Source organism: Phascolarctos cinereus, unplaced genomic scaffold (assembly GCF_003287225.1).
Source record: "Phascolarctos cinereus isolate Bilbo 61053 unplaced genomic scaffold, phaCin_HiC Scaffold_5;HRSCAF=322, whole genome shotgun sequence".
Taxonomy (NCBI): Eukaryota; Metazoa; Chordata; class Mammalia; order Diprotodontia; family Phascolarctidae; genus Phascolarctos; species Phascolarctos cinereus.
In genome coordinates this window covers 439,191,198-439,263,286 of record NW_027555958.1, presented here as the reverse complement: position 1 = coordinate 439,263,286, position 72,089 = coordinate 439,191,198, and the positions used below count along the sequence as shown (strand labels likewise).

Genomic DNA, 72,089 nt, shown 5'->3' with positions numbered 1-72,089 from the left:
AACCTTTGCAGCAGAATTTGCAAAGGTACTGACAGCAGAACAAAAAGAGCAAACAGAGGAATCATAAAAAAAATGTAATCATTCATCTTGAAAAGCAAAGCGAAATGTGCATTCTTTCAAGGAGATTCATGGGATTTTTTTAAAGTGCATTTTTTTGCTGATAGATCGCCTTTAAGGGACCCAGCTGCAGGAATATTGTTTCCCGACCTTTTTTTCTTTCTTCTCTTTGAGATGGGGGGCTGGGTTGGGGGGGATGGATTTGGTAGGGGAAAGGAACCTTAAAATCAATGTGTTTTCAATTGGAGATCACGGCACTTTCATCCCGAAATTTAGAGAAGATAAGTTTTAATTACAGTAATGAGAACCACATGGGTAATGATTGATGTGAACCTCATGTGTCCTATTACTTTATTAATCTTTTTAATTGGAGGTTAAAAGAATGCTTTATCTGCCAGGGAGGAAGAAGAGACTGGCCCCATGCTCTGGTGTACTTCTGTGACTGGAGAATCTGCCAGGGCACACAAAGTGTGGGCGCAAAGCCCAGATTCGTAAGGTGAGGACCCCAAAGCTGGGGAACACTTGTTTCTAGCGGGGTGTTATGTTGTTCTCTGACCCTGTGTAGCAAAGCCAATGCACCAGCCACCATCCTGGGCTTTCAGTTTGAATGGATCACGCTAGCCTTGCTGCAGCCCTGAGAGTGGGGGGAGGGAACCATAATTGTTCCAACATCTGTGTGGTAAGTTCACAGCTGCAATGAACAATGGGTGAATTTCTGGGCTAGCAGATGACTCTGAGAAGCCCAGGTGGCCCTTTGGGAGAATAAGGCCAACTCCTCAGGGAAGGGAGCCCAGGGTGAGATAAAAGAATGTGGTTCTTGAGCCCAAGGGATTATAGTGGAAAAGAGAAAGGACAGAACATACCCATTTCCTAACATCAGTCTTTGGGTCTACCTTAAGGCCCTAGAGCATAATCAATTAATCAATCATTCAGCAACCATTTATTAATGTAAATCTATCCAAAATTTATAAATACATAAAATTCAAATTTATGTAAGAATAAATTAAAAATAGGAGTTAGAAGAACTAGAAACTTAATGCATGTTATGAAACAGAATGTCACTTCAGCACTCCAGAGATTTGAGAATTTAGCTCATAGGACAGTCACTATCATACCACCCTCCAGAGCCATGCTATATAGGATACTATCACCAGTGAAATCCTATAATGATGAAGTTTTAGTACAGACCGACATTACCTCTCACCCGGGCTGCTGGAACAATTTATTGTCAGTTGCCTTCTTGCTTCCAGTCTCTCTCTCTCCCCCCTTTATAATTTATCTCTCATGCAGCCTGTGTAAGCTTCTGATCATCTCAGTCTCTCCTCAAAAGCCTTCTGTGGCTACCCATTACCTTTCAAATAAAGCAAAACCTCCTCTGCCTGGCCTATCAAAGTGCTAAACAAATGTTTGCTGAATTTAGTTTGGTAATTTAGTTACACAAAGAAGCGGGCCAGTTTTGTTGTTATAGTATCACTGGGGAGTGGGAGGGAACTGTGCCTAAGAGACACTCAGTGTCACATACCTCTTTCCTGTTCTTTGCATCTTTCATTTTTCATGTCCATTGAAAGTTGTCAAATATCAGCGGACTGGGGCACATAGGGGCACCACGTGATCCAATGGATAGAGTGCCAGACCTCAAGTCAGGAAGATGACTTCTGTTTCCTCCTCAGACACTTACCATCTGTGTAACTCTGGGCAAGTCATTTAAACTGTTTGCCTCAGTTTCCTTACCTGTTAAATAGATGCAATAATAGCACCTACCTCATATAGTTGTTGTAAGGATCAAATAAGGTAATAGTTGTAAAGCACTTCGCACAATATCTGACACATATAGTAAGAGAGACCTACTCTTGGAGTCAAGAAGTCCTGGGTTCAAATTTGACCTTAGATATTTATGAGCTGTGTAATTCTGGGTAAGTCACTTAACCTCTATCTTAGTTTCCTTGACTGTGAAATGAGAGTGATAATAGCAATTAGCACCCGGGGTTGATATGAGTATCAAATGAGATAATAGTTATAAAGCTCTTACTACATTCCTGCCACATAGTAGGTGTTATATAAATATAGTGATTACGATTATGAATGAGTCATGAAAAAGACAATTTTCAAAGTCGATTGAATTCAAGTCCCTATATGTGGACTGGCTCCATTCTATCTTTCTAGCCTCATCCCGCACTACTTCCCCATTGTAGTTCCTGCTAAATGCCAGACTTTCTCTTTGCTGCTGTTGTCCTACCCTTTCCCACAGCTGTGCATTTTCAGGCTCCATCCCCAACGTGCATGCCAGGAATCTCCAAACCTCTGACTATCAGAATCTGTCCTCTCCATGAGGCAACTCCTGATTAGTCCCTCCACATCAGCTATAAATTTTCTCTGCCTCTTGGAGTCTCGTGCCGCCTCTGTTCAGCCCTCTCTTATGTATTTATCCTATCATAACTCATATTATAGTTATTTGCATATTTTCTTAAATCCCTATGAGACTGTGAGGTCCGCGAGGTCAGGTGTTGTTGCTTGTTTCATTTCCATGCCCCCCAGTGCATAGCAAGAGTTCACTGCACATACTAAATGTTTTGCGAATTGCAGTTGTTGAATTCTATTATTTCAGGACAAGGTTGGAGAAGAAGACTGTGTTAAAGAGTATTCTGGGCTCTAGGTTGGCTGTAGTAAACCTATAGTTAGATTTGTCTGTGCCAAAAGTTATTTCTTTGTAAAGCTAGTCAGTAAACAGTTATTAAGCACTTACTGTGTGCCCAGCACTGTGTTCAGTGCTAGAAATACCAAGAAAGATAAGACAGTCCCTATTTTCAAGGAGCTCACAGTCTAGAAGCAGTGAAGTAATGAAGGCAAATACTTCAGGTGCCAGGTGGATAAAAAAAGCTTTTCCACTTTGCTCATCCTAATTTATACCTGCAAAGTCACCACTCCAGCCCTTACACTCTCCTGTCTTGAATGTCACTTAGAGGCCTCCCCTGTCATTCCCACACCCTCTTCCCATTGTTTTATTATTGTTGTTCAGTCCCATCAGAATCTCTGTGACCCCATTTGGGGCTTTCTTGGCAGAGATACTGGAGTGGTCTGCCATTTTCTTCTCCACCTCATGTTACAGGTGAGGAGACTGAGACAAACAAGTGATTTGTCCAAGGTCACATAGCTAGTAAATGTCTGAGGCTGGATATGAACTCAGGAAGATGAGTCTTCCTGACTCCAGGCTTGTGCTCTATCCACTGCACCACCATGCTGTCCTTTCCCCTTGTCCCCAGTGCTTTAAATCCCTTCTTCTATATCTGACATCTGCATCCATGATGGCTCCCCCTACTCCATGAAATACTGGGGGACCAATAAAATCATAGAATACCAGAGGTGGGAGAAAGAGGAAATAGAGTCAAATCCCAAGCTCAAGCAGAAATCCTTTCTGTAATTTCTCTGACAAATGGTTATCTGACTTGGCTGGTTTTCTAAATTTTGTACATACTATGTGCCAGGCACATCACAAATATTATTGAGCTAAAGATCAAGGCAGAGCATTCTACTGGTGAACAACTCTAAATAGAGTGAGTTTTTCCTTCTATCAAGGTAAACCTTTCTGTAACTTCCACCTTCTTTTATGCCATTTTGCCCTCTGAGGCCACACAGAACAAACCTAAAGTCTCGTCCATATAGAATAGTCCTTCACTTATTTAAAGGAAGCTATTGTGCCTTCCCCATCTTCTCTTCTTCAGGCTAAATCTTTTAATTTTCTCAATTGATCCACATAGTGCAAGAGTTCATAACCTGGAAGCCATGGAGACATTCCAGGGAGTACATGAACTTGAATTGGAAAAAAAAATTACAGCTTTATCTTCACTTACCTCTAATTGAACGTTAGTATGTCCTTTACTATTTAAAAACATTCTTCTAAGAAATTTCACCAGACTTCCAAAGGTCTCCATGACAACAAAAATGTTGAAAACTCCTGTGGTATAATGTCTTACAATCCTCTCATCATTGTGGCCACTTTTCCTTTAACAATCTCCAGACTGCCAACATCCTCCCTAAAACTGGGTGCCTATAACTGAGTACAACATGCTGACATTAATCTAAGTGGAGTTGACTCGATGGGATAATGATCTTCCATCATCTGGGGTACTACACACCCATAATACAACTTAAGCTCAGAGCAGCTTCATGGCCCAGTGGACCAAGCAAGCTAGCCTTGGCGTCAGGAAGACTTGGATTCAAATCTTACCTCTAACTCACATTGACTGTGTCCCTAGATACATTGCTTAACCTTCTAGTGCACAAGACAACTTTCTTTGAGTATCAGAGTGCTTACTGCTCTGCATTGGTAGAGGGATATCTCTAACTGGGATCCCCTATGTCAGTGAAATCATTGTTCTGGTAAAAAAAAAAAAACACTAACTTTTGAGGGCTATCATTCCCCATATGCTGGCTCATTGAGTTTCCAGTCCACCAGAACTCTGGGTCCTTTTCACATGAAATGTTATCTAGCCATTGCTACCCTTCTCCCCCATCCTGTACTTCTTGGACTCGAGTATTATACTGTAGATTTTTCTTTATTAAGTTTCATCATGTTAGATTCAATCCATTATTCTACACTGCCAATATCTTTTTTTGCCCATAATACATTGTATTTACTAACTACTAGTAACTAGTAGTTAAGAGTAACTACTAGTTACTCATCAATTTCAAGTCATCGGTAAATTTGATAAGTATACCCTCTATGCCTCCATCCTAGTAATTAAGAAAAATATTGAATACAGCACGGTAGAAGACAGCCTGTAGTACTATCCTAGAGACTCTCCCTCCAGATGCATCTCAACCTATCGATCACCATTCTGTACATCGGAGTTCAAAGTTCATCTGACTCTGTCATCCAGCACACATCTTTCCATCTTCTCCGCAGGGTTAACCTTAGAAATTTTGTCACAGCCCTTGCTGAAATACAGGTGTACTCTGACATACCCCTGCCCAATCAGTGAAGTCACTTTGTCAAAAAAAAAACTAGCAAGAATTTGATGAACTGATGTTGATATATAGTGATCACTGCTTCCCTTTCAAGCACTTAAAAGTCACCATTTTATTAATATATTCTATAATTTTCAGAAATTGAAGCCAAGCTCACTGACCCACAATAGGTAGATTTGTTCTCCACTTTGGCCTGTAATTTGAAATTTTGTCCTGCCTTTTATGTTATAATTTGAAGAGTTGCTCCCCTTTCTGAAACCCAATAGTATATTGACTTGCATCCAATGCTACAATACCTTTCATCTTTTGGGAATTATCAGAAATCATAATTATGGAACTTAATGATTTGGAGCTTAATAATTATGGAACTTAAAATCTCATGGTTTTTTTCTTTGAGACAGAATTATGGGCTCATTTAGCAACAGCATTTGATGGGGAATTTTGACAATGATTTCGAGCTTTATCCCTGCTTTTCTAATCCACCAAAGGACTTTCTGTCATCTAAACACCTCAAGTTTATGCTGTTCCTCTTAGCCCCGCCTGGGAGTAGGGACAGAAAAAGGTCTAGCTAGGGATCTGGCTTAGATCCAGGAGGACAGCGTGGTCTGAAGAACAGTCTATAGCACCAATAGTTCTCTTAATTGAGGACTGGAAACAAATGTTAAGTCAGCTGAGGCAACAGGGTCAATTCTCCCAAGGTAGCAAACAGGCAAGGTGCCAGAGATGAGCACAAGGTCATCAGAGCCACAAGCGTCCATTATCACATCGTAATGAGCAGGTAGAAGCTGGAGGCAGGAGGAGCGTTTGGAATCTGTGAGTCCAAGTGGCTGGTGGCAGTACTAGAATCCAAAAGACAAAACAGGCAAGTGCAAATTAAAGTAAATTTATTAGCTAAGAAACTATCTGCCAATTTGTGAGAAAATGCACAAAAGGTTTGAGAGGCAGCTTATTTTGGTGGCTGGAGATTGGGGTTTTAAACCACAAGAGTTGAGTTCAAATCCTGCAAATGACAAACACTGGCTGTGTGATCCTGGGCGAATCACTTAGCATCTCAATGCTCTAGGCCAGCGGTTCTTGTGCTATGGTCCTTCAGTTGTGTCTGACTTTTTCTGTCCCCATATGGATTTTCCTGGCAAAGATAATGGACTGGTTTGCCCATTCCTCCTTCAGCTTATTTTATAGATGAGGAAACTGAGGCAAAAAGGGTTAAGTGGCCTGCCCATGCTCACATAGCCAGGAAGTGTCTGAGGCCAGATTTGAACCCAGTTCTTCCTGACTCTAGGCCCAGTGCTTTAACCATTGAGCCATTTAGCTGCTGGTAGGGCCACTGGTATCAAACTCAAATAGAAATGAGGGCCACTCATCCGTACATAAGGATCCCTGTGGGCCTCATATTGATTTAGTTTTAATATGTATATTGTTTTATTGTATTTTTATTTAGTTAAATACTTCCCAATTACATTTTAATCTGGTTTGGACCATGGGAAATGTAATGGGCCTCCTGCTTGACACCTCTGCTGCAGGTAATTCTTGAAAACTATACATTGCAGACCTGCATTGGTAGTGGGGGTTCCTCAGATGTGAGCGCCTTCTAACGCTGAAACCAGAATTTGAGTTCTTAACCCTCTTCTATTCAAAAAGGTTGATTTTTCCAATTTGATTCCTTTAATAGAGTGAACCAACCCACTTTCCTCTGAGCTCTAGAATATGGACTAAGCCATCTTTACCTTGATATTCTCAATGAGCTTCAGCTGAAAGTATATCCCCAGTTAGTCTTCCCTACATGGTCACCAGCTGTGTTCATGAAGCAGCTTATGTCCAGGTTATGATTATATGGATTGTATCTGGGGTCAGTCATGGAAATGGGTGACTGCATGTATCACATTTTTAGAATTCATTGCTGATTACCTGACTAGCAAGATAGTTAAAGAGTTGGTTAAAGTAAACTTGAGTCCCCAAGCCCCAAAATAAAGAGATTGTGTGTCAGATATAGCTGAATCTACAAGAAAAAAAATGAACATAGTAGATAGTAAAAAAAAAAACCCTCTGAACTAATACAAAGAGCTTAAATACTTAAAACTATCATTCATTATTCCTGTCCCAACCAAATACATGGACCTGCTTCAGTGGACACTAGTAAGTTTTGACATAGTGTCTACTTGCAAGGGTTACCCGTGGCAAGTAACTCTGCCTGACACCCTCCCACCCCACCCAACAAGAAACAATAGACATTAATGTATACCAAGTACATAAAGGAAAAGAAGAGAGAGGTACACAATGGGATTCTGAGTACCCTGCTTTGTTAGGGTCCTCAGAGCTACAGGTTATATATCATGGGGCCTAAGGGAAAGGGGACTAAGGAAAGTTGGAACTAGTCCACTCCCCCTAGAGGTTACTCAGTACAGGAGTCTAGGCCTGGCTCACCCTGATACATCTCAGCATGAAGACTGACTGAGACCATCCAAAACCCCAGTCATAGCAGCTTGTGAAGCATCAGAAAAATAAATGACTGAAGAATAAGGGGAATTCCCAAAGTTAAGTAACAGAGAACCTAAGAGAAAATTCAGAAGATCAAGAAAAAGTCCCTAGATAGAGATCTAGCCCATAAGCAGATAAAAATGGGAAATGAACGTGAACGCACACACACGCACACACACACACACAGAATGAGGAAAACATCAAAAAGAAACCAAGCCACTTTGAACAAATATTATGAGAGAAAACAAACCAATTATTACCCAGTGAATGAAAGAATCCTGTGGATTTTCCATAGATCATGGAACTAGAGCATAAAACTCCACGATGGTTCAAAATGAATGAATGAATAAATGAAAAAGAAATTAAATATTCACTATGTAAAAAACATTGTGCTAAGTGCTGAGAATACAAATTAAAAAGGAAACACATTCATATAGAAGATCTCTGGTACAAGTCAGGTGGAAATGCCTAGTGGTCCTTGGAGTAAGCATCAAAGTAGATGGAAATGCAAAAGAAGACATTTTTTAAAAAATTGGATAGAAATCAATTTTCAGTGCCAAATTAAAAAGCACAACCAACAGAATATGAAAAAATGAGTATATAATGAAGAAATTTCCAAAGTAGAAGTGAGAAAGAAAGAAAAAGATTTATACAATAAAAATACTAATGTGGAGGAAAAATAAGTAGAACAGAAGGAAAAGATAACAATGCTAGAAGAACACATGGTATCCAAATTAAAATTACTGATCTTGAAGACAGAATACACAGAAATAATTTAAGAATCATAGACCTCCCAGAAGAATGTGACAGATTCAACAACAACAATAACCAAATAACAGAATTCAAAGAGAGTGTCCAGAATTTCTGAATACAGAAAACACAAAAGACCAGAGAATCACCAGGTCAACATCCAAAAAACAAAACTACAGGCTTCAATCTCTAAGACATGTAGTATTTACTTTTTAGTAGTTTCAATGATGAGCAGTAAAATTCTAAAGTGGCCAAGAGAAAGACCTTCAATTATGAAAGGAAGGCAACTGGAATAACATGGAATTATTCTGCATTCATGAGGAATCACAGAAAGAAATGAAAGAGTGTATTAAGGAGCTTTAGCTGCAACACAAAATGATACATCCTTCAAATCTGAATATATTCATCAATTAGAAATGATAGAGATTAACAAAAAGTGTGACATTCAAGGCATTCCTGCCTTCCCCATCACCCCTTTGCCCCTCAAAAAAATTCATCCCCGACAACATCAGTGAAAGAAAGATGAACAGATTGTTTGAATTGTGAAGACAAAAAAAGAAAAAACAATAGAAACTCAAGAAAGGTGAAAAATACAATTATTATGAAAATATGGAATAAAAAAATAATTCATGTATATATAAATACTTTTCTAAGAGAAGAAAGTTTGATATATGAAGTAAAAGAAAGATTAAAGCTATTCCATCAAGGGATAAAAATGACTTAAGGAACTAAAGATTTAGAAGGAACTTAAAGGACAAGAAACAACCAAAGGGGAAGAATTGAATTAGGACTAAAAAATAGCCTGCAAGAGGGAATATTATGAACCATTTATTTGACTGTGGAAAAAAAAGAAAAGGAGGCACAAACAAATAAATTAGTCAATAAAATAGAAGGAATAACATTTTAATTCGCAGAAGCTTTTACTTGCCATCTTGGAGTAGAAGCAAATGTGAAAGTTTACATTGAGTAACGCATCTTCAGATGGATAATAATGGTGGTTGAATAGATATGATGCTGTTCCTTGGTTGGCAAATTTAAGTCTAGAATCAGGAGAGTTGACAACTGTTTTTTGTATGCAACAGGGATAGTATACAAAGCAAGGTGATAGACAAAAACGACTGGGAAGGAAGGATTGTGAAGTTGAAGGAAAGAACAGAAAAATAAAAGGTTGATAACACAGGATGATGGTGAATATAGTTGTGCCTGTGCCACTGAGGAAGTCATCACAGGCAATGCACGTGAGGTTGTCTGAGGTGAGCCCCAAGTGTGAGAGGTCATTCAGAAAGAATGTGCGCTGCCCAGTGGATTTACAGAAGACCATATTATCTGACTTTGGTCAGATGGACATAGAATTATAAGAGTTCCATGTATTTAGTGAAGGGGGAAGAAGAGGGAGAGAAGAGGGAAGGAGATGAGATGAGAGGGGAGAGGGGAAGGTATGACACAATCAGTTTAGGCTGTCACCCATCCCTGGGTTTCTAGGGTTTTTGGTCCTCCATGTATGGTGAAGGCAGGGAGGTGGAGAATGTTCCGAACAGGGTATGTTTCAGTGAATGATTGTGTTCAAATAGAATATCACCAAAACAAAATGTGAACATTTACTTGGCTCTCTGCTTACTGCATAATGAACAAGAGTCATTGAATGGCCTCCATAAGAGAATGAATGTGAAGAGGAGAAAGAAAATCCTAGTATAACACCAAACTGATAAAAAAAAAATCAAATTCAGAGCAACTACCTGTCTGTCTGTCTGTCTGTCAATGTCTATCTATCCATCTATCTGTGTGTATGTATATATGCACACACACATATATATACACATATACATACATATGTACATACATATATGTATATATACATATACATGCACACACCCCTACTAGGTGTAAAGCCCTTCACTACCCACAGGAAATGCAAAGACAAAAATAAAACAAACCCTGACCTCCAGGCATTTTAGTAAGCAGATAAGTAAGAAAATACTTCACCAACTATACTTATTTACTCCCTGGCCATTTCTTCCCCAGTGGCCTCATGGACTAGAGACCATGCCCTAGGGGATTCAAACATTTCATCTCTGGAACCAGTGCCCTAGTGTCTCCCTGTCCAGACGTATAGATGCAATACTTTATGTTGCCCAATATTCCAGACCAACTTACTCCAGCCATCCTTCCCTTTATTCCCTGGCATCCTTTTGAAAGCTGCCTTGCCACTTGCATGGGCATGCTCCATGTAAACCCCACCCCCAACCACTCCCACACACATACTTTCCAGTTCTGGAACTATAATCACATCAGCGCTACTAATGTTACTGAAGAGAGTATGTCAATCAACTCCCCTATGGCTCCACTCACCTTCACTGTAACTTTACAAACAAAAATGTCCCCTCTGAACTACTAGTTCTTCCCTTTCTAAGCTGTCTTCTGAAGGATACTCTATAGCTTCTAGTGTCCTTTCCCCATTTTCAGTGGGACAGCTAAGTGGCACAGTGGGTAGAGTGCCAGGCCTAGAGTCAGAAAGACCTGAGTTCAAATCCCACCTCAGACACTATGACCCTGGGCAAGTCACTTAACCCAGTTTGCCCCAGTTTACTCATCTGTTAAAAATCTGGAGAAAGAAGTGGCAAACTATCCCAGTACTTTGCCAAGAAAACCTCAAAAGGGTCACAGAGAGTGAGACACTATTGAAATGACTCAACAACATTGGAACGATCATGCCAAAAAATGGGCATGATGATATCTGTAATCCCTACCTTATTGGATGATTGTGAAGATCAAATGAAATAATGTACATCAAAACCTTAAGGTGCTACCTATGTACTGTAAGTTATTATTATTAATGAAGTTTCACTGGGAGGAAAAAGCAGAAACTTAGTTTCTAGTCAGTTGATGACTGATACCATCCCTCCTTTCCTTTGACAGCCCCAACTTTCATCCAAGAATCATACATTTTTAAAGACAAAAAAAAATGGATATGGAAGATATTACACACCCCTGAAGGGCTGCATAATAATGATGATGCATGACGATGATAATGATGATGATGATGATGATGATGATGATGATGATGATAACATTTATACAGTACTTTCAGGTTTGTAAAATGCTTTACATTTTATCTCATTTGATCATCACAATAACTCTGGTGAAGTAGACATTATTATTCTAACAATTTGCAGATGAGGAAACTGAGGCTGAGAGGGGCTAAGTGATTTGCCCAGAATCACACAGCTAGTAAGTGTCTGAGGCTGGATTTGAACTTAGGTCCTCCTGACTCCAAGTCCACCACTGTGTCACATACACTCTGGGATGACGTAGTGAAAATGTTAGTCTTGTTATCCTGGTAAACGGAAGTCCCTTGCTGTCAATCTCTGAATTATTAAGTTTTTTTAGATGATTAGTATTGGCATTAGTGACCTCAAAGGAAGCATCTGTTAGTGATGAAGAGAGTACAGCTTTAACCCTCTGGCTGCCATGGTTGCTTTTGCTTAAGATGGCACCCACAAGTGTCCCTTTCCATTGCCAACATGTAAAAGTGGCAGTTGTCCAAGTGTTAGCAGAGGGGAATACATTCTCATCTGTCTTGGAAGAAAATATTGCTCTTCTTCTTCGGTTGCCTCAGCAATATTGGAAGAATGGGCTTGGAGTTGTTTACATAACTTTGCTCTGCTCGTGAGAAAGAGCAAGTTTTTTCATGCTGTCAGATCTGGCACTGGTTTGCTTTTATATAATTAGAAGGCTGATTTAAGTGCTGCGAAAGGCTTCCTTGGGACACAGGGTGGTTAGGACCTGCTGGGGACAAAAAAGGACACTGTACTCTTTCAAAGCAATTTAAAAAATATTTTAATCACTGAATTTTAATATAATTGATTTCATTTGTAATTGTATGACTTTTATGCATTTAAAAACCTGATTCTGGCTTCACCAGACTGTCAAAGCATCCTATGACATAGAAAAGGTTAAGAACCCCTATTTGAAGACATGTTTCTCAGGATAGGCACTGAGGTCCACCTAAAATACTTCTAAGATCTCTCTGCCTCAAGTCTTTACCATTGCCAATCCAACCTTCACACAAGTACCAATGGTTTCCTAAATCACAGGTCTGAGTATCTCACTCGCCTGTTTGATAACCTCCATTGGCTCCCTATTGCCTCTTGGAGTAGATATAAACTCTGTTTGGCATTTCAAGTGCTTCAGAAAACCCCATTTACCTTTCCTGATATATTCCACGTTGTTCATTTTTGTACACTCAAAAGTTGAGCTCAAGTGGTTAAGTCCAACCAATGCTCGCTCATATGTCACAACATGCCATCTCTTACGGATGTGTCCTTGCATTGACTGCTCCGTATATCTGGAACGCTCTCCCTCCTTAACCTCCACCTTTTAGCATCTGTTATTTCTTTCAAAATCTGATTATTCTTCCAAATAAACTTTCTTTAATTTTTTTTACCAGGAGGGCCATGCTTCTCTTGAAAAGAAAAATAGCTTCTAGAAATAATCAATCGACAAGCATTTATTAAGTACTTACTCTGTACCAGGCACTGCACTGCAAACTGGGTGAAGCAGCTCTGGCCCTCAAAGAGCTTACACTCTACTAAAGGGCTGCCATAAAATCACTAATCAATAAGTAAAGAATATATACAGAATTAATATGCAAGGATTGGAGGAAGAAAGCACAGGACAAGACCCAGGTTGTGGCCTGGGACATGACATGGAGATCTTCATTGTGTTAGCTCTCTCACCTGTACAAGACACCCTTCAACATACATTCTGTTCTGAAAAAGTAGGGGGATGGTAGTTGTGTCATTAATGACCTTGTCTGAGTAAGATCACAGTTTTATGACCCATTATATTGATAGAAAGAGCAGCAAGTGATCCCTCGTTAAAATCTATGACTTCTTATCCTTATTGTTATTGTTTTTTTAATATCTGTTGAGTTCTAGCCATTTGTTATGGCCCACATAATGTGGAGGGAAATAGTCTTTCCTTTTAAGTTGTGGTCTTACAGATGGAAATTGGATTAGTTTGAGATGTTGATTTAAATATAGTGTCTGGGTAAATTTCTATATTCGAGTATTCTATTTCGGTTTCATCCCTGGCTTTTGCTTTATACACTGTACCTTCTCTATTGTTATTTCTAGAAAGAAGAGGGAAAGGAACCTGCTGAAAGTACTGAATGGAAACGTGACTTTTCCCCAATCAGTGGCAGGAAAAGCATTCTTTTGTCTCTCCTTACATCTGCTGTGTATTATGGAATTGACCTCTGACGGTGGTAAGTTGGTTCAAAAATAAGGAGAATTTAATCCTTTCAATCTTTGCACTCTCTAACTCTAAGTGATCAGGGACTCATTAATGTATGCCCAGAATAGAAATACATGGAGAGTATCATCTATTTAAACCATTCTGGTTGTTTTGTATAACTGGTATTGAAGAAAAAAAAAGAAACATCTTACATCAAAATTAGTGAAGATAATACATAAAGGGAAACTAGATGGTTGGGGAGGCACATAGTAGCACGGCTTGGACATCACTGGGAAGTCATCTCTTGGCCTGGTTCCAAGCTCAGTAAGTCAAAACTCACCTATCAGAATCCAGAGTCCCAGGGAAAGCATCTACATTTCAACAGAAAGAAGATGAGGAAGATGGCCTCACAGTCTCTGTATTGAAATCGACCCAGTTCACATAGCTCAGTGAGGATATTTTTCCATAACTGAAAAAGCTTTATGGAATAGCTCACTGAAGAAATTTGAGAATATATTTATCTTTAGAAACTCCGCCCATGAGAAAATCATCACCTACCTAAATGCTATAGGGAGTTCCTATAATCCTGTGGAGATATAGGAGTGTTCTTATCTAAGGATCATGAAGGAAGGAAGGAGAGGAAGGGAACAAGTATTTATTAAACACCTACTATGTACCAGATCCAGTGCTAAACACTTACAAATATTTATCTTTGAACCTCACAACAATCTTGGCAAGTAGGTGCTATTATCATCCCCATTTTACAATTAAGGAAAGTGAGACAAAGGTTAAGTGACTTGCACCAAATCACTCAGGTAGTAAGTGTCTGAGGCTGGATTTGAATTCAGGTCTTTCTGACTCCTGGCCCAGCATTCTATCCCCTGAGGGATATAACAACTGAGTGTACATATTTAATATGTAACACTCTGAAAAGCAGACACTATGTCAAAACAGAGTAAGTTTAAGCAAATAGGGAGGTGGTATGGTCAAATGATGTCTGCCCTTACATAGATGCTGACCAGGGAGTACTGCCACACTGCTCTCAGGATCACCTTGGGATAGGCCAAAGGGATCCAGAGTCTGACCCTGAAACTTGGATTTGGATTAGGACAGGTCAGAGAATCACTAACTTTCAGAGTTGGAACAGTCTTCTGAAGCCGTTGAGCCAAATTTGTAGCTGACCTCAAATCCCCTTTTTAGTACACCCTAAAACCCCCCATGAGGGAAAAAAATAAGTATTCCCTCTCAGAGGGAGCTCATCTCACTTTGAAACAACTAGGGGAAATTGACTTCTTTGCAACTTTTCTGCTTTTCTTCTGCCCTCTGGAGTCAAACATAAAAAAGGCCCGGTTCTGAAAGACAAATGCTCACAATCAATTTATGAGTCCCTACCTAGTCCTTCCCCCATCCCCAAAGGCAAATTAAGCTCTTTCCAAAGGCAGCTAGACAGCTCAGTGATTAGAGCACTGGGCATGGAGTCAGAAGACATGAGTTTAAATCTGACCTCAGGAATTTACCTGCTATATGACCCTAAACAAGTTATTTAGCCGGTCTCTGCCTCAGTTACCTCAACTTTAAATGGGGACGATAATGGCACCTACCTCCTGGGGGTTTTATGAGGTTCAAATGAGAATATATTTGTAAAGTGCTTGTCAGACAACAGATATTTAATAAATGCTTACTTCTTCACCCTCTCCTTTTTTTGCCTATTTTTTTGTCTTCTTGTCCCTGACTTAATTTAGATGCCAGTCAAGAAGCAAAATAAGTTTTGAGGACATTTAGGCAAAGTTCCTGAAATGAGTTTTAGGGATACAAGTACCCAATTAGGGATTAATAAAAGTTTATAAGAAATTCTCTAATTCCAAATCAATGGTCTGTGTCAATGAGTCAATAGTCAACAAGCATTAATTAAGTGCCTACTATATGTCAGGCATTGTTAAGTGTTGGGGATACGAAAAAACGGAAATGGCAGTGTCTGCTCTCAATGACCTCGTGATATAGTTGGGGAGACAAGGGTTAGCACTAGACAAAGGCTAATAAAAGAATAGCCTTCATCTTCTGAAATATTTTGGTTTTATTGGCTTAAAGTGATATCTCACGGTTCACAACTTTGTAATGAAAGATCACTGCCCTGTCTTTCTCAAAGAGAAATTTTGTAGTCCCTGAGCCCCACTGGGGGGAGCAAAGAGCAGCACATGGTACTGAAGACATAAAGCCCATATGAAGCTCAGCAGCCATGAGACCATCAGTAATGCCAAGCAGAGGCAATGGAAAGGAGAGTAGAGACAAGATTCCTTGTCAAGATGATGTGATGCCCAGTGGATAGAGCACAGCTCTGGATTCAGGAGGATCTGAGTTCAAACCCGGTCTTGTACACATAACACTTACTAGCTGTGTGACCCTGGGCAAGTCACTTAAACCCATTGCCTAGCAAAAGAAAAAAAAAAAAAAAAAAAAAAAATAAAGATGATCTGATGCCTACCTGAGAGAAGTATAATAATTAAGACCTGAGTTCAAATTAGCCCTCAGACCCTTACTAAATGTATAACCCCAGGCAAGTCACTTACCTCAGTTTCTTCATCTGTAAAAATCAGGATAATAATAGTAACTACCTTCCAGGGTTGCTATGAAGATAAAATCAAATAATATTTGTAAAGTGCTTTCCAAACTCTAAAGCACAATATAAATATTATCATGGTTGTTATTATTATTATGGTTGTTATTATTGCTATTATTATTATTAGATACAACTCCTTTTGTACTAATTATGTCTTTTGACTAGATGACTAAAAACATACACATATATACACTGGTGGGGGCTTATGAGCTATTTGTGGATGGGCCTCAAACCTGAGTAGCTTATCCAGGAGCCAACATGAGGTAGGGAGAGTCAGATTTTAACTATCTGAGGTCCATCTCTCTTCTTATGCCTCACAGCATCTCACATGTCTGAAAATGTAGATTATTGAGTGTGTAGCCATGTTGCCATTACTTCACAGATCTTTCACATTGGTGTTTCAATTTCATGGAATTTCTGATTCTTAACCAAATGGTGACACAGTCACAGGGACTCTGGGACTGTACTAAATCTGTGGTGTTGGTAAAACTAAGGTTGTTGCTAACATAAGTCAAAGGGTTTTATTCCTACTTTTTTTTTCTTTATCCCAGGTATTTTTCTTTGTGTGTCTCCCCCCCATTATATTTAGCAGCACAACTAAAAAGTGGAAAAATAGGTATCTATGATTCTAGTTACGTATTAATGATTAAGCAACTGGAAGTAGGCCCTTAAGGGGTGACAAGAAAGGCTTCCATATTCAGATTAGGGAATGAAAGTCCCAGCATCCAGCCTTGGCCTCCCTTCCACTCCCTGCTTAGAATAGCTTGTCCATGAATCACAGGTATGCCCATTGGAATTGGGAAAGGTCATTCACTTCGCTTAGAGCTTGGGTTAACTTTAGCATTAGTGGGAAGGGATGAAGAAGAGAATAATGACCAATCCACATGTACAATAGTCATTATAGGAAGTTTTAAACTTTTAAAATTCATGCCGTTCAAAGAAATCAGCAGTTCTTAAAGAAGGAACAGAAAAGGAAAACTTTCCAGCTTCTCTGTTGTGAGAAATCTGTTGCTTTCTTTGATGTTTCTTCTTCTTCTATGCTTACCTTTTCTCTAACCTTTATTTCTTGCCCACGTCTCCTATATGTGTCTTTCTCTGTGTTTATAAATATAATGTTACTACAACATTGTTTTGTTTTAGTCATTTTTCAGTTGTGTCTGACTCTTCATGACTCCTGTTGGGGTTTTCTTGGCAGAGATACTGGAGTAGTTTGTCATTTCCTTCTTCAGCTCATTTTATAGATGAGGAACTGAGGCAAATAGTGACTTGCCCAAAGTCACAGCTAGTGAGTACCTGAGGCCTAATTTGAACTCAGGTCTTCCTGACTCCAGGCCTGATGCTCTATCCACTGTGCCATCTAGCTGCCCGTTATGTGGTTGTGAATAGGAAAGGGAAAACAGGTAAGTTTAGAGATCGACACCCCCAGATATTTTTCTTTGATGGCGTAAGCATAAGCATAAGCAGTAAGAGTCAAACAAGCCACCCATCTTAGACCACTGGTCAGTCTTGGGATGTCAGAACTGGTCATTAGCCACATTTTATGAAGACAGAGCTGGGAGCCAATAGCTGTTTCCTAGTAAGTGCTTTTCTCTTGCCACTGGGAACAATCACATTTCTGTACTGCACTGAAAAGGAATTTAAACGAAGAAGACATAAATTTTACGTTCTTATCTACCACTTTCAAGAATGTGTGAAGAAAATAATATTTTAAAATTATTGAATTTAGACCCCATTGAGACATCAACACAATTGCCAAGAGGGCACCTTTAATTTTTTTTAATGTATTTATTTATTAATAGGGAAGCACACTGTCTCTACAAACCCAAAGACTGTTCCAGTGGCACAGAACAATAATGCAGAGAATCCTCCAGTTCATTAAATGGGAATGCAGAGATGGAATTACTAATTTATGTGGTTTTTAATTTCAGGTTATAAATTATACTATTCTAAAATGTGGGAGAAAAATATGCACTCAGAGTCTGGCCACCTCCAGGTCTGACTGGTAAGACTCTAGCTATCTGTCTCCAGGGAGTTGAGAAGTAGGGGGAGGTACCCAATTTACTGCAGATCCCCAGGAACACACCATGAAAAAATATTATCCAAATAGCACTTGGTTGTCAGGGCTGCTGTCTAGAAAAGAAATCAGTGTCCTGAAAACTTGACTGTATGCTAAGGGCATCTTGAAGAATAGAGGAAAGATCATGGAAATGTAGTTTTGGAGGGAGCTGAAAAAAGTCCATATAAGGTTGAGGGATATGAGTTCAAATCCTGCCTCTGGGGAAGTCACTTAACTTCTATGTCCTTCAGTTTCTTCCAATCCTAGATCTTTGAGCTCAGAATTCTATCACCATCATGAAGGGGAACTAAAGGATCCTATTGTAAGTTGGCTTCTCTTAGTTTTATCATTCATTGCTATAATTATTGGAGGCAGTTAGGTGATTCAGTGCATAGAGTGCTAGTCTTGGAGTCAGGAAGACCTGAGTTCAAATCCAACCTCATTCACTTACTAGCTGTGTAAGTCACTTAACCTCTGTTTGCCTAATTCACTGGAGAAGGAAATGGCAAACCATTTCAGTATCTTTTCCAAGAAAACCCCAAATGGGGTCATGAAGAGTCAGACATGACTGAACAACAAACTCTATAATTATTGTTCATTTTTCAAGTATTTCAGAGTTGAATGCTTGCCCTGGTCATTGCTAGGTAACCAATCTCCCCTTTGGGGTGATGTCCTAACCTTTAAAAAGCAGAAGGCTCTTGCTTATTTTTACTTCTTTCGTGATTCAGATATTGGCTGGTCTAGATTGCCAGTATCAAACAACATTGGGAATTGTATTCATTCCTGAAAGCCACATAGTTCCAGATGATGCACCAGAAAACAATGGTAATGCACTGACCAGGAAGCAAGGAGGATGTAACCAATAAGTATGCCTCTCATCAGACACCTTTTCCCTGCAAAATTAAGTTAACCCATAACATATTCTGTGCAAGGGAGAGGTCTCCAAAACATCAAAAACTGATCAGAGTAAACTAACCTTCTAAACGGTAAGCTCCTGGGTTGCTCTTCAATACTCCATATTACCCCACTGTTTGAAAATAGACAAGTCTACCCAGAGTAGAGCCAAGACAGGCCTAACTCATATCCATAGTCCAACCCATTTCTATGCAGGTGTTCTTTCTGCATATCCTGCATTGATGGTTATCCATCACCTCCTGGAAGACTTCCAGGGGTGGGGAACACTCTGTTGCCTGGAAAAACCTACACGCCTCTAAAGGGGAGGAAGCTTTTCTTCATATCCAGCTGAAATCTGTCCTATTGCAACTTGTCCTTGGCTTCTAGCTCAGCACTTTCAGAACAAGTCAAACAAATGTATCCCTCCTCTATGTGGCAGCCATTTGAACACTTGAAGAAACTTACCAATTTCTACCAACCCCCCAAGATTTTTTGTTTTCTCTACCTATCCCTTCCAAAGACCATCTTCCTTCCACTAGCCTTCAGATGGCATCATTTCAAGGACCTTCACCATCTTGAACATCTTCCTCCTAGATATGTTACATAATGTCATTGTCCTTCCCAGTGCTGCTCTTAGAACTGAACACAGTCCTCCACCTGTAGCATGACCAGGGAGAAGGACATTGGGTCAGTGCTTTTTCTCAAATAGGGTACAACTCTAAGAATGAATTAGGAGATAAGGGTCTGTTTTTCACTCTGTTTTGTTTTGTTTTTCACTAAAACCCCCAGGGCTTTTTCACAAGAACTGCCATCTAACTATGTTTCCTCTATCTTGTACAGAAGATCTTTTTAAACACAAGTTAAAGTGATATTACATTTATCCCTGTGGCATACCATCTTACTAAATCCAACCTATCATTATAGCCTGCCCATCTGTTTGGATCCAGACTCTGCCATACGATCAGTGAACTATCCCTCCCAGCTTTATGTTATCTATATGTTTTGTCTTCCTGCAAGTTGGATGGAAAGTCCCAGTGGTCCTAAGATTGCAGTGACAAAGAGGATGGTAAAGCATCTTCTTTAGTCATTACCGTGATAAAACTATATCCATTGAATCATTTGATGGTGCCAAGCAATGTGGTCCTGAGAACTTTCTTTTCTTGGTTTGCAGTAACTATGACTGTTCAGGAGGTGAGGTCTTCTGCACTTGTGGAGATAATGCTCAGGTTTCCTCTGCACAAGATTTGCCACCCTAGACGATGGCTGTTGAGGCTGGGTTAGATGGAGGGCTAGTGGTCTGGGGAGGATGGGAGCTGCTGTTATTCCCAGAGGTCTTGGGCTCACTTGTTCTACAGTGGCAGTCAGTCAATGATTAATATTAGTGGTGGTGGGATGGCAGGGCTTCTTTCCTACAAGAGTTGCTCCATTACATAATGTCTGTGGGATAGGGGCTCTGGACTGGAATCTGGCCAGCGTTGGGGCTCTTGAGCTCAAGCTAGAGGGAGGTCTCCACTGAAGTCTGAGAAGTAGTGATAGCTAAATTGGTGGCGAAAGTTTGATCCACGGGCACATTCTGCCTTTTGTGTCCTCAGGAAATTTTGCTGCTTCACCTAGTGTCTGCTGCACTGGCAGCAGCTGGTCAGTGGTTAGTTTCTAATGACGTAATGCTCATTCAATTGAATTACTCAAACAATTTTGCACATGCTAATTTATACTTTCATCAGTCAACATGTCTTGACCAAATGAAATTACATACATACAAATAATAAAACATATACAAATTACCATTATCATCATCATCATCACCATCATCATCCATAGTATATCAGTTTTTTGAGAAACAACATGGTCTAGTAGAATTCTGAACTAAGAATCAGGAAAATTTAGACTGGAGCACTGTCTCTGACACTCAGGCTTAACTGAGCCTCTGGTTTCTCATCCATAAAATGAGAGATAAAAATGAGATTGGACCTAGCTCATAGGGTCATTGTGAAACTCAGATGAACTAATGGTTGGAAAGTGTTTTCCAAACCTTCAAGCACCACATGGATGTCAGCTGTTATTATTAAATGCTTTACTGAAATCCTTGTGTACTGTGGCTAAAGAATTCCCCTCATTTGTCTGGTTAACAACATAATCCAAAAGAGGAAATGAAGTTAATTTGGGAAGATATGTTCTTTTGCTTTTCTTTATTTTTTTCATTTTATATTATGAACTCAAACTGAATGAATAAAGTTAGTGTTTATTTCCAAATACGAAGGACAGAAAAAGAGGATTGCATGTGAAGTTATGAATCGGCATTGTGGAGAGCTTATTTTCCTTTTCAATTATGTCGTGCATTTAACATATTATTTTCTAAGTTATCCTGCTTATCTGTGTTTCCTACTGATCTTTTGTCTGTTCTGTACTTTTTTAAAATGCATCAGCGACCTTCTTTTCTTACTTTTGTTTTTCTTTTTCTTCATTTTTTAAATGTTGGTAACCCCATCTCTTGGGGAGCTAGGTGGCACATCTTCCTGAGTTCGCATCTGGCCTCAAACATGTACCAGCTTTGTGTCTCTGGGCAAGTCCCTTAATCCTATTTACCTTAGTTTCCTTAGCTGTAAAATGAGCTGGAGAAGGAAATGGAAAACCACTCCAGTATCTTTGCCAAGAATATCCCAAATAGGGTCAAGAAGAGTCAGAAACAACTGAAAACAACTGAACAAAACAAGACCCCACCACTTACCACATGCCCTATTTCAACTAAGACTGAAAGAGAAAAATAAAGCCTTTCTTATGAGATATGAATAGTAAAATAAAAAAAAAATCTTCACACTGTCTATGTCCAAAATGGTGGCTCATCGTGCACCTCTCTGTCAGAAGCTGAGTAGCATTTTATTTGTGGTTAGTTATTGTATTGATCAGAGTTCTTACATTAGTGGTATCAAACCCAAATAGAAATTAGGGACCCCTAACCATACACAAAGATTCCTGTGGGGGCATGTTGACTTAGAAAACCACATATTAACATTTCTGTGCTTTGCTATTTTTATTTATTTTGTAAATTATTTCCCAATTACATGGTAATCTTGTTCAGGTCACATCAAGAGTGTTGTGGACCTATGTAGCCTATGGGCCACATATGTGACATCTCTGTCTTAAAATCTTTCAAAGCTATTTTTCCTTACAGTGCTATTATATAAATTGTTCTCTAGGTTCTACTCATTTCACTCTGAATCAGCTCATAAAAGTTTTTCCAGGATTGTCTGAAACTATCCTTTTCATCAATTCCATTACAGTCATAAACCATAATTTGTTCAAGCATTGCTCCAATTGATGGTATTGACTTTGCCTGCAGTTATTTGCCACTACAAAAGAGTCACTAGGTCCTTTTCCTATTTCTTTGATCATCTCTGGGATAAAGTAAGATATGTTCCATGACCCTCTGTTGGCGTATAGTGATGGCTAGTTCCATTGCTAAATGTTCACACAGCATCCCTTGACTAATGTATTCAAGAATTGTTTTTTTTTCCTCTTCTCTGAGATTTAAAGTCAAGCAAACTGAAGAATCCATCTTCCCTTCTTTAAATAAAATGACACATTTGCTTCTGATATGTCTTCCATTTTCACTTAGTTCTCCAAGGTTCATAGACAGCGGTTCAGCAAATGCATTCCAATGTTGTTTTGTTGTTTTTAAAAGCTATGAATCCAATGTGTTTGATGATTTGAACTTCTTAAAGATAGCTGGTTTTCATAGGACTTACAGCTACCAATCTTCTCATTTGAAAATTGGAGAAGTAAGATCTTCAATGGTTAAGTTGCCCAGGGTCACACATAAGTTGCAGAGCCAGAATTGAAGACTACAATTCCAAATCCAGTTTCTTATCCCACTATGCCATTTACCATCTCTTTATTTTCTTTAATTATTTTATTCTATATTTCTTTATATGAAGATTATCCTCTTGGGTAGAGAAAACAGAAGCAAAGTAGGATTTGAGTATCACTTCTATCTCTTCATTGTCCTCTATCAATGTCATAATCTTCCTGAATGTCCTGAAGTCTAGAAAATGCATCAGATTATTCCTGGCTTTCTCTTTTATTACAAGATCGAAAATGTTCTGCTCATTCATCCCAAGGTTCCTGCCATTTCTCTTTTGTCAACCAAATCCTCTCTATTGGTCAGAATCATATCCAGGATAGCAGGTAGCAGTTTTCCTCATTACTTCTCTCATATTTTAAAGAGTGAAATTATCAGTTCTCAGTATTTGAGTGTCACCATTGATTAACATAGTTCTTTGAACACAGTAGACAATAAATATTGAGTTGAAACAAATATGCAAATAAAAATTTTATTACTTCTAATTTTTTTCAGAGAGAGAATACCAAACATCAAATTATCTGAATTCCTCCTTCCCACATCCCACCCCTACATTATAACACCCCTTTAACATTATTATATCTTACTTCCATCCTAGCTCTTTGATAATACTGCCAAGCTTGTCATTCATTTCCTCCTTCTGGCTGGGAGGGCTTTAGTAAATTCTTAGCATAATACTGGTCAGGTTTCTCCTTCCACTGATCTTCATTCACATTCTCTCTGGCATGGTTACCTCCCTCTGCTTCACATATTTACTCACAATAGTATATCCTCTGTTTTTCTGCACTGTGTCACTACCCCTTTTATGTAATCTGTTGCTTTTAAATAATGCATCCCCTCCCGTTGCTATAGTCTAATCATGAATCAAATCACATTGCTTCACAGTGATGATACCTAAGAGTTCAATTTTGCATCCTTTTGTTTACCTCTCTCATTCACTTTTTTTATTACCCACACCAAGTCCCAGGTCTTTCCATACTGTCCCTTTGTTCAATAAGCTCCGGTGATTCCCTGTGAGAGGCCTCTGTTGCCTCTCAGATTAAAAAAATAATAATGACAGCTCTGTTTATCATTTAAAGTCCTTCACAACCTAACTCCAAGTTATCTTGCCAGCCTGTATAATATAATATGTATAATTTTCAGATGTATAATAATATATCATTCCCATTATACTCTCTGGTTCAAATAAATTGGCCTGTGTATTCTTCCTCACATAGACTATTATTATTTTTCTTTTCCTACTCTTTTTTTTTTCCCACAGGCTGCCCCAACCCTGAGATTCACTCTCTTCTTCCCTCTGACTCTTACAATCCCAAAATTCTTTCAAAGATTAGTTCAAGTACCACACCTACATGGTCCCCTACACCTCTCCACATACGCACAATTGCCTTGCGATTAATTTGCATATATTTTGTATTTACTTATACTTGTACATACTGCCTTCTGAATAAAATGTAATCCCCTTGAGGGCAGGAACTTTTTTTTTTTCATTTCTATGTTTGCATCCCTAGAGCCCAGTGCAGTGATTGGCACATAGTATTCACTCAATAACTGTTTGTTGGTTGCTTGATACTTTGTAAATTTGCACAAAGACGTCTGAGGTCTTATATCCTATTACACCTTCTCTTCTTAGATATTGCCTCAATCTTTCCCATTGATTAGTATTCTTCTGGTGTCATACCTGCCTGCGTCTCTCTGTGGCATCTAATCTTATAAATGGGCATGGGCAATTTTCTCTTTTCTCTTGACTTTCAGCAAAAAATTGAAGAAATCACACTGGATTTAGAATTAGCTTAAACTTTCTCTCTCCTACTTGCTTCCTGAATAAGCTTTATCTACTCACACCTTCTTTCTTGTCCTCATCTTACTGATTTGTCAAATAAGAGGGTTGGCTTAGGTGATTTCTCAGATCTTTTTCATTTTGAAATCTATATCTTATGACCTTGACCTTTCTTAATCAGATTTACAAGTACTATTTTAAATATGGGCTCTGTTACATATGTTACTTTTATAAATGTCACATTATCCATGTATAATATGGAGTAGAGATACATGGTTTTGAGGGAATCTACTGGAATAAAATATTAGGGCTTATGATAAACTTGGACTGATCTCTGCTTGTTTGGTGCTTCAGGTTGAGAATTGAAAAGAAATGAGACACTCACAGGTCACTGAAGAGTTAACAAATTGAGGTTCACTTATCCATAGCGTAGAAAGGATACTCAACTAAGCTATATCATTTGTCTTGGGTAGGCCACCCTCTCTCCTTCTCCGTATACAGGTCTAGGAAGCAAGGCAACGTGTGATAACTCTCAGGCCATGGGACACCTGTCAAGTCTGGGAGCTACCACTTTCCATGAGCAGGCCTTTTTTACACTCTTAAGTAACCAAGAAGTAAGTCTTGGTCCTCTGAGCGAATCAAACTTCAGGATTGTTTTAATACCTTTTAAAGAAAACTGGCCTAAGCCGCATGGGGTGGGTGCTTATGAAAAGCAAGCTAAATTTACATAGCAGGGATTCTGGTAGATAATATTGTTCTTACTACAAAGCCTATTCATAAAATGCTTTGAAGAAATACATCAAGGTATAATTACAAATTATCCCTCTTACTGCCCCTTTACAGGGGGCAGCCATTGGTTTGGTTTGATTACTGTACTTCATTCTCGAAGAAGACCAAAGTGACATCACCATGTTAGAGTCCAGTTACAGTGTGTCCGGCTGTGACTGATCAGACCAATATGAGCTTGGAATGCTCTACCACAGGTTGGACACAAATAGTCCATACGAACATTTGGGGTGGACTCTCTAAATTTGCATATCTCACATTCCTTTTGAGCTACTTCAATTCTGCTTTGCTCATAATACGGTTTGAAAGTTCACAACCAGGAACTCACCCATTCATTTATTCATTCATTTGCACATATAAGAGTAGGGATCAATAGAGGTAATCAATCAATCATCTGATCACCCTCACCCCACTTTAAACATCAAATGTTATGCACTAACTAGATTGACTTCCTCTGTTGAGTGAATCAAAGACTTTAAAACTAATTATGAAAAATCCTTGATCAATTTAGAAATCCTTGAAAGCCATTGGATGAAAAGGAGTGACATTGCACAGGAAGTATGTTTCAGTTTTCCCTGTGGAGCTTGTACAGAGTCAGAAAGTTAGTTTGGAATCAAGCAGTTAACACTTCTGACAGCTTTAGTGATGAAAGCCATTGTAGTCAAGACTCTGAGAAGGAATCATTTAGGGAAGCAGGAGAAAATCCTCCCTCTCACATTCATCCTCAGTGGGGGTCTCTGCTCCCAAACCCCCCACACTTTGATCAGGGGAGGACTTTGTGCACATCAAAGAGTTGAAGGATTTGTACCTTTTAATCGATGCCCTAGGAAGCACAGTAACTGGTGGCAGGGTCTGCACCAGAAGCCAAGGACAAACTAGCACACTGAGGAAAGATAGCTTAATAACTTACAAGGGGCCAGAAAAAAAAAAAAAGCTACGGTGTGCCTAAGGGAAAGTTCATGAGTATACCACCTAGGGGGAAAAGGTAATTCTGGCCACCTAGAGCCATTACCCCTCTGCCACATGTGCTCTCTAAGCCTGAGCCCACTTTCCCTTGGATTCTATATATATTAGGAGGAGAGTGTGTCGTAGACATTTAAGGGAATATTTGTACCAGCTTTTCCTATTACATATGGCCTTTAGTAAATATCCTTTTCTAAAAACTAATTAAACCCAGTTGACTAATCGATATCAATGGATACTAGATCGGGACATCACACCAGCAGGGGCTTATGGGCTATAGTACTGGAAACTCCCTATACGTGCCTCCAGGCTATCCCTAGATCCTCAAAGAACAAAAGGGGACTAAGCCTGTAAAGTTTCAGATAAGCACCCCAGAGCTTGTGCAACACATGTATTTATTGAGTGCTTATTGTGAACAGGGTACAAGGCTAACGAACAGAAATACAAAGAAGTAGACACAAGATTGATTCCTCCATGTCAAGAGCTCATCACATATTTGGGTAACTATAGTCCATGCACAAATAACTACAATGCAAAGATATCTCCTCAATGGCATCATCAATACAAAAGATGGAAAAACCACTTCAAGAGACAGGGGACTAAGGAAGAACATGAGGTAATTATACCTTGATTTATTATTATTTAAAATTTTATATAAGGTTTTCATTTGTGAATTATGTTTCATCATAAACAACAAACTACAAAGAATCATACCAATTGATGATTGTTGTTAGTACGTATCAAAAATAACAATAGCCGTACCCTAAATAACGTTCAGATAAAGTCTATTTATACTTAAAAAATTCACCAGATAAGTGAAAAAGCCAAAAAAGAAAAGAGCCAGAAATTGAATGAAGCTTCTTGAAGGCAGTATTGAAGAGTGTAAAGAGCACTGGATTTAAAATCAGAAGAATTTGGTTCAAATCCCAGCCCCACCACTTACAGCCTGTTTGATGCTGCCCAGGTCATCAGGGTTATTGATTCTCTGATTGTCTTTTACAAAATGAGAGAGTTTTAGATTCGATTGCAAAGGTCCCTTCAAGCTCTGAATCTATGCTCATATTATCTCAAATGGAAACTTCAAGAGGAGAAAAGAATTTGCAAGGGCGGAGCCAAGATGGCGGAGTGAAAGCTGTGACTTGCTTGAGCTCTACCCCAAACCCCTCCAAATACACAAAAATGGCTCTAAAAAAATTCTGAAGCAGCAGAACCCACAAAAAGACAGAGTGAAACAAATTTCCAGCCCAAGACAACCTGGATGATTGATCAGAAAGGTGTATCATGCAGGGCTGGGAGTGGAGTGCAGCACAGCGTGGGCGTGCAGGCTGCAGCAAACCTGGAGCAGGCCTCAGAGGACTGAATCTCCAGCAGCTGTGGAGGTTTCCAGACTCCTCAATCCACCAATGCCAAAGACAACTTAGAAGGTAAGTGGGAAAAGTCTGTTTCTGATGGTGCTGAGAGAGGAATGCGGGGGTCTCAGCTCCATTCCCCAAGAGCATGGCCCTGGGTGGGGCAGCTGCTTCTCAAGATTCTGGCCCACAGACTGAGGGGGAATCCAGTGGCTGATCAGAGAGGGACTGCAGGGATCTCTTTGCCAGTGCTGAGGCAGGAATCTCTTGCTTTGCCCGTATTTGGATCTGGGTCACAGTTCTGGGCAGCAGTGCTGGGGTGAGGAGGAGCGCTGGCGTGGTGGAGCTTGTAGCGGCTGTCGAGAGGAACCCCTCCTCACAGTTACGGGACAGAAAGAAGTACTTGTGGTCACAGGCCAGGAAAGGAGTAAACACCTTGCCCCTTATCATACCACCTTGGAAGAACTGAAAATTTACAGGTCCCTACAAGTATCTCTGAAAACAGCTACACAAACCCCTGAAGCTTGGGACAGTACATTCTCCACATTGGAAGCAGACTCTTACCTTAACAAAGAGTTTAAAACTCAAGTAATTGGCTGGGATCATGAGCAAGCAGTGCAAAAAGAGTCAGACTATATTATCTTACTTTGGTGAAAAAGAAGATCAAAATATACAACCAGAAGAAGACAACAAAGTCAAAGCTCCTACATCCAAAGCCTCCAAGAAAAATATGAATCAGTCCCAGGCCTTGGAAGAGCTCAAAAGGGATTTTGAGAAGCAAGTAAGAGAAGTAGAGGAAAAACTGGGAAGAGAAATGAGAGTGATGCAAGAAAATCATGAAAAACAAGTCAACAGCTTGCTAAAGGAGACCCAAAAAAATACTGAAGAAAATAACACCTTAAAAAACAGCCTAACCCAAATGGCAAAAGAGGTCCAAAAAGCCAATGAGGAGAAGAATGCCCTAAAAAGAAAAATTGGCCAAATGGAAAAGGAAGTCCAAAAGATTACTGAAGAAAATACTTCCTTAAAAATTAGAATAGAGCAATTGGAAGACTAGTGACTTTATGAGAAACCAAGACACTGTAAAACAAATCCAAAAGAATGAAAAATTAGAAAACAATGTGAAATATCTCATTGGAAAAACAACTGACCTGGAAAATAGATCCAGGAGAGAGAATTTAAAAATTATTGGACTATCTGAAAGCCATGATCAAAAAAAGAGCCTAGACATCATCTTTCAAGAAATTATCAAGGAAAACTGCCCCAATATAGTAGAACCAGAGGGCAAAATAGAAATGGAAAGAATCCACCGATCCCCAAAGGAAAACTCCTAGGAATATTGTAGCCAAATTCCAGAGTTCCCAGGTCAAGGAGAAAATATTACAAGCTGCCAGAAGGAAACAATTCAAGTACTGTGGAAACACAATCAGGATAACACAAGATTTAGCAGCTTCTACATTAAAGGACCACAGGGCATGGAATATAATATTCCAGAGGGCAAAGGAGATAGGATTACAACCAAGAATCACCTACCCAGCAAAACTGAGTATAATCCTTCAGGGGAAAAAATGGTCATTCAGTGAAATAGAGGACTTTCAAGCATTCCTGATGAAAAGACCAGAGCTAAATAGAAAATTTGACTTTCAAATACAGGACTCCAGTGGAACATAAAGAGGTAAACAGGAAAGAGAAATCATAAGAGACTTATTAAGATTGAACTGTTTACATTCCTGCATGGAAAGATGAAATTTATAACTCATGAGACCTTTGTCAGTATTAGGGTAGTTGGAGGAAAAAAATTATATGTTTGTATAAATAGATAGATAGATAGAGGGCACAGGATAAGTTGAAGATTAAGGGGTCTTATCTGGAGAATAAAAATAAGGGATGAGAGAGGATGATACTTGGAGAAGAAGAAAGGGAGAGGTAGAATGGGGTAAATTATCTCACACACAAAAAAAAAAACAAAAGAAAAGTCTCTCACAGTGGAGGGGAAATGGGGGAAGGTGAGAGGGAATGGGTGAATCTTATTGTCATGGGATTTGGCTTAAGGAGGGAATAACATACACGTTCAATTGGTTATGGAAATCTGTCTTACTCTACAGGAAAATAGCGGGAGAAGTGGACAAGAGAGCAGGGGGATGATAGAGAGGAGGGCAGATTGGAAAAGGGGGTAATCAGAAGTAGATACTTCTGAGGAGGGACAGGGTCAAAAGAAAGAATAGAATAAATGGGAGGGCAGGATAGGATTAAGGGAAATAGAGTTAGTTTTCCACAACATGTCTACTATGGAAGTGTTTTGCATAACTGCACATGTACAATCTATAAAAAAAAAAAAAAGAATTTGCAAATGATAGTGTCTGTCACTCTCCCTTCTTTAAAGGGGAAGAGCAACCTTCCATATCTGTAGTACATTTTTTTTCCACTATAGTGGAGGAGATTCAAACTTCCACCCCCAGTGAAGAACAATGGGGTCTTTCTCTAATGAGAAATTGACTCCATTTGACTCTACAATGCTGGAATTCTCACTATCATTGTGACTTTTAGGAACTGACTGGCACTAATTCAGTTTTCCTATGCTCCATTTCTGGCTTTCTTTCTGACAGCATCTTTCTTGTTCTTCGATCAATGCTCCAATTGCAAAGAGATATGGGAGGTAGAAGGGAAGCAACCAGCCTCCACACCCTTTCTCTCTTCTTGAATCTTTGAATTTGGCACACTTTCTGGAGTTTTATTTATGCAGTCTTTCCAATGGGTAGTTGAGAAGACATTCTCACTTTGCCATCATGACCTGGCTTCAACCTAATTTTCAAGGCTTCCATATCACTCCTATTCACACATTCTTTCAACAAACTAGCTTACTTGCCTATCTTCACACATGAAATTCCATCTCCCACTGCCATGCCTTTAAATTTGTCAACCCCTGCGCCTTGCATGCGCTCTTAGAATCCCTAGCTCCTTTCAAAGCTCAGGTCAAGCAATAGCCTCTAACATGAGGCCTCTTCTGATTTCCTCCCCCCGGCTGTTAGTGTCTCCCCACCCAAATGACTTTGTGTTTGTGGTATACATAGTTATCTTACATAAATTTAGTTGTGCATATGTTTTCTCCCTTCATAGAATGTAAAATCTAAGAGGGCAAGAGCTGTTTCCTTCTTGTCTTTGTGTCTCCTATGCCTATCATAGAGCTGGAACATAGAAACTTTGTTACACAGCTAGGTCCCAATTAGTATGAAGAATGAATTCCACAAAGTGGTCATATTATTTGAATTTGCTCTATGAATTTCTGTTGAACTGCAACCAATTGCCCTACTTATACAGTTATAACTTCAAATAGTATGTACTCAAATACATAAGACCAATGTATGGGACTGATTATTCGCACTAATCAAAACCTAGCTATAAATGTGAGTTGATTAACTGATTGCCCTTTCAGAGTTATGATTTATCCTTTTAAAATGTTGCTTTTGGGTTTTTTGTTTTTGCCATTTGAACTCACTATTACTGCATAGTTTTTCTGTTGGCTTGAGGTTGGTCATGGATCATATAACCCTTGACTTTTCCTGAAGACCATTAGGGTTTTGATGTGTGGAGGAGGGAACAAAGGGTGGGAAGTTCTTGGACTTAACTATTCTAAATTCAAGTGATCTTTTACCCTGTTTCAGCAGATGGCCCATATTGTATTTGAAACTTACCTTTATAGAAATTATTGACTGAAGGGAAACATAGCACTGCTTAAAATAGCAAGTGATAAATGGAATGAATGTGTCAATTATCAGATATAAATAATAATAGCTAGTATTTATATAGTGATTTAAAGCATGCAAAATATTTGACAAATATTATATGGTCTGATCCTTGCATATACTTCCCATTACTGGCCTGGCTCTGTACTGTTCTAATTCTGCCAGTGGTGGGATAATAAGTGGGGTATAATGCCAATCTGTTTTTTTTTTTCTGGTCAATATAATTCTTAAGACACTTTTCTTATGAAAAATAGATTCTGCTAATAGAGAGAGAAGCCAGGAAACAAGGTATGCTCTACTGAGACAAGTTAAAAAGCTGGTTTTCTTTAAATGTTTTTTTGGGTACCAAAAAGTCCAGGATTAATAAGGAAATAAATGATTTATAAAGCATGAGTTTTTGTGTGAAAGGTATTGCACTTTGAGTAAGTAATTGGCTGTATATGCAGTGTATGCAATGTATTGTTAAGTGTGCACCTTGTTGATATGGATTCTAGGTAGTTATTAGCTGTAAAAGTCTACCAGTCACACAAGCACTGCACAGAACCATTTCTATCTCATGACAATTACCAGGGAGGATTGTTTTCAGAGGATTGCTTTTGCCCTTCATTTGTGTCACACAAAGTTCACTTTTATCACCAGAGATGTATTCTTGAGTTGACTTTTCCATCATTGTTCTTTTCTTTTTCCTCTCTTGCTCACAAGATTTATTCTAAAAGTAGAGCCTGGAGGACCCATCTCACTCCCAGCTCATGGGATGAGTTCCCCAGAAACTGCTCCCAGGTTGAAAGCACTATATAGCTCTGTACCCATTAAAGCTACAACTTATGGGTCCCTACCAAAGTTTTTAACTTGTACTCATTCAGAAGACACAATTAGTTGAGGTAACTAGATGGCTTAGGGGCTAGTGTTGGACTTTGAGTAAGGAAGACCTGAATTCAAATCCTACCTCAGATACTTACTATGCATGTGATGCCCCCCATTTGAGTAACCTAACTTTTGTTAGTCTGTTTCATCATCTGTAAAATAGGGATGATGATAACAGCCCTCAACAGGGTTATTATGAGGATCAATTTAGATTACATTAGATACATTAGATTAGATTACATCTTTTCAAACCTTAAAGCATTATAAAAATGCTTCTTCTTCTGCTTGTTGTTTCAGAACAAAACATTTAATAAAATAGTGAGGTAAGAAAAGTACAGGAGCAGTAAAATATTTTGCCCTTAAACCTAGGGTGAACCTTAAACCTCTCCAACAAATGCACACACCAACAGTAGGCAAAATGATGTGGTGAGGCACCCTAAAGGAGTAACCACATGTATAGGGTAACTCATACTCTGATGTTCTAGGGCCACTGAAGTCTTTGGGTTCAGTCATCAACTTGGCCTCAACTGAACAATTAGTCTGTGTCCAATGTTGCTCTTCATTTTGCATATAGTCCTCCCTGGATGCTGCTCAGCTAGACATGAAGCCTTGGCTGGACACTATCACACATTGCCCCATTGCTCATGTAGCTATTCAGCTTCTCTCTGCTCTAAGCTTTGGGCGGCACTTGAAATTCCTGCTTATAGGACTATTTTCTTCCTCTAATGAAGAGTGGGCACTGTGAATTTTTTATATGTGTGGATGCATTATGGTTTTCCAAAGTTGAAGGCTTTTTTACAGTTATTTTAGAAAAGTGACTTCCATAAGATGGACCAACAAAAAGTCTCCCTTGAGAAAAAAAAATCTTAGCCACCTCCCACTCCCAACTGCCAGAGTGGCAAGTCTTCAGAGTCTTTTTTAGCTATTGAATCATTATTCTTCATTAGGAGATTCTTTCCCCAATTACTCTCCACATACCTGTGCTGAGCTTCCCAGAATATAGGATAGGGTTCTCCTAGCTAGCAAATGCCCTCTGTTTCCATCCTTCTTTGGACTAAATTTTCTGGTCCATGTTCCATCTCCTCTCAGAGACCTTACCTTAGCTCATGTTGAAGATTTCCTGTGCCTCGGAGCTTAAAGGTTATAGCTGGCCACTATCAATATTAGCACTCTTAATCAATTTTAATCGATTAATAAAATCAAAGTACCTACTATGCACCAATTACTGCACTAAACTCTGAGAATATGAAAAGAAGCAAAAGACAGTCTTTGACTTCAAGGAGTTTACAATCTAACAGGGAGAGAGCATGCAAATAAATGTATGCAAAGCATACATAACAGAGGGAAGGCACTAGAAAGTAGGATTTTAATTGGGACTTACAGCCTAAGCAGAGAGGAAAAGTGTTCCAAGCATGGGAGATAGTCAGACAAAATGACTGGAACTGAGAGATGGAGTGTCTCATTTATGGAAGAGCAAGGAGTCCAGTGTCACTGGGTCAAAGAGTACATATGTGGCTAGGAGTAAGGTGTAAAAAGACTAGAAAAGTGAGAGGGAGCTACTTTCGGAAGGACTTTGAGTTCTAAACAGAGAATTTTGTTTTTAATCCTGGAGGCAATAGGGAGCCACTGGAATTTATTGAGTGTGAGGTGGGGGTGACATAATTAAACCTGTAATTTAGGAAAATCAATTTACTTGCTAAATGTAGGATGGACTGGAGTAAGAAGACACTTGAAGAATGCAGACCCACCTACAGGCTATGCAATAATTCAAGCATGAGATGTCGAGGACCTTCACTACAATGGTAACAATGTCAGAGGAGAGAACAGGGAATATTTCAGAGATGTTTCAAAGGTGTAATCGAAAGGACTTGGCAAGATATTAGATATAAGAATTGAGAAATAGTGAAGAATCCAAGATGACACTTAGGTTGTGAGTCTGAAGGACTGGTATGATGGTGTTTGCCCTCTGCAGGAATGGGGAAGATGGGAGATGGAAGGTGTGGGGAGAAGGATAATGAGTTATATTTTAGACACATTAAGTTTAAGATATCTACTAGAGAGAAGGCAGAGCCAAGATGGCAGAGCAAATGCAGGGATTTGCCTGAGCTATCCCAAATTTCCCTCAAATAACTTTTAAGTAATGCCTCAAAATCAATTCTGGAGCAAAAGAACCTATAAAAGGATGGGCGAAAACAGTTTTCCAACCCAAGACAACTTAGAAGGTTGGCAGGAAAGGTCTGTTGCACCAAGGTGAAAGTAGAGCACAGTCCAGCCTGGAATGCTTCAGTGCAATCTGGGCTCCAGAAAACCAGCAAGTAAGCCTTGAGGACAACTAAATCAGCAAAGGCAGCAGTGGCTTCCAGAACTCTCAACCCACAGGTGGTTAGGAGATTGGACAAATGATCTGAAAGAAATTACTGGGGTCCCTTTGCTTGCACTGGATGCAGGACTCTGTTGCATTATCCATATATGGATTCAGGTTGCAGTCCTAGGTCACAGTCCCAGGGCAAGGAGTAGTATTAGCACCAGAACTTGAGGCTTCAGGGGAGCAAGAACTCTGGTCACAGTTCCAGGGCAGAAAGAGTGCTTGTGATGGTTCACCTACCAGAGAACAGGCCAGGAGTGTAGTAAAAAACATCTCTCCTTAGAGCATCCTACCTTGAAAGAATTGAAAAATTACAGGCCCCCAGAACTAACTCTAAAAAAAGCTACACAAAAAAAACCTGAAGCTTGGGAAAGCGCCCCTTCTGCTCCAGAAAAACAGCCTAAATTTAACATCAAGTCAAAAGTCAAGAATAGGTTGGGAAAATGAACAAACAACAATAAAATAAGCTGACCATAGAAAGTTACTATGGTGACAGGGAAGATCAAAATACAAACAGAAGAAAACAACAAAGTCAAAACTGCTACATCCAAAGTGACAAAGAAAAATATGGATTTGTCTCAAGCCCCCAAAACAAACTCCTCAAAGAGCTCAGAAAGCATTTTGAAAATCAAATAAGAGAGGTAGAGGGAAAATTGGATAAAGAAATGGGAGTGATGCAAGAAAATCATGAAAAAAAGTCAAAAGTTTGGTAAAAGAGGTACAAAAAAATTAAAGAAAAGTAAAAACATAATAGGCCAAATGGTAAAATAGGAACAAAAATCAACTGAAGAAAAGAACCCCTTAAAAATCAGAATTGGCCACGTGGAAAAAGAGATACAAAAATTCACTGAAGAAAATAATTCCTTAAAATAGAATTGATCAAGAGGCAGCTAGGTGGTGCAGTGGATAGAGCACCAGCCCTGAAGTCAGGAGGATCCGAGTTCAAAGCCAGCCTCAAACCAAACATTTGATACTTACTGGCTGTGTGACAGTGGGCAAGTCACTTAACCCCAATTGCCTAAAAAAAAAAAATTTTATCAAATGGAAAAGGAGGTACAAAATCTTTCTGAAGAAAATAATTCCTTAATATTTAGAATTGGGCAAGGGGAAGCTAATGACTCCACAAGACATCAAGAAACAAACAAAATCAAAAGAATGAAAAAAAAACAAGAAAATGTAGAATAATGTTGGAAAAACAATTGGCCTGGAAAATTGATTGAGGATAGATTATTTAAGAATTATTGAACTACCTGAAAGCTATGATCAAAAGAAGGTCCTAGACATCATATTTTAAGAAATTATCAAGGAAAACGGCCCTAATATTCTAGAACCGGAAGGTAAAATAGAAATTGAAAGAGTCCACTGATCACCTCCTGAAAGAGATTCCAAAATGAAAACTCACAGGAATATTATAACCAAATTCCAGAGCTTTCAGGTCAAGAAGATAACATTACACACAGCCAGAAAGAAACAATTCAAATATTGTGGAGCCACAGTCAGGATGACACAAGATTTAACAGCTTCTACGTTAAAGGAATGAAGGGATTAGAATATGATATTCCAGAGAGCAAAGGAGTTAGGATTGCAACCAAGAATCATTTACCTAATAAAACTGAATATAATTCTTTGGAAGGGGGGAGGGATGGGGGGAGTTGATATTTAATGGAATAGGGGACTTTCAAACATTCCTGAGGAAAAGACCAGAGCTTGGGGCAGCTAGGTAGCACAGTGGAAAGAGCACCGGCCCTGGATTTAGGAGGACCTGAGTTTGAATTTGACCTCAGGCACATTAACACTTACTAGCTGTGTGACCCTGGGCAAGTCACTCAACCCCATTGCCTAGCCAAAAAAAAAAAATAAAAGAAAGAAAGAAAGAAAAAGACCAGAGCTAATAGAACATTTGACTTTCAGATAAAAGACTCAAGAGAAGCATAAAAAGGTAAACAGGAAAGACAAATCATAAGAGATTCAATACGTTAAACTGTTTACATTCCTACATGAGAAGATAATACTTGTAACTCCTAAAAACTTTCTCATTATTAGGGCACTTAAAAGGAGCATACATAAACAGAGAGAACAGAGGGTATGAGTTGAATATGATGGGATGATATCTAAAAAAATAAAATTAAGGGGTGAGAAAGAAGAATGCCCTGGGAGAAGAGGAAAGGAAAGGTAGAATGGAGTAAATTAGCTCACATAAAAGATGCTCAAAGTAACTTTTACAGCAGAGGGGAAGATGGAGGAGGTAAGGAGGTAAATAGCCTTACTCTTATCAGATTTGGCTCAAAGAGGGGGTAACATGTACACTTAGTTGGGCATAGAAATGTGTCTTACCTTACAGGAAAGGAAGAAGGGAAAGGGATAAAATAAAGGAGGGGGTGCTGATAAAAGGGAGGGAAGATTGGGGGATGTGGTAGTCAGAAGCAGAATGTTTTTGAGGACAGACAGGGTGAAAGGAGAGAGGGTGGGATAAATGGAGAGGGGAAATAGAATGGAGAGAAATACACAGTAATCATAACTGTAAAAAAAAATTTAGAGCAAGTTTCTCTGATAAGGGCCTCATTTTTCAAATATATAGAGAAGTGGACCAAATTTATAAAAAATAAGAGTCATTCCCCAACTGAAAAATGGTCAAAGGATATGAACAGGTAGTTTTCAGACAAAGTAATCAAAGCTATCTACAGTCATATGAAAAAAATGCTTTAAATCACTATGGAAGAGAAATGCAAATTAAAAGAAATTGGAGGCACCAACTTACACCTATCACATTGGCTAAAATGACAGAAGAGGAAAATGACAAATGTTGAAGGGGATGTGGGAAAATTGAAGCACTAATAATGCACTGCTGGTGGAGTTGTGAACTGATCCACCTTTCTGGAGAGTAATTTGGGAGATTTCTGCTTCCAGGAGCCAAGATGGCAGAGTAAAAAGGTAGTTGTTCTCACCCTCCCCTGTCAACCTCTAAAAGCTCAGAAAATATTGCCCCAGGAAAAACCCTGGAATAGCTGAACCAGAAGAAAGATGGGGAGCAGCAGTCCAGTAGCCCAGGTAGCTTGAGGGTTTAACGGGAAAGACCCCTCTTGCCTTTGGGGAAGGGGAGCAGTACAGAACAGGAGGCGCCCCAGCCAGCTAGTGGAAAGCCCCACTTTAGCACACCAGGAGGAGATCCTGGTGCCTCAGCATTCTACAGCAAATGGGTTTCCCAGTGTCTCAGCAAAAATAAGGAAAGAGAACTACAAAAGGCCCTCAGGTCCTCAATGGCAAGAAGAATAGAGAAAACCATTGAGATGTGAGAGATGTTATGGATGTGAAAATAGCAAGATTTGGCAACAGATTGGACATGCTGGGTGAGGAAGAGCTGAGAATAACGGTGCGGATGTCATCCGGGGACTCTGAAAGAGGTTTGTAAAATACATCATTACAGAGGTTTGTGAGATACATCATTTTGTGTCTCTCTTCTGGGACTTGAAATTAGGAAACCTAAGTCTGAGTCCCAGTGTAGACGCTGACTAGCTGCATGACCATGGGCAGATTCTTGAATCTCTCCATTTGCTTATTTGTAAAATGGGTACAACCCATACTCTACCTACCTGAGACTAGTGTTAAGACAAAAGTACCTTGTAAACCTTCAAATGCTGAGTCAAGGAGAGTAGTTGTCATAATCCGGTATGTTCTACTACTAAGATACATTTTAAAAAAACATTTTTCTTTCCTTCTTGGTCTTATGGTGTCATATAATTCTCGTCTTTTGCAGGTGGCAGGGAAAGAATGAGAATGAAATTATTTCATAGGACAAATTTGTTTTTCCCCCACAAGGAAATAATTAAGTAAGGGACTGTAAGAGGTAAAAGAATTGTCCCTCGAACAAATAATTATAGTAGTTTTTCTTTTACATAAGAACTCCCTAATGTGAATATTAATCATAGTTAATGTTTATTAAAGCCACACAGTATGCTAGGCATTGTAACAAACTTATGGAAGATATAGTCCCTGTTTTGAGTGTCTTTATGTATTAAAAATACCAAATACATGGAAGAATATTTTCAGAAAATAAGCAGGATTTAGCTATTTAGTGTGTGTGTGAGTGTGAGTGTGTGTGAGTGTGTGTGTGTGACTAAGGGATGTTGGTTTTAAGTTTTCAACAGGGAGTGGAAGGTGTTTTATCTTGGTTGTTGCCTGGTTTGGTACTTACCTCCCTTGGCTCATTGATCTGCCAAAGGTGGCTGAAAATAGATTTTCCAGAAAAGGCTTAAATGAAGTGACAGGTTTTTGTAGGGCTATGACAAGACCTAAAATGCTGCTTGCTTCCACTTAAGCCTTAGCTCAGGGTTTGAGGTTCCTTTTTTTTTTTTTTGGTTACTTGAATTTTTTCCAATGCAATGGAAAGATGATCAGGTTTGGAGTCAAGGGGCCCTTGGTTCAAATCCCTCTCTGCCATTTACTCCCTTGTGTGACCAAAGCCAAGTCATTTCAAGTTCCTGGGCCTAGCACTCCACATCTGTAAAATGTGGGGATTAAACTAGATGACCATTGCACTCAAAATCTGTCATTCCATGATCCTCCTCTAAAAATGGATTTCGTGAAATATATTTCAGTGACAATCTCTAACTTTTGTATTCAAAATTTTGAGACAAGCCCCTAACTTCTGCTCCTTCTGGCTAAGAGGAAAAATCAGAATAAAAGGGTCTGGAAAATGCCTCCCAAAACAGAGTTTGGAAATCAAATGTTGCATAGACTCCTAGTAACTCAGTAAGCCCAGATTATTTCTGATACAAGAAGCCTATTGGCCATGAATCCTCAATTGTCCCTCTCCTCCACGAGGTGCTAAAAAGTCTTGCTAACGCTACATTCTGAATGTCTCAGAAGTGAGGCCTATATGTACAAATGTTTCTCAGGTTTGGGTTTTTTTTTTTAACAGTTTACTTTTTAATGAGTCTGTTAAAAATTTTAAATGATGCTCCATTGATGTTTTATATGCTTATTTCTCTTTCAAAAGAAAATGGTAGGGCTTTTTCTAATTTTTATGTCTTTAAATGATTAAGGCTAAAATGATTTCATAATTCTTCTCTTGTTCCATTTGGCCTATAGTAGGTTTGTTGCTTTTGCTATGTTTTTTTTTTCAGCTTGACACCAGGCTTTCTGTTTTGCTTTTGGTTTCAGATCCATTTTGCTTTCTGCTTTCTGATAAATTTATTACAGATTAAACCTAGGTGGAAAACAGAAAGACCTAAATACTTGCAGCATTTAAATCTTTGAAGAAATATCGTTAAAATTTTACAAAATAGTACAAAGTTTCAAAAAAATTTGCTGAAAGCATCCCTATTTTAACATAAATCAAATACCTTTGAGTATTTCACATAAAATTCAAACCTTATGCTGAATGAAGTCAACAAGTATTTATTAAGATATGTAGTATCAATGGGGGCAGCAAGGTGGTGCAGTGGATAGAGCACCAGTCCTGGAGTCAGGAGGACCTGAGTTCAAATCTGGCCTCAGACCAAACACTTGACACTTACTAGCTGTGTGACCCTGGGCAAGTCACTTAACCCCAACTCCCTAACAACAACAACAACAAAGAAAGATATGTACCAGGCATTGTGCTAAGTACTGGGGATGCAAGAAAAGGCAAAAGACAATCCCTGATCTCAAGGAGCTCGTAGTCTAATGGGGAAGACAACGCGCAAAAAAACTACATACAAACAAGATATATATGGAAGAAATTGGAGATAGTCTCCGAGAGAAGGCATGAACATTAAGGAAGACTGGAAAAGGCTTAATATGGAAGGTAGAACTTTTAACTGAGACTTGAAAGAAGCCAGGAGGTAGACAGACAAAGGGAGAGAATTCCAGCTATAGGGGAGAGTTGGTGAAAATGCCAGGAAGCAGGAAATGAAGTATCTTATTCAGGGATAGCAAGGGAGTGAGTGTCACTGGGCAGAGTATGAGGAAATAAAATGTAAGAAGACTGGAAAGACGGGACGCAGTCAGTGAGGCTTGGAGTGGTAGAATGACTTCCCCAAGGTAATGCAAGGTAGTGACTAGCAGAGCCAGGAGAGATATTCCCAGGTAAGAAGGCCCCAGATATATTCCAGGGCAAGGAGGCCCCAGATCACAAATGAAAAGTCCCCATGCTCAAAGAGTCTATATTCTATCATTCCATTGGGAAGCAACATATACACATATAAATAAATGCCACAAAAATGCTATCCACATCCAAAGAAAGAACTACGGGATCTGAATGCAGATTGAAATATACTGTTTTCTCTTTTTTGTTGGTTTTTGTTTGTTTGTTTTTTCTGTCTTGTGGTTTTTCCCTTTCGTTCTGATTCTTCTTTAACAACACGACTAATGTGGAAATACATTTAAAATTTAAAAAAAAAAGAAAACATGGCTAGAGTCATATAAAAAAATAAAATAAAATTTAAAATAAATAAATAAATGCATCTAGATGGTGCAGTAGATAAAGCACCAGCCCTGCAGTCAGGAAGACCTGGGTTCAAATCTGGTGTGATGCTGGGCAAATCACTTCACCCTGTTTGCCTCAGTTTCCTCATCTGTAAAATAAGCTGCAGGAGGAAATGGCAAGCCACTCCCACACCTTTGCCAAGAAAACCCCAAACTATGTCACAAAGAGTCAGAATGACTGAAATGACTGAAAAACAGCAAAACAGCCACAAAAAATATGCAAAATAAATCAAGGTGATTTTTCACTAGCAGCTGGTTGGGGGAACAGGTAGGGATTAGCAAAAACTTCATATGGAAATAGTGTTTGGATTATACTTTGAATGAAGGAATTTTAAGAGGTGAACAGAAAAGGAGTATGTTCTAGGAATGAGGACCAACCTACATAACATCATGAAAAATTCAGTTAACTGTTGAAGAAAACTGAAAAACAGGACTAAAAAAGAGAAACATGTAGCAATTGAGGAGGGGACAAATATTTGGATGACATTTGTATAACAAATAGGCTTATGAAATAACAAGAATGAAATACTGGGTCAAATCACCATTAGAGCTTTCTTTCCATGGCCATCCTATAATCAAAGGAGAAGCTATTGCTTATAATCATTCTTTTGTGGAAATGAATTTGAAATGGTTTTATTAATTCAATTGCTATGAGTTTATTAAAATGGGAGATTGACTTGACCCTGCAGACAATGCCAAAGAGATCACATCCCATGTGACAAAAGCAAATTAGCACTGGGTTTAATCCTTATATGGTGCAGGCTAACTCAGGCAAAACACTGGGGCTGTTTTCCTGACATCCAGCACTTCGTTAAGTCCAGGCTTTGAGAACTGTGAGGGAAACTCTGTGGAGTTTATCAGCATAACAGAGAAAGTTCTCATGGGGTCTGGGGCCCCAACAGCCAGCATGCATGGCTCCTTGGGGTCGCATAGAGTTCCTACAACTCTCCCCTCCCATTGTGCAGAAGGGACATAACTGCCTACATTAGCTGTCCCAGATCTAACCCCTCCGGCAGTCATACACAGCAACATTGTACTCATGCCAAAATGTCACCACTGGAAGATTTATTGCTCCTTAATAATATTTCTCATAACTTTCACAAATCTGGTTCCTTTCCCAGTCCTTGGACTCTTGGCATTTGACCTCTAGAATGCAATGTTCCACCAATCCTGGGTCCTAATAAAGGGTAGTACTCTGAATCAGGGACCTTCTGGTAGCAACCACATATTTGGTGACACCTACCATAAAAGAATGAGTTCAAAACCTTCATCTAAATAGATGTGGGCTCTGTGGCCCTGAAAGTTTAGAATTGCCCAAAGTCAAGTGGGCAATCTATGCCAGAGTGGAATAGTAGATATAGTGGTAGGTCTGGATTCAAGAAAGATCTGAGTTCAAATACTGACCTAGACATTACTACCTGTGTGACTGTCAGCAAATCAGTTCATGCTTTTTAGGTCTCAGTTTCCTAATTTATAAAACAAGAGGAGTTTGGCCACATGGCCTCTAGCATCCTTTCTGCCTCGATATCTATAATCTAGGATGAGACAGATTAGGTCCCAAGAGCATCTGAACAGATTCACATGTTCATGTTGGTTATGAATCAATGTGCAAAATAAATAAATGTATTCCTAGGTTTTTTTTTCCATCTATGACAAGATGCTTAATTATCTTGATAAATTTGTAAGAGGATGATGAACTTCTCACACTTTTCTTCAGTGAATTTCCTGGAAATCATTCACCTTCTGACATCCTGTTCTATAGATGGACCCCCAAGCCACATTTTGTTATTAGTTCCACTAACTACCATGTTCCATTTATGGAACAGCAAAAAGAGAGGCCTTTCAATATGAAATGATGATTTCATTGAATATATAACTTTCCTGAATTCAAAATATGTGGGGAAGTTTAGTCAAGAAGCTAGTTCAGAAGAGTATGGCCAATATTAGCCCCCTGTAAAAGGACAGAGCAGCCTATTGCAGGCCTTGCACAATCCTTCTCATGGATCTGTGCTTTCTATACCATTGGCCTGAAACAAACACATGAAATAGAAGTTGCTGGACACTAACTGGAGCCGAAATTTTTAAAACAATGAACCAAAGCAAAGATCAATTTCTTTTTAACATTGTCTTCAGGCAAAAGTAAGTGTTTAAGGCATGGCAGTGTTCAGTAAACCCCAAGGACCCAGACAATTGAGGGAAAACATTCTGAGTACAACAGTAGCTGCTGTGAAAATTAGAAGGCATTTTGACAAAAATTAAGTTTAGGCAAAAACCTGAAGTCAAACGTCACAATGAGTTCCAAATGAACCTAGAGATAAAAGGCAACATTATTTAAAAACACAAACAAACAAACAGAGAATAAATGAAGGTATCTTCCACAACTTTAGGGGGAGAATTTTTAACAAATAGTGTAGATTATAGGAAGAAAAAAAACTTTGCTAGTAATGAAATCAATGAAATTAGAAGAGTGACTGCATAGAGTGGGAAAAATATTTTTACAACTATTAAAAGTATATATATATATATATATATATATATATATATGTATGTATGTTTATATACATATGTATATGTATATGTGTCTCTAATATATCAAGGCAATTGATTAAAAAAAAAGAGATCAAAAGGCATTTCCTAATACATTTGCAAATGATTTGGAGAATAAAAATTTTAAAACAACTTTCAATAGAAGAAATGCAGATGATCAACAACCATATGAAAGAATGCTCCAGATCACTCATGATAAGAGAAACACAAATTAGAATTATTCTGAGATTTCACCTTATCCCCTACAAATTGGCAAAGATTTTAAAAAAATATATCAGAAGAGTCATTCTTGAAGCGACTGTGGGGAGACATTAATGCACTTTGAGTAAAGCTATGATGTAGTCTAAATATTTTTGAGAACAATTTGGAATTAAACAATAAAAGTCACCAAAGTGTTCATAACTTTGACCCTGCTATTGTGTATATACCCAGAACAGTAGAAAAATCTCTCTCTCTCTCTCTCTCTCTCTCTCTCTCTCTCTCTCTCTCTCTCTCTCTCTCTCCTCTCCTTTTCCCTCTCCCTCTCCTTTTCCCTCTCCCTCCCTCTCTCTCTCTCTCTCTCTCTCTCTCTCTCTCTCTCTCTCTCTCTCTCTCTCTCCCTCTGTCTCTCTTTCTCTCTCATCTAGCCATATAGCCATCCACATACAAAGTATTCCTATCAGGGCTTTTTGTAGAAACAAATGAATATCCATTGATTGAGGAATGACTGAACAAATTGTGGTATATTAATCGATCAACAAGCATTTATGTATGAATAAATAAGAAGCATGAATGTAATGGAGTAGTAGTGTGCCGTAAGAAAAGAAATGACAAATAGGCGAAATTCAGAAAAACATGGGACACTTATATGAAGTGAGAGGGAAGAAAATGGGACCACCAGAATAATATACAGAATGACTAGTGACAACAATGCAACAATAATATTCAAAAGTGGACAAACCCTGATAAACTGTAATGAATAATCTTGTTCCTGGAGAATCAATAAGGAAACATATCTTCATCCTGTCAGTAGAAAGCTGTGGACTATGGGTGTCAATAGGTCAGATATGGTCACTATATTAGTTGATTTTGTACAATATTTTCTTATTATGAGGAAAGTTTTACTTTCACTTGGTTTTCCACATAATTGTAAACTATTTTCCAAAAGATTTAATGTAAACATTTAAAACAAGCAATATTGTTTATTTCAAACAAATGAAATACAATAAAACTTTTTTTAAAGTAGAATAACAAAAAATAAATGAATAAATGAAATTACACATTTTAAACACCTAGTAAGCCAGTTTAAATCAGAATCTGCACCTATTGAACTACAGTATACATGATCTTAAACATATCTTGAATATAGTAGTTATTTAACTGAATATATAAGTTCCTTGGAGGCAGAGACTTTTTTTTTTGTTTATTTGTTTTTGTCTTTGTATCCTTAGTGCTTGGCACAGTGTCTAGAACATAATAATCCCTTAATAGAAGCTTGTTGATTAATTAATAAATGATGGTTACATGGAAATTTAAAATATTATTTAGATATTTCTAGACATTTTATTCAGTTGGAGCTCATGTGGTCTCCATACAAAAATAACTTTGGGTCTCTTCATTATTCATTTCTATCAGAAATCCTCTGCCCTTTATCTCTGGCTAACATCCAAAAGTTCTCATCATAGTTGCTTCACATTCTCAATCTTTAGATGCAAGTTCAGAGCATCTTTTAGTTTTTTTACTCATTTTCTTATTTATTTGGTTGGGACTGGCATCAATAGGGCTCAAAATGCTGTAGAAAACATGTTAGGCTCAAACAGGGTGATAGCTGGTTTAGCGAAATAAGCCTAGAATTTGGAGTCACAATGGCCTAATTGGATTTGAGCACTGTCGCTGCAGTTTATAAGCTGTATGACATCAGGCAAGACTGTTCTCTATTGGACAGAAGGCTAACAAAAAGAAACAACTGGAATATACGTGCAGAAAAACAGCTGATGTTGAGTACAGAGGATAAGATTTTGTAACCACTAATGGCCATTATGGGGTAGGAGGTCCATTAGTAAAACCTATATTTAAAGGTAGCTGTGGATTAATGTATAATTAATAGGCCTATGGATTCACATTAATCTTAAAGTAATTGTCCTAAAAGGAAACCAGTGGAGGCATAAGACGTGAGTTCAAATCCTGACACTCCCGCTTGCAATTTATGTGACTTTGGACAAGTCACTTCATTCATCTTGTATGCCATTTCCTCATTTATGAAATGAAGTTAGACTAGATGACCATGAAGGTCCCTTTCAGATCTAAAACCATGATCTAAAAGAAAATCATAGACCTCTAAAGGTGGAAGGGGCCCTAAAATTCTAATGCAACCTCTCATTTTACAGGTGAGAAGAATACTGACATCCAGAGAGGTAAGATCTGTCTACTACTTAGTCAGTAAGCATTTATGAAGCAGTTACCATGTAAGCTGTCCAAGGCCAACAGCTAGTTGGTAGTAACTCCCAATCTTCTACCTCCAACTACCCAATGTTGCTACCTAGGAAGTAAACCTGAAGGAAATATGACATGTTCTTCCATCACTTCGAATTTTTACCCTCGTCTAATTTATTTTGATTTTCCTGGGAATCCATGAATGGAGAGAACTTGGAAACTCTTGATTTTAGTCAAATCAGTTGAGAAAACATCAGTCTGGGCAATTATTTGGTTTTGTGTAGACAAAATAATCAAATGTTTGATTACGCTTTTCATCTTCCAGTAGGTTATTTGCTGTCAAGTAAGCTCAGACTAAGTGTGTTTGCTGAAAGAAGATGCCTAGCCCCTCATAGTGGTGATGTGGCAAATGGTAAAAATCAGTGGGGATTCCTCATTGGAAGGACACCATTCTCATCAATATGGTGGAGGCTGTGGTAAATGATTTGAGGCTATTAGAGCTTGAGAATAAAGCAGTCTGGTGTTTGAGAAATACGGCTATCCTTGAAGCCAGTAAGACTGAGGACCAAATCCCAATTCCAACACACTGACTGTGTGACCTTTGGCAAGTCGTTTAACCTTTTCCATATTCTAGGCAACTCTCTAAGACTATAAGTTGTAGAGAGTATAGACCTGAATTGGCAGGAGTTTCCTCACCCTGGAGCTCCCTGCACCTGAGATTCACTGTATATTCACAGGTCCAGTTCCAGCCTGTAATCTCAATCTTGAAAAAAAAAATAGTCCTCACAGTCTTTGAACAATGTTTGCAAGGCTGTTTTAATGGACAGAACGAGGTCATTTGATCTGTGGCTACCTTTATCGGTTTTCTCCAATCAACACAAAATCAGTGATACTCCACCTAATTTTAACCTCTGATTACATTTGTTTATTCAACAAACATTTATTAATCACCACTATATGCCAGGCACTGTGGCAAGTGCTAGAGATAGAAAGACAAATCTGGAAAAAAAAAAAAAACCCTGCTCTCAGAGAACTTGAATGCTATTGGGCTTTTGTTCAAGGTGCTATATAGGTTAGCATTTGATGATGAGATTTATTAAGTGCCTAGTATGAATATAATCAGTCAAAACCTAAAGAAATTAAATCAGACTATTAGCTGGAAGGTCAAATACTGAAGCTGAAGCTTAAATACTTTGGCCATAAAATGAGAACATGGGACTCATTGGGGAAAAAAACAAACCCTGATGCTGGGAAAGATTGAAGGCAAAAGGAGAAGGGGGTGACAGAAGATGAGATGGATAGATAGTATCATGGAAGCAACAAACATGAACTTGGACAGACTTTGGGAGATAGTGGAGGACAGAAGGGCCTGGAGTGCTTTCATCTGTGGGGTCATGAAGAGTCAGACATGCATGAACAATTAAACAACAACAACAACGAATTACGAATACTGCGCTGGAAAGAGATACAGAGATAAATAGGATGAGTTCGTGCCCTCAAGGAACTCCCAGTTTATAGAGGGAGATGAATCATTTTGCATGGATAAAGCATTTGTGAAGGTATAGTGAGTTCAATTTATACATTGATCACAACTCTTAGTTTCAGTCAGCCCACAGTACTGTAACAGAGGGGCGTGATTAGTTAAAAACACAGAAAGGGCTTTTTTTTGGGGGGGGCAGAGAGGAAAGGAGAGTATCCTTCCATGGTGTTGTGGAAAAAATAATAACTTTGCAGGACCGTGATTTGAATCCCAGCTATGTTACATACATATGCACATATATTTCCACATATGTATATGCATGTATATAGAAATCTATGTGTGTGTATAGAATTGGCATATCTGTGTACATGGTGTATTCCCCACAGTAGAATATAAACTCGAGGAGGGCAGGGACTCTGATTTTGTCTTTGTGGCCAGAGTGTCTAGCAGAGTGCCTGGCACACATTAGGTACCTTTAATAAATGCTTGCAAACATAATGATCTCCCCAACCAAGTTCACTTAGTAAGAAACCCAACAAAGAAGCAACCTCGACTCTACTGCCTTCACTATCAGTAGGGTGGGGAAGAAGAGGCTGCTCTGCTAAGCGTTCTTTTCATACTTTTGGAGCTCAGCAAAAGTAGCTAGTTAATTATACTCCATGGTTACTGCCATTGTAATAACTGCTTATTTGAAGTGCAAAGATAATCATCAATTGTACACTCTTGACTACACTATTAGTGGTTTTAATCCTCACATTGTGTTTACATTTTGCATTATGACGAACGCTTAGCCATTGTGGGATTTTTTTTTTTTAACCACGCAGTAATTCAGCCCAGGCTGTCTCTACCCGATGCCCTTGCCATTTCATTCAACGGCATTAAGTGTTGTTTTTCCAGCGAGGTCTTGAAATGTGGGGCATTATGTATGAGTTATGCTAATTTGTTAGGGCAATGAATACATTAATTTCATTAGTAAATGGCCTCAAAGCAATAATTACCAGTGTAGGTGTGTCAGAAGCGATCATGTTCATTTTTCCCAGTTAATTATTAAAATTTTGTTCGGAGGGACCCGAGTCTGACAAGCAGCTTCAATTTAGCCATAAATAAAACCCCGGAGTGTGCCGGGGTGAGGGAATGGAGCCAAGGACTTGTTTTGCATTTAGGCGTCTCCACTTTGGGGGGCCAAGAGCGGTTGCCAGGAAGATGCCAAAAGAATTAGTGTCAATGACGTGAGGTTTTTAACAGTCCCCCCACCAAAAAAGAGCGAATTCTGGTAAAAATAGCGATTATGTTTCTCTATTACAGGATTTTAAATTATTCACTGAAAGCACTACTTGCTGGGATAGAATTGAGTTTGAAAGGTTGTCCACAGTTCCTCTTTAAAGCTGGTGTTCATTTTTTTCTAATAAATGGAATTTTCCTCTAATGGATTAATTGGCTCTCATAGGCCCTTATGTTATTGTACTCCTTGAACCATTTGCCTCTAAGCACCACAGTAATGGTAGACCCTATATTCCAGTATTACTTTCGACCAAAAAGAAAATCTGACATTCTTTTTATAATCATCCACCTGTTGGAGCCATTTAATGCATCCCCATTTACTAAAAATTGATGTGGGAGGCTGGTTAAAATCCAGTAATCTCTCAGGCTGTTTATGGAATCTTGGAATACTCAACCATTCTCGATTTCCTGGTGTTTGGCTATAATGAGAAAATAATACTCCCCTAGAAATTCCTCAGAGAAAAGGAATACTGCAAAATTTGAGGAGCAGATGACATGTATACGTAAAGAAAGGCCATGTAAGCAAGAAAAAAGGACAGAGAGAGAGAGAGACAGAGAGAGAGAGAGAGAGAGAGAGAGAGAGGAAATTCATGGCAAGAGGGAGGTTGAGCAAAACTCTGAACATAGCAAATTCGGTATGATGCAGAGATTGGACAGGAAGGGATGGGGATTATGATACTGTATGAGTAAGAATGCTGTCTTCCTCAATTTTAGCTAACGCTAATTGTCAAATTAAATATAGCAAGAACTGACCAGCTGAGAAGCCTTTCCCCATTACCAATCTCAGCAAAAAAAAAAAAAGTGTAGATTCCAGACTGTCTCATGGGTAAAATGGGCTGATCCTTCTGTTCCCTGGACCTATTTTCCCATCACTGGAAGAAACCACCCCAGCCACTAGCCTGGACAGCTGGAATCTCAAAGCATTTGCTGACACAACACTTTGAGCTTATCATTTTGAAGGTGTCCTAGAGTACATCTTGCACCTGTACCAAGCCATAGCAATTGAAGGGTTCGAATATGGCCATGAAGCATTCTTCCCACTCATCCAAAGGGCTCCATGGTGGAGCTTTGTTTTAAACTAGCCTGCCTGCTAGCATTGAACAAAATCATAGTAAATGAATGAAAAAAAACATATTAAACGTTTACAATATGCAAAGCACTGTACTAAGAGTTGGGGATACAAATACAAAAGTGGGAACTCTCCCTGATGTCAACTAGTTCACATTCTAATAGAGAAGACAATATACAAGAGGTTTCAGCAGCAGATCAGATGGCAATGAATCTTCTTTCATGTCCGTGCGACTTATAAAATCATATCCATTTCTGATGTTGACAGTGCCAAGCACTCTGGTAGAGAGAATATTCTTTTCTTTAGCAAAAAGCCCAGCAGATCATGACTATTCAGGAAAAATTGTTGACTCAGTTGAGTTGATTGTGGCAATAACAATGAACTTACTTTCCATAGATGAAAGGGAAAAATAGTCCTAAAATGAAGGAATTTACATAAATTGCTAATGTGGCCTTTTTTTGATTGATCTAATAATATACATATTTTGTATGAATGATTGGGAGCTCCCTTTGCCAATGCAGATCAGCAACTCATCTATAACTATAGTATTTTAGATTTTCCTGAGGGGCCAAAAGGATAAATAACCTGTTCAAGGTCAGACAGTTAATGTGTGTCAGAAGTAGGATTTAAATCTGGATTTTCCTGATTCCCAGGCTGGCTTTCCAACTACTACACTTTCCTGCCAGCTCTTTATTATATTTCCATATTGAATGGCATGTGTGAGAAGTCAGAGGGGCAAGAAAGCCTTCGAAGATATCCTTTTTTTCTAGATCTGAAAGACAAGATTAAAATACTGAATTGGGGTTCTTGCATTGTAGAAGCACTGGGCTTTGGATAGGAGCGTGTACTCTTCCTTCTTCAATTCTCTTATCCACTTCCAAGGCTTAATAAGGAAAAAATACTGAGTTCCTAGGGCAAATTGACAATGTATGAATGTGTTGGCTTTCCAACCTGCTGCTGGTTCTTTCTCCTATTTCCTCTCCATAGCCATCACCCCAACTGATCCCACCCCTGAGCCCTACAGCAATTTGTATTTATTATTTCTAAATAACTCCACAGAGCAAGTGAATATTGTAATTTTACAAAGGATAAAACTTAGAGACAAAGAAGGATACTATTACTGGCTGATGTGGCTTTTCTCTGCTTTTAGAAAAAGAATTATGTCATAAATAATTATTAGATTAATCTACTACAAAGTGACTAGTCATCCTCTATTAGACAAGAGAGTCTTGGCTTTTATTTCTGCCTGGAATCTTCTCTATGTTTTCCCTGAGTCAGTGCTTCTCACAGAATCTTAAATTTCCAAGAGCTTAGGGGTCATCATAGCCACCCCTTATCCACAGTTGGATATCATTCATAACCTCCTGACAGATTAAGTCATCCAGCCTTTGCTAGAAGGCACCTAGGGATGGAAAATTCTCTCATGACCCCAATCCTCTTGGGCACAGGTCATACTATTAAGAAGTTGTTCCTTATGAGAAAATCCAAAATCAACTTCTCTAGAAAATTCTACCTGGAGGTTCTATTTCTGCCTTCTGGAGTCTGAGCAGAATAAATTTAATCCTTTCACAAGATGCACCTTCAAGTAATCAAAGACAGTGACCATGTCACAGAGCCATAGCATCACCGACTTAGAGTTGGAAGAGAACTTAGAGGTTAATTTATCCAACCCCTTCATTTTACACTTGAAACAGGTAGGGGCCAGAAAAGTATAGTGTCTTATGCAAGGTTGAGCCAGGATCTAAACCCAAGTCTTGTGATTCCACATCTAGCCTTCTTTCCATTACACCATACAGTACCCTATTATTCACTCCCAAGCTTCATACAACATGGTTTTGAATTCCCTCACTGTCCTGATCCCCATTTTATGGACAAGGGTGAGCTTGTCAATGGTCCACTTAAAATATGGTGTCCAGAGTTGAAAACGTCATTGTTCCATTCCCATCCTTCTCCCACCTTCTCTGTTCCTGTTTGTTTATTTTCTCTGTGTGTGTTTATCTGTCCCTTCTCTCCTTTATATTCTCTTTTCTTTTCCATATTGTAATCTCCCTACATTTTCTCCAATTTGTTCTTCTTCATCACTGGAGATTGTATTTGTTAATTTAATCCCACTCATCATATTCAAAGTATTCTAGCTAGTCTTCTTCCTAGTCCTGACAACACACAATTCCTTTCTTGTCCTACACATCTTTACTGTCCTGGATTTCACATGCTCTCATGACCTGAAATTTTCATTACTTTGTTGATGAATATCCAAGTGGTCTAAATTGCCCTCTCTCCAGATCCCCCAACCCTCATACTGGCACGTAGTGAAGACATGCCCATTTTAGCCTAACACACGTGGTTTTTTATGATTTAATTAATTAAATTTTATTCTCTCAGACAGATTTGATTTGCACATATGGATTCTGTTGGTTTTAAGTATCCATATTAAAAAAGGCATTTGGAATTCCAAATGTTGCTTCCCTTAACTCTGCTGATCAATGTTCTATATAATATCATGTATATATTATTATTGTTATTTTTGAGAACCATAGTATTTTAGACCTAGAAGAGAGCTTAGTAATCATCTAGCCCTGGTCCCCTCATTTTTCTTTTTTTTCTCTTTCTTTTTTTTCTTTTTTTTTGGGGGGGGTTTCCTCCCATTTTTCAAAGAAGGAAACTGTAAACCCCCAGCAAAGTCAGGTGACCCCACACCTGTACTACTGCAGTAGCCCACTGGCTGGTCTCCCTGTTTCAATCCATCTTTGGCTCAACTGTCAAATTGATCTTCCTTAAGAAGAGGTCTGACAATATTCAATAAATTCCAGTGGCTCCCTGTTACCTCCAGGATCAAATGTAAAATCCCCACTTTGGCTTCCAAAGCCCTTCATGACCTGGTTTCTTCCCACCTTTCCAGTCTTCTTACACTTTACTCCCCTCCACGTACCCCATAATCCAGTGACCCTGTCTTCTGGGCTATTTTTCACACAGATTACTCTATTTCTTGATTCAATCATTTTCACTGTCTGTTCCCAGTGCCTGGAATGTTCTTTCTCCTTTTCTCTGCTACCTTGCTTTCTTTGACTTTTAGCTAAGGTCTCACTTCTGCAAGAAATTTAACCCAGACCTTCTTAATCTTCATGCCTTCCCTCATAGACTACTTCCCAGTATATATTTTGTTTATTTGCACATTGCCTCCTCCATTAGGCTGTGAGCTTCTTGGGATCAGGATCTGTTTTTCTTTTACCCTTATTTATTTGTACCCCCAGTACTCAGTACCATGCCTGGCACATAGTGGTATTTGATAAATATTTATTGACTGAGTGAAAAAAAAGATCCCTTCAAACTCAAATGTTTAGAGTAAGATGCTGTTGTTTAGTTGTTTTAGTCATGTTTGACTTCTCACAAAGCCATTCGGGGTTTTCTTGGCAAAAATACTGAAGTGTCTTGCCATTTCCTGCTCTATCTCATTTTACAGATGAGGAAATTGAGACAAATAAGGTTAAGTGATTTGTCCAGGGTCATACAGCTAATAAGTATCTGAGGGCAGATTTGAACTCAGGAAGTGTTTCCAACTACGGACCCAGTGCTCTATCCATTGTGGCACCAAGTTGCCCAATCTTATCAGAGTCAAATAGCTTAATACAAAAGAATAATCTTTTATACCCCTTTCTTCATATTGGTAAAATTTAACATATATTTATAAACCATCTGCCACATAACTATTGACTGAGGGTGAAAGGATGGATAAGACCCCAGAAGCCAATGGAAAGACCTCCATTTGAATCATGACTCTGATGATACTGCCTCTTCTCAGGTCTCATTTTGCTCACGTATAAAATGAAATGATTTGGTTCAATTACCTTCAAGGACCCTTCTGGCTCAAAATCTATGCCCTATCAATATGATACATTGAGAAGAGGAAAACTATGAGCTACTTTTTCAAGGTTTATTGTCATGAATTGCCAAGTAGAAGGGCTGAAGTTAAGAAGAGGCCAGACAGAAAATGTTGCCCACTAGAACACTAGAAAGCCCAGTCAGCCTTGGCACTACAAAGCTTTAGTTCTCACCCTTACTCCCACCCTCCATTTCTAAAGCCATGGATGGTCCAATGGCAGCCAAACCTCTGCTGGTTTCCACCTACCACCAACCTGGAGTTGAGAGTCTATACCACCTCTGATTTTAACCCATATTTAATAGACTCCATTGGCAGAATGTCAGACTTCCCTGCTATCCATTTCCCTCAATCCAGATCCCACAAGTCCAGTGCCAAGGCCAGGTTCCCAATATTGGATTAAATAGGGTCCTCAGACCCAGGACTTCACATACTTCTGTTGACTGTGACATGAAGGAATGCTACTTAACATCTTTTTTTGTTGTTGTTATTGTTGCTATGATGGAAAAAAAAATACCATGATCATGTTATTGTTGATGCCATATTGAGTGTGTAGAACTCACTAATCAACTTGGCTCTATGTTCATTCATATGCATTTGGGGGAAATCTGAACTTCTGAATGTTAAATGAATATTTATGGCACAATTTAATACATGTTTAGTAATGTAAAGAAGCTGGTTGAATGATGTGGTTCGTCCATAAGCCCCACTAGAAACTCATCTACTAACGGGCCCCAATGTTAAGTAAAATAAACAGCTTTGCTTTTGACCCTCCATTTTATAACCACCTTAAGGGGAAAGGTGGGGAGGGGGACTGTGTAACCATGTGGGTTTAATTCATGGACTTCCTGAGAAAATTGCTCCAAGGCAATACAGTAGTTGAGCCAACTTTCTCTGTTAAGTCACACAAAAAAAGAGATTTTGACCAAATACAGGGGATCAACCGCAGCTGCAAAGAGGAAATTTAGAATTATCATCATCCCAGTATCAGAAGGTCCTTTATGTTTATAACTCCATAAAAGTTCACAGTTAGCCTACGTGCTGCCAACTAATAAAAAAGTAATGAAAAATTTTGCAGATTTTTTTGTGTAGACAGCAGTTACCTAATCCCCCAAATCCTGATGAATTCATATATTCAAAATATTTAAAAGGAGGGAAAAATACACACAAGACTTTATTTGTGAGCCTTCTAATGGAACAGGCCTTAACCTCATTACAAGATAAGAAACAGCTATATTGTTTGGCTGAACATCAATATGTGTTGGATAATATAGACTGATTATTTTATTGCCCAAACATTCCCCAAACCCTAATTAAGCAATGACACTCAAGGGTGAGTGTTATTAGGTAATAATGAAGGCTTTGTGCCTTTAACACCCCTTGAAAAGTGTTATTACCCAGTAACCCTCAGCCTCAGTGTCTTTTTTTGATTGTGAAATAGGTCTCTCATGTTGTTGTTCAAAAAATGAAATCCAACAGGAGGGCTTTTGTAGTTATTGAACAGAATACATCCCTGCATTGGGGAGTTGGGGGAGCAATCCATATTGGAGAGGCAAGAGGAAGCAAAGGGAAAGGAGAAGTTCAAAACATCTTTTTTCCTTCTATTTTCAGTGCTTGGTGGTAGGTTTGAGGGGTTTGGGGTTTTCTTTTTCCCTAGTGTATTTTTAATGGTAAAGTGCAGAAACCCTCTGTGTGTTTCATAAATCTCTCCATCTCCCCCTTCCTGTTCAGCATCACCCTCTAAGCTTCGCAGCATCACCTGGCTGACGCGACTTAGCAGGCTTCACCTTAGTCCGGACTGCCTTTAACCTTGACTTTTCATTAGAGGAAAGGAGGGGATGGGGGGAGACTTAAAATTGGAGGTGTTTCAAGAGTCTGTAATACATTATGCCTCTGTATGTAAAAGCCATATTGTAAAGGCCTGGAATGAAAGAGGTAAGGATTGGTTGGTAGGATCTGGTGTCAGAATTCAAATGTGGATAAATCTGACTTTTTAAAAAGCTGTGCTATAATAGACTGTTGCTATTACTTATAATAATTAATTGGTTGATAATACTTTCCATTAGACTCAAGGTTTCCCTGGAGGAGTTCTAAAAATTCTTTACAGGGTGTGCAAACCATAATCCTTTCAGTGTCCATGCAAAACAAGTCAGTGGGCAGTCTTTTTATCCCCATTTTATAGCTCAAGACATTGAGGTTGAGAAAGAGTAATTAAATCATCTGATGTCTCTCACGAAGAGGCAGTATGGCTTGGTGGTCAAGGGCTGGCCTCAGAGCCAAGAACACCTGAGTTCAAGTCCCTACCTCTGACACATTTTAGCAATGTGATTCTGGTAAGTATTTAACTTCTCAGTATCTAAAACAGAACCAGCCTCAGATGTGGCAAGACCTGGATTTAAGTTCTGCTTCCAGCACATGACTGAGGGACCCTGAACAAGTCATTTAACTTCTCAGTGACTTTGGCATATCTCTGATATTGGGAGTTATAGGATAATTGTAAATATATACCTTGGTAAAAGGAATTTCCTCATTGAGAAACTCCTTACACTGAGAAATTACATGACTAGATTGGAGGTGGTAGGTAGATGACAGACAGATAGATGGATAGATAGATGGATAGATAGATAGATAGATAGATAGATAGATAGATAGATAGATAGATAGATAGATAATATATTGAAATGAGTGGAATGGGAAAGTAGGTGAAGTCAAGAAATGGTAGGTTGAAATTCTGCCTCTGATATTAGCTGTGTGGCTACCACTAAGTCACTTCTCTAACCCTCACTTCCTTCACCTATAAATTAGAGATGAGGCTGCCTGTAGTACTGACCTTAAGAGGTCGATTATTGAAGAAGCTGAAAGGCAGGCAGAGTAGATAGAAAGCTGGCCTTGAAACCAATCAGATGACACACACTGCCTAGGTGACCTTGGGCAGGTCATTGACCTCTTGGTGCCCTAGGCAGCTCGCTAAGGTCCTGAAGTTGTAGAGAATTATTGACCTATTCTGGTACAGGAGGTTTCTTTATTCAGATGTTCCCAATATCAGTGATATCACAGATCCAGTCTCTATCCCTAAAGTGATTTATATGTGTTAAAAGCATTATAAAATATCAGCTATTAATTAAACCCCTTAAGGGTAATAATGGGGCAGCTACGTGGCATTGTAGTTAGAGTGCCAGGCCTCTAATCAAGAGAACCTGAGTTCAAATCTGGCCTCAGACACTTACTAGCTGTATGACCCTGGCAAGTCACTTAATCCTATTTGCTTCAGTTCCTTCATCTGTAAGTTGAGCTGGAGAAGGAAAGGCAAAACCCTTTGCCAAGAAAACCCCAAATGGAGTCATGAAAAGTCAGACATGACTGAAAAATAACTGAGCAACAAAAAGCATAATAATAATAATGATAATAGCTAGTATTTGCATAGCACTTTAAGGTTTACAAAACACTTTACAAATATTATTTACTCATCACAATCACTTTGGAGCATAGATGATATTATTATTCCAATTTTACAGATGGGCAAACTAAGACTGAGAAAGGTTAAATGACTTGCCTAGAGTCACACAGCTGGAAGTATCTGGGGCTGAATTTGAAATTGGGTCTTGCAGACTCCAGGTGCAGTTGTTTTTACTTTTGTGTTTGGCTCCCAGTGTTTAACATAGAGCTTCACATATAGCAAGTACTTAATAAAAATGTAGGGAAAAATTAGGGTCAGAAGGGAGAACACGGATCAGTGAGTAGAAGTTATAAGGAGGAAAACTCAGCTTAATATAGAAAAAAAACTCTCAACAAAATGGCTGCTTTGTTGAAATAATGAGTTTTGTATCAAGAGAGATGTTAAAGAAAATGTTTTGTGGTCACTTATCTGGGTATTGTCAATACAATTCATGGATTATTAGGGTTTGAACTCAGTTGGCTGGTGTCCTTTGTTCTCAAAGAGTACCAAAATTATATCACTGTATTGGAGTCCAGTATAGTGTATCCACCTGGCTGATCAGACCAACACAAGTTTGGAAGGCTCTACCACAGGTTGGGCACAAGTAGTTCACATGAACATTCGGGATGTACGTGTCTTGAAATTCACACACCTCATGTTTCTTTTGAGCTACTATGACTGCTTTGCTCATAGAGCACAATGCCTTCTTTGATGCAGGCACACCTTGCTGGGTGATCCTGATCCATTGTATCCCATGTTATGGAATCGATTCCAAAGTTCTTCAGAAAGACCTTGATAGTGCCCTCATGTTGCTTCCTCTGGCCTCCACGAGAGCACTAGTGTTAGATGGTGCTGGAAATTTCTTCCAACTCTCTTTGATTTAGTGATGGGCCCAAGATTGGAAAATAGACTTTTGATCAACTCTGACCATAAACAACGTTGTCTTGAAGCATTTGATCATCCTCAACCATGGAAGGTCCCTGACCTTCACCTTAAGAGCCTTTGAATGACTGTGTTGGAAGTCTATATTAACCCCAAATATATCTTCACAAACTAAGAGATCAGCTTACCCATGAGCCTTCTGACTGGGTAGTGAGGGAGACATGTCTAAAGAAAGGATGAAAACACAGTTAAATTCCTTTAGAATACCTCCCTCTCAGTCTGTCATGCATATGGTAACCATGGGAAATTCGCTTAACTTCTTAGCCCCCCAGGCACCTTCTAAGACCCTGTGCTAGAGATGGCTTGAAGATCTACATAAGCAAATGGAATTGACCAATGAGGAGCTCCTCATACTAATGTGAGTGGGAAGGAGAGAATATATTATGGTTCTGAGTAAACTAATGGCAGAGCATGTCCCCTGTGTCCCTAGACAAGTATAGTGTCTCCCTCTCTCCTGGCAGCACAGGCAATATCATTGTCCCTGGACATCAACATCTTAATGGGACTTGACTGTGTGTAAAACTGAAGTGCTCCCAGCTTTGAGCTAGTGTGAGCTTTGCAGGGAGTATATTTTCAGTGACTGACATAAAAAAGGGAAATAACAAAAAAAACGTCTCTAATATTTCCCCAAGTACCCATTCCAAGATCCATTCATGAGAGATGGATTTCAGGAGGGCAGGCCACTTAAGTACCCCTTACCTGGCCATTGTTCAGAATTTTCAGAAGAATCATTTTTCAGTGGGCCACAATTGCCACCCAGTGCCCTGAAAGAGCCACCCTCGCCTAACTGCGTGGCCTGCCCGCCAACCTGCCTGTACCTCAGTTCCAGTCATTCCATCACTTCCCATGGAATCTGCCCAGAGCTATTTGTGGAACTGCCTCCTGTTGCACTTTGACTGGGACAGAGAGACAAATGTTCCATATTATCTTTAATTTCCATAAAATTGTTTTAATCTTTGCTTTATAATAAATGTATAACAGTGCCCTCGGGGGAAGGGGGGAGTTCTGGTTTGTATTATAGGTGTCTCAAGTAGAGTTTTGTGCTAGAAAGAAATGTCCAAGTCTACTTGTCTCCCTCACCACCCCACCTCCAACACCATTGCCATCACCATCCACCAAATACTCTAAGAAAATTTCCTGACAGTAAAGTCTTTACGAAATCATCTTAAGCTTAACCAAGGGAGAGGCTTCAGCACTCCTTCTTCAGGTAGCATCCCTGACCCCATCCTCCCCAAACTTGAGACATATTAACTAAATTTGATCAGCTTCATCAGGCCAATTGCTGTAAGTAGAAAATGGTCTGAGTTTGGAATGGGTTATTTCTCTCTGAGTCTCTCTGTCTCTGTCTGTCTCTCTCCTTCCATTCTCTTTACTTCTTTTCCCTTCTTCTTTTCTACATACATCATACTCCAAAAGTCTTAGTACAATTTTAAGATCTTAAAGCTTAAAACAACAGCATGATTTTGAGGGTACTAGATCTCTACCTTGACCTTGATGTTGTCCAATTGTATCCAAATATTCATGACCCCATTTGGGGTTTTCTTGGCAAAGATACTGGAGTGGTTTGCCATTTTCTTCTCCAGCTCATTTTACAGATGAGGAAACTGAGGCAAACAGGGTGAAGGGACTTGTCCAGGGTCACACAGCTTGTAAGTGTCTGAGACTGAATTTAAACTCAGGTCCTGATGACTCCAGCCCTGGTGTTCTATCCACTGCACCACCTAGCTGCCCCTTATATCTATACACATAAAAATATTCAAATATGCATGTATATAATATAATATGTACACACACATATGGCACATGTATCTGAGAGACCAACATGTGATTTCATCAAAATAGGTAGTTCCTAATAAATAATGTTTTGTCTTTTTTTTACTATTCATTCCCAATATCTTTTCTGTGATTTGTCATCTTTGAGAGTTGGTATATGTCAAGAGTTAAGACCTGAACTCAGATTTTTGAGACTGTAATTTCTAATCACTGTGCCATGCTACCCACCACACACACATACATATATGTATACAGCAAGTATACATATATGTATGTGTACAAACATACACTATTTTATATGTGTGCATGTATATTTTTGTATGTATAACAAATCTAATATCTATATAGACATAAACCAGTTCTGGTCATTTAAAAAATGTGCAACAACAATCCTTAACTAAATGAAACTCTTCTCCTAGAACATCCATTTTTAACTTTTTAGCTCAATTTTGCCCTTTAATAACAGGCCTGATGGAAGAGGGAAAAAAGGAAGGGGGAGGGTTGGGATTAGGAGGAGGAGAGGCATGGGGCAGGTCCCATGAATACATTTTTTGACATTTTGTTTATTAGCATTTTATCTAGGCTAGTAGTAAATGGATGGACTTGTCAGCAGAAATCTCTTGGTGAAGTAAATAAAGAATCTTAATAGGCAGGGAGAATAGAACTAACAGCAAATTGCTCACAAAGAGCTCTAATTTATTGGTTGCTTTTGCACAAGGATTCTGTTCTGGATTCTGGCTTTGCCAGAAGAAACAGCGGAATGATGACATACGTCTACACAGAGAGAAGGAAAGGAAGAGAGAGAAACAGTCAGAAAGAGAGAGAGAGAGATAGAGACAGAGACAGAGAGACAGAGAGAGACATGGAGACAGGGACAGAAAGAGAGAAAGGATGAAGAGACAATGAGGGAGGGAGGGATGGAGGGAGGGAGAAAGAGGAGAGAGAGAGGAGGGAGAAAGAGGAGAGTGAGAGAGAGAGAGAGAGAGAGAGAGAGAGAGAGAGAGAGAGAGAGAGAGAGAATGAGAACTGTGTGGTAGAAAATGAAAAAAAACCATAAGGAGAGAGGCACTCTGTGTTTCCCCAGCCCAGCTTCTGAAAGTTGCTGCTTTATTATTGTTACGGTTATTACTGTATAAAATGAGAACCCAGGAATGGTGACGCCTCTATTTTTTATTTTCTGGCCTCAGTTAATAAGTCCATGCAACCTTCATGAAAGGAAAATATTGAACATGGCCACACCAGATATAATGTGACTATTTGTGTTTAAGTGTAATATAGACACCAACCGGGGCTTCTCAGTTATTAATATTTTTTTAGGTTAAAAAGGCAGCAATAAATCATAAGGAGAATTTTCAAGCAGTAGAAATTTTTTATAGAAAATTGCTTGCTATTTAAACAAAATATTTGCTCTTCATCTCAGGAAAATATGGGGATGCTTTTAAACAAGGAGCTATTTTCCTTGTTCCCTGCCTCCTGTAATTAGCCTCATCCTACTTGAAAAACTAGCTGAACCTTGTGGGATCATAAGAAAATGGGGCTCAGGTTTTCTTTGGCTAAAGAGGCAGCCCTTTGGGTTAGTGGTGGGTGTGCCTCCACAAGAGTGCAGGGATCAGAATTTAAATAAGCATCCAGCATGATCCTTCTTATGACTGAAACACACAGTGAACCAGAGCCTGGCACCATTCTGGGCACTGCAGGAAGCAAGTTATGTAGATGCATCTCTAGCTCTAGGAGGTGCCAATGGAAGACTTAGAATATTGATACTAACGAATTTATTTGATGCATGCATCTGAGGAAGGAAAGAAGGGAGGGAGGAAGGAAGGAAGGAAGGAAGGAAGGAAGGAAGGAAGGAAGGAAGGAAGGAAGGAAGGAAGGAAGGAAGGAAGGAAGGAAGGAAGGAAGGAAGGGAAGGAAGGAAGGAAGGAAGGAAATAAGAATTAAGTACTTACTATAAGCCAGGCACTGTGCTAAGTGCTTTACAAATATCACATTGTAACCTTGCCACTACTCTGGGAGCGTAGTTCTATTATTATTCCCATTTTACAGTTGAGTAAACTGAGTTAGGCAGATGTTAAGTGAATTGCCCCAGGGTTACACAACTAGTAAGTGTTTGAGGCTGGATTTGGACTCAGGTTTTCCTGACTCCAGTGCCAGTACTTTATCCCTTGCACTATCTAGTGGCCCTCCCTAGCTGACAGAAAAAAAAAAAAAAAAACCTTGTCTGCAGAAAAGAGTCCTGATTCTCAAGTCACAGGAACTAAGTCCTGCCTCTGATGCTTCCTATCAGCGTGACCTTGGTCAAGTCACTCACTTTCTCCCAGAGCTTCTGTTTCCTTTCTGGTAAAATGAAGAGTTTAGACTCTATGTCCTCTGAACTCATTTTCCAGCTCCAAAATCTCTGAATTTTCTTTCTAACCTTGTGTGCCCATGGACAAAGACACATAACCTCAGTTCTCTCATCCATTAAATGAGGAGGGTTGGGCTAGACAGCTCACCTAAGCAGAGGACAGTTATCCCCCAGAGTGGAACAATTTACATCCTGGGAGGAAGGAGGAATTAATTCACTTCCCTTTACCTTCGGATTTATTTTGCAAGGACGAAAGAAGCCACAGACACTTCAGACTTCTATGATGCTTCTGTGATCTCATACACTAGCCTCCCCTACTTTGGACTCTGTGCGTTTTCCCTGGCTATGCCCTATGCCTGGAGTGTTTTCTCTCTTCCCCTCTACCTCCTGACTTCCCTGGATTCATTCCAGTCTCAGCAAAAATCCCATCTTCTGCAAGAAGCCTTTCCTGGCTCCCCTTGCTACAACCTCACCTCTGAGATTAGCGCCAATTTGCTTTATATATCTCATTTGTGCAGAATTGTTGACATGCTATCTCCTCCCCCATTAGAATGTGAGCATCTTGAGGGCAGGAATTGTGTTTACTTTTCTTTGTATCCCCAGCCACTAGCATGGTGCCTGGCATATAGTAAGCACTTAATAAATGTTTATTGACTGACAACCTAAACAAATTGACTTAATATAGCCCAGTGACTGCCATTCCAATGGCCATATTGATGATGATAGCTTAAATTACTGTTAATGGCTTTAAGTAAAGCTACCTGTGTTATTGTTTATTGATTGACAGTGGAAAGGAAACATAATAATGAAGGGCTGCTTAAATACTCCCAGTGGCCAAAAATAGCTAAATAGCTATGTCAGGGGAGAATGAGATTCTTGCCATGTGTGTGAGAACCAAGTTCGCTCCCCCTACCCCATAATAACCACGGTGTTGGTTTCATGTTCTAAACTAAACATCTCTCTCTCTCTCTCTCTCTCTCTCTCTCTCTCTCTCTCTCTCTCTCTCTCTCTCTCTCTCTCATAAGTTCCTAAAAAGAGTTCCTGGCATTCCAAGTGATGATTGTAAATCTACCCAGTTAATTTATGAACCAATAAAGTCCTGTCAAGTCTCCTTCTCATCTTCTGGAAAACAGGTCTGCAGAAGAGGGGAGGGGGAAAGGCTAGCTAGTTACTAGGGAAATATATTCTTGTTTCTCTTCTATTCCTCTTAATCTTTTCTTTGGAACTAGTTTCATTCCACCATGAAATATAGAAATCCCTACCAACACAGACGACATTTGGGGCGATATGGTCAACATTGTTAGATTGCAGGGCTTTAAGGAAATTAACAATAAATGCATCATTATTGTATCCAAACTGCCATCAGATTAAATTCAAAGCTTGAAATGAAAAGCTGAGACAGTCAGTTCCTTACACACACTGAGGAGATGAAGACTGTTACAAGGCAATAGCATTTCTTAAGCTTCCCTCCTCCCTTCTCCCTTCAGTAAACACCTTGTAAATTTGTCTGAAATTTTCAAATTTTTCCTTAATTGAGGTTCCTTTCCTGTTCATTTGGGGTTGGGTGTGAAAATATATCAAGTTGCAATAACACAAAACACTGCTCTCTCAAGCCACATTTCACAACATTATTTCATCAGATGGTCTTAATTTTCTGCATGACATTATCTGTTCAAGCTGACATAAGACTGGGCTGTGATATTTGCATACTCGAGATGGAACTGTGCGGCTTAACTCTGTTTCTCCTTGTGTGGGGGATTTGGGGTTTTTGCACTTTGAAAAATCAAATGAAGCATCCTTACAGAAAAGATTTCCTCAGCCTTTGAGTGACTTTGTTCCTGTCTTTTAACCAAAAGAATACTCGGAGCTATTTTAAATGCCCCCCTACTCTCTGAATCAGCTGTCTGGATGTGTGTGAGGTACATACATATATCCTTTTTTCCTGGTGGTCTCTGAAGTGCAGTCTCATTAGTCAGAGAAACGTAGCTACTTGGCTAATATTCACAGGATGGACAACTTGTTCAGGAAGGAAGTTGTCCTCATTGAAAGAAGACAAATTCCAACTCTTGGGGAAGAAAATGAAGGGCAGTCTGGATGCTCCTCATGTTCAGCTAGCAAGGACTACAATAACCATTTTGGACAGCCCTAAAAACCAGAATAAGAATCTCAAGGCCCCAGAGGGCTAAAAAAAGACTAGTCCATGGTCACAAATCTAGGCAGTATCAAGGTTGGAATTAGCGTCTTCACTCACAATCAATAGAGTGCTTTTCCCATCAGTTCTATGTGATCATTGATGATTCTTTGGTTTCTTTTTTGGATTGGTTTTTTTTTTATGCTTTTTGGTAAGGCAGTTGGGATTAAGTGACTTGGCCAACGTTACACAGCTGGACATGTCTTGAGGCTGGATTTGAAATCAGGTCCTCCTGACTCCAAGGCCAGAGCTCTATCCACTGGGCCACCTAGCTGCCCCTATGGATGATTCTTTGGAGAACCATGAAAATTCTGACTCTTAGGGCCATTTGCATTCAGAATAGGCACTCCGATTGAGGCTCCTGGCCAGTGGCTTCCACCATTTTGCTTTATTGATGTTGTTGTCATTGCCATTATTATTATCACCACTGTTGCTGCTGTCCTCATTGACGTTATTGTTGTTGTTATTGTTCCCTAACTTCTAGAAGGGGCATTTCCTAATGGCCTTGGAATACTTCTATGACAATGTCTGGGCTGGTTGGAGTATGTCCTTCATTCATTAGGTCACTTAGTGAGAAGTAGCTTCCTAGATAGCCTAAAAATTAAGAAAAAAAAATAGAAGCCCAAAAGTATTTGTAAGACTAGTTAGTCTAGTGTGCCTGAGGCATGAGGATATACAGAATTGTTCATGTTATCAGTGCAATACCTTTACATTTTATTCAGCTTTTTGGAAGCCACTGCTAATTGCAAGAACCTAGGAAGTCATCCTAAGAAATGACGGCAAGTCTAGGAAGCTCTCTCGAAGGCTTTGAGAACAGAGGAGATTCACCATAAAATCTGATATGGGTACTGTACCTCCAAGATATTTAGTTAAGCTTAAGGAAAAGCAAAAAAAGGATAATTAAGACAGAAATTCACAAAGGAATAGTAATCACTTAGATTAGATTCATGATTTCTATGACATGGGTCACATACAAAGCCAAGGTAATGTAACGGAGGTAGATAAAGCTCTGGTCATCTAGTTGGTTTCCCTGTTTCTAACTTCTCCCCACTTCAATCCACTATCTGTTTATCTACCAAAGTGATCTTCCTCAAGCACCCACCTAACCATGTCACTTTCTTACTCAATAAATCCCAGCATCTCTCCATTGCCTCCAGGGTCCAAAATAAAATGCTGTATTTGGCATTTAAAGCCCTTCACAACCTGGCTCCCTCCTATCTTTCCAGTCTTCTTACAACTTATTCCCCACCACTCCACTCACTTCACAGTATGTATACACTGGCCAACATGCTGGTCCTTGCAGAAGACACTCTCCCTACTCTGTAATGTTTTCCTTGCTCACCTCCACTTGCTGGCTTGTCCTGCTTCCCTCAAAACTCACCTCAGATGCCATGTTTTCTAAGCAGTCTTCCCTCCTCCACCTAGTGCCTTCCCTCTGAAATTATCTTCTCTTCACACTGTTCATATCCTATATGCACGTAGCTCTTTGCATTTTTTTCCTGCCCAATAGAGTATATTTTCCTTGAGATCAGAGACCATGTTTGTTTGTCCATTTATTTTGGCTATATTGGTATCAGCAAGGCTTATCACAATGTTTGGCATGTAGAAAGCATTTAATGAAAGCTTGTTGAGAGATTGACTGCATCCCGAAAATCTGGATTCAAATTCTCCCTCAGATGCTTCCTGGCTGGGTAATCTTAGGCAAGTCACTTAACCACTTCCACCCTCCATTTGTGCGTCTGTGAAATGGGGATAATACTAGTTCCTACCTCATGGAGTTTTTGTGAGGATCAAAGGAGATAATATATGTGAAGTGCTTTGCAAATCTTAAAATAAGCTCTTTAAATGCTTGCTACTAGTTATAAGACATTTATGTGAAAATTATAGTCTGTACAAACGGATTGGGGAACTGTTTGTGAAAATAGAATAGAAAACTTCAAATCTGAACTAGCATGTGTGTAGGTGTAAATCCAATGGTCCTTAATACATTTTAATTTAATGCCATTTCTTTTCAGAAATTGAAAGGGCTTGGGGCAAGACTGAAATATCACCCACAGATGACCCATTTTCCATACTGGTATCATTGTGATGTCAAGAGAATGGAAGAAAAGTCTCCAATCCAACAAAACAGGAAAACGATAAATGTTGGAGAAGATGTGGGGAAAATTAGAACACTAATACATTGTTGGTAGAGTTGTGAAATTATCCAACCATTTTGGAGAGCAATTTGTAACTATGCCCAAAAGGCTATAAAAATGTACATACACTTTGACCCAGCAATAGCACTTCTAGGGCTGTATCCCAAAGAGATCATAAAAATGGGAAAAGTACCCACATGTACAAAAATATTCATAGCAGCTCTTTTTGTGGTGGCAAAGAATTGGAAATTGAGAGGATGCCTATCAACTGGGGAATGGCTGAGCAAGTTGTGGTATATGAATGTAATGGAATACTATTGTGCTATAAGAAATGATGAACAGGCTGACTTCAGAAAAACCTGGAAAGATTTGTATGGTCTGATGCTGAGTGAAATGAGCAGAACCAAAAGAACATTGTACACAATAACAGCCATGATGTGCAAAGACTACTATTGATAAACTTAACCATTTCCAGCAATACAAGGATCTAACACATCTCCAGAGGCCTCGTGATGGAAAATGCTATCCACATCTGAAGAAAAAACTATGAAAGTTGAATTGCTATTTTTTTCCTCTTCTGTTGAGTTTTGTTTCCTCTTTCTGATGGTTCCTCCCATTGATTTTAATTTTTATTTACAACACCACTAATGTGAAAATATGTTTAATAGGAATGTAAATGTATAGCCTGTATCAGATTGTGTGCCATCTTGGGGAGGTTGGTGGGGAGGAAGGGGGAGAAAAATTTTAACCTCAAAAGCATATGGAATGTTTATTGATAAATCAAAATAAATTAATATTTTTTTTAAAAAGTCTCCAATCCATTGAGTGGGATCCCTGTGGGCAATATACAAGAAGCCATGGATGTGTACTACATAGGATGGGGAAGCATTGGTGAGCCTCTATCTTAGTCATTGTAGGGAAAAGCTCAGTCAGGGAGATCAGATAGTCATTGGAATATGAGAGTAGGGTTAAAGAAGTATTGTTTTAGCCTTGAGAGGGACCTTGAAGTTTATCTAGTCCAACTCCTTTTTTATAGTTGAGGAAACTGAATCTCAGAGAAACTAAGTGACCTACCCAAAGTAGGTCACAAAGCATAAGTAAATGGAAGATCTGGGATTCAAACAATTCTTCTGGCTACAAATCTGATATTCTTTTCACTGCATCAGTTAACAAATATTTATTACATTCCTACTATGTATATGGGACTATGCTAGATACTAATGTTATAAAGATGAAACATGGCCCAATACCTGACAGCAAAGAGTCTAGGAACAGTGAAGTATTTTGCAAACCTCAAAGCCTTCTATGAATTCTAGCTACTATTTTCATATTATAATCTGGTCAAGCCAAGTCGATAAGCATTTGCAAACTATTTACTGCGTGCCAAGTGCCATGATGAATACTGGGAATATGAACACAAGGAGAAAGAAAGACAGCACCTACCTTCAAGTAGCTTTCACTCTAACAGGGGGAGACAGCACATCAAAGGAAGCTTGGTAGGGTCAGGAGAAAGAAGATATTCAGAATGGGGGCATGATGGGGAGGTCTAGACAGAAGCAATCTGATGGGAAATGAAGACATGGTTGACCTGATGACCTCCTTCAATGGAGGTTCTAGAGCCTGAGGCATACCCACAACTTGCCAGAACTGACTCTACTAAACAGCACAGATTCAAGCTGAAATCATTACAGAAAGCTGTCTAAATTGTCACACTGATCAGCTAAGAGATGTGAGGGTTGAAATGTGGAGGATGAGGCCCAGAAAGACTAAAATATGTAACTTGAAGAATAAGGAAGAGAGAAGATTCTGAGCCTGGGTAGGAGGACTTACTTTTTCTTGGATTCTAGGCTTTTAATTTTATTTTCATATTACTTCTGAAGCTATAGCTGGAAGTCCTGCAGGTATGAAGCCACGGACACAAATATTCTTGTTCTTCCAAAGACTACTGGGAGGTTGCAAGCATAAGATTTGTTTCATGAAACACTAACATTATCACGGGTATCCATAGAAGTCTTCTGCTCAAAGCCTTCCTAACAAAGTATTATATCTACCTATGGCATCAGTTAGAATCTAATATTCTCCATAATATACACCCCTCCTGATCATCCACCAGTATTAGAGGTATTCATGACATTTAGATATAATACTTCATTTTCCTGGGCTTTCCTGATTAAGGATTTGTAAAACATTGGGGTACTAGGCCAGGCCTAGGTTTGAGACTGGAATAAAATGTGGCCCATGTATGACTTCTGATAGTTCACAACATGATATTAACTTAGTCATAGCAAGAGAAAAATTCATAGTAGGGGAAGGTTATTTAGCAAGAATACAACATTGCTTCCGTTGGGCCCATTTTCCCTACCTCTGTGTGCCCGTTGGGTTTACTATTCAGAGGCCCAGGGGAGGAGCCAAGTAATCTTTTGCCCACTGGCTTCTTTGGACCCAGTCTACCAGGAGTCCACCAGGAGTCCAACAGAAAGCTACATCACTATCCCAAGCCTTTAGTCCATTTATCTAATTAAGTCTTGAGGACAGTTTCAATCTATTTGAGGGAAAAGCTAACTTCTAAGGCGTAGTGCCTTAGGAATAGCTAGCCCCGCCTATATGGCAAGACCCTAGAAAATTTTTACCCTGTCACAACAGAATATAAACACAAGGGCAAAGGCTGTTTCATATTTGTGTTTATATTCCTAGTACTGAGGCCAATGATGGCCATATAATGGATGCTTAATCAGTACTTTCCATCATTGCTATGGTTATACACACATTGACCTGAAGATTTTCTAATAAGACCCCTTCTCTCTACTCACATGGTTGCCATCACAGTTCTGGCTCTCAATACTTCTCACCTACACTCTTGCAACAATCTTCTCATTGGTCTCCCTGACTCAAATCTCTTCTCACTCTAGTCCATCCTACCTATCACTGCTGCCAAAGCAACTTTTCCAAAACACTGATCTAAGTGACTCCTCTTCACAATCAACTGCAGTGGCTTTCTATTGGCTCTAGGATAAATACAAACTTTTCTTTAGTTTGTAAAGTCCTACCCAACCTGACACCATCCTATCTTCCCAGTCTCATTGGACATTACTTCCTTTCTCACCTTTGCAATCCAGTCAAACTAACCTTCCTCCATTTCTCACAAAGCACTCAATCCCACATTTCCATACTATGGCACTGGCCATCCCACACCTCTACAATGCACTTTCTATCTCCCTCTTCCTCTTAGAGCTTCTTTCTTTCTTTAAGACGCAGCACAAGTATCATCTTCTTCCTCAAGGCTTTCCTAACCTTTTGATGTTCTAAAGCAGGGTTGAAGCACCTGTGGCCTTCTAGGTTCTTGGGTGCAGCTTTTTTGGCTGAGTCCAAGTTATACAGAACAAATCCCCTTAATAAAAGGATTTGTTCTGTGAAGTTTGGATTCAGTCAAAGGGCTGCACTTGAGGATCTAGTGGGCAACATGTGGCCTCAAGTCTGTAGGTTCCCACCCCTGTTCTAGAGGACTCCTTCCAAACACCTTCTATTTAACTATATTGTATATATTTGTGTTTATTCACTATATTTATGCTGCCTATATTTATATATAAACTTGTCTCTCCCATTAAAGGAGAATGCCTGATACATAGTAAACACTTAGTAAATAATCTATCTACATATTTATCTATTTATCCTTGAAAGTAGAGATTATTTTATTTTTGTAAGTGTATCCTCAGTGACTGGCACATGGTAGGTTCTTCAATATACTTCATGGTTAATTGGATGACTAGGTGTAGGATCTTCCAAATGCCTAAATGTTCTGATGCTCATCTGTCATGATACAGCTGTAGTACCTTTTTGTTCCTCCCTAAGAGGCAAGTATGTGTGACGAGATGAGTAGTGATGAATCCTCACCTTCCTTCTCCTCATGATGGCCAAAGCATTCTTATACAAGGTGTTCATGTGCTCCTAGGAAAATATTATTTAATATTGCAGTCTGATATTGGGCCAGATCTCTGTATGAAAAAGGGATATCTATAGCATATCTCCCTTTCCAAGTCCCAAGCGTAAGATCTTTTAATAATGCATCCACCTCCATCGATAAGGGTGGCCAAATCAATGGAGGGTGACTCAGTTACTTCCTTCCTTCCTTCCTTCCTTCCTTCCTTCCTTCCTTCCTTCCTTCCTCCTTTCCTTCTGTCCTTCCTGCTATACAAAGAGCACAAAATATTGAATGTCTTTTTTTGCATTGGTTGGTATCTCCCACATTGGGACTACATTCACATTTTGATATTCCATCCTCCACCTTTCTCCAAGAGAAAGTAGGTTGTCCCTACTTAGGCAATATTTTCCAACTTTAGCATGCAGCTGATTCCCCCAGAAACAACCTAGCACCAACCTAATGAACTTCACGGGCTCACTGAGTAGAGTTTGCTGAGTAGAGTAATATATCATTCAGCTCTATCACAGCCTTCTGGTCAAGCATGTCCCAGGAAACAGAGTTCATGGACCAGTGGAAGTTAATGGGCACATTATGCATTCTGAGGACATGACCAGGCTTTTATGTTGCCAGAAGCAGGTCAAAAAACCTTCCCTTCACTCATCTTCTTAACAATAATACTAACAACAACATACTAACATTTTGTTACTGTCATTCAGTCATTTTTGGTCATATCTGACTCTTCTCAGCATGGAGACCAAGGTAGCTGTGTATCCCTCTGCTATAAGTGCAGCCACGCTTCCTCTTCTCTGCCTAGAGCATTGACACTATTGTTCAGTTGTTTCAGTCCTGTCTGACTCTTTGTGACCCTATTTGGGGTTTTCTTGGCAAAGATACTGGAGTTGCTTGCCATTTCCTTCTCCAATTAATTTTACAGATGAGGAAAGTGAGGCAAACAGGATTAAGTGACTTGCCCAGTTTCACACAACCAGTAAGTGTCTGAGGCCAGATTTGAACTCAGAAAGATGACTTTTCCTGACTCTAGGCCCAGCATTCTACCCACTGTGCCACCCAGCTGACCTTGCTAACATTTACCACCTTTAACAATTTGCAAAATGCTTAACATGAGTTATCTCATTAGAGTATAATGAAAAGTCTGTGATATAAGTACTGCTGGTATTATTATCCCCATTTTGCGGATTAAAAAAGCAAATTTAGGTTTAGAAAGGCCAAATGACTTCCATTAAATGATTCAGTCTTAGGTGGTATGCACTAATGTTTTTCATAACTTCTCAGTATTGAAAATAATTCTTCCATGAATCTGTGAGTCCATCAATGATTGCAGCCCATCCTTGACTTCCCATCTTTTCTGATTTTTTTCCATGATTCCCCATAAATTCTATAAAGAGTCTACTCAACATGCTAGAAGCCTTCATCTCATTTTGTGTTATTTA

The 72,089-nt window shown here is 39.2% G+C and overlaps 1 long non-coding RNA gene across 1 annotated transcript; it reads left to right on the top strand.

Moving 5' to 3' along the window:
• Positions 1-13,389: 13,389 nt before the first annotated feature.
• LOC144457845 (uncharacterized) lies at positions 13,390-67,479 on the top strand. The gene is made up of 3 exons (XR_013487395.1): positions 13,390-13,516; positions 46,140-46,166; positions 66,597-67,479. It is a non-coding gene; the product is annotated as an uncharacterized LOC144457845 (long non-coding RNA).
• Positions 67,480-72,089: the final 4,610 nt, after the last annotated feature.